General features: G+C 33.6%; 3 protein-coding genes and 1 long non-coding RNA gene across 4 annotated transcripts in view; 1 reads left to right on the top strand and 3 right to left on the bottom strand.

Annotated features, from left to right (window-relative positions):
• Positions 1-610, bottom strand: part of LOC121231819 (uncharacterized) — a 1,094-nt gene extending 484 nt beyond the window's left edge. The window contains exons 1-2 of the long non-coding RNA XR_005929878.1: positions 235-610; positions 1-135 (exon numbers count right to left, since the gene is read on the bottom strand). The exon at positions 1-135 is cut by the window's left edge and continues 484 nt beyond it. This is a non-coding gene — a long non-coding RNA (uncharacterized lncRNA). The remainder of the gene's footprint in view (positions 136-234) is intronic.
• Positions 611-2,370: 1,760 nt separating this feature from the next.
• On the bottom strand, positions 2,371-4,418 carry LOC107956855 (uncharacterized). The gene has a single exon (XM_016892351.2). The coding sequence runs from the start codon at positions 4,198-4,200 to the stop codon at positions 2,488-2,490; it is 1,713 nt and encodes a 570-aa protein (XP_016747840.2). The 5' UTR covers positions 4,201-4,418; the 3' UTR covers positions 2,371-2,487.
• A 36,915-nt stretch (positions 4,419-41,333) lies between these two features.
• On the bottom strand, positions 41,334-45,244 carry LOC107955333 (uncharacterized). Its single transcript, XM_016891085.2, has 6 exons — positions 44,615-45,244; positions 43,746-43,891; positions 43,114-43,282; positions 42,058-42,156; positions 41,857-41,939; positions 41,334-41,742 (listed from the first exon to the last, which is right to left on the bottom strand). The coding sequence occupies exons 1-6, from the start codon at positions 44,990-44,992 to the stop codon at positions 41,616-41,618; spliced, it is 1,002 nt and encodes a 333-aa protein (XP_016746574.1). The 5' UTR covers positions 44,993-45,244; the 3' UTR covers positions 41,334-41,615.
• A 7,768-nt stretch (positions 45,245-53,012) lies between these two features.
• Positions 53,013-54,670, top strand: LOC107956854 (transmembrane emp24 domain-containing protein p24beta2). Its single transcript, XM_016892349.2, has 5 exons — positions 53,013-53,145; positions 53,269-53,489; positions 53,676-53,862; positions 53,945-54,052; positions 54,270-54,670. The coding sequence occupies exons 2-5, from the start codon at positions 53,271-53,273 to the stop codon at positions 54,401-54,403; spliced, it is 648 nt and encodes a 215-aa protein (XP_016747838.1). The 5' UTR covers positions 53,013-53,145; positions 53,269-53,270; the 3' UTR covers positions 54,404-54,670.
• Positions 54,671-72,089: the final 17,419 nt, after the last annotated feature.

Here is a 72,089-nt window from a genome sequence, read left to right as displayed (position 1 = left end):
AAAAAAAAAGAAAAGGATAAACTGGGTAAGACACAGGGAAGAAACCAAGATGAAAATTAGGGTTAAACTTAAGAGAACAAAGAAAAAAGAAAAGAACAAAACAAGAAGACGGAAATATTTTTGACCCCTAACAACCTGCGTAACATAAAAAAAGAAAAACATTTAATGATAATAAAAGCAATGAAAAAAAAATCATGCAAAAGAAAAAAAAATGTAAAAGGAAACAAGATCCACCGTTCAAGATGCATGCTAAGTACGTCAGAACCATGCAAAAACGTAAAACCATGCGAAAGAAACAAATATCACCACTCAAGAAGCCACCACTCCACGAATCAAAAAACTTAGCGCAAACATGATCAATCCATCACTATTCCACGTAGAGACACAATTACCTCCTCGGGAATCCCTCCATAGTGCCATCAAAACCCCCACACCGGGGACCACAATCAAACACCTACCATCCAATTGTTCTTCAACGAACAAAGACGGACCACGGGAAAACAAACAAAACAAGAAAGAAAATCGTCGAAATCTTGGAGAATTTTTCGCTTGCATACGTAAATAAAATTATTACTATTTAAGTTTAGGAATTTTTTTTGGATGATTTTGATTTTTAATTTATGAGTAAAGGGTGAGAAGTAAAAGTTTAGGAAGAAAATAAAAATTTTTGGGAGTAAAATTTTAATAGGAAAATATTCAAAAAATAAATTTGGGGCAAATTAGGTTTGGGGTAGATCGAGGTGGGATGGGAGTAAAAGTTTTGGGGGAAAGTGGGAGAAAGTTAAAGTTTTTAGAGAAAATAAAAAATTTTTAAAATAAAAAATTTTGGGGTAAATATGTAAAATATTATATTTTGGTATTCAGTTTATTTGAGTTATTCGAATTTGAAAAAAAATTCGAGTTGACTCGAATAATTCAATTCGTTTAACTCGAAATTTAATTTTTTTTTATTTTTTTTTGAGTTGAATCGAGTTTGCTCACCCCTAACCATGTTTGCAAACATGTACCTTTAAGCCTAAGTTGGTGGTTTGAGCTATGGCACGCCTAGGTACCTTCATTATTATTCACATGTCTAATACTAACACCTTTCTCGAGTCTTGTAGGCACCTATCTCCACCAACCGAGGTGCCCTCCTCCATGAACTATACTCTACTCTCCACAAAGGTTGGGGACAAAACTCCAACATAGTAATACCTTCAATTATTAGGGGTCTGGATTGTTTGATTACTAGTGTAACAACATAAGAGAAAAACTTATTTATTATGTTTGTATTACAATAGTTAGACCTAAAATAAAGAATAATTAGTACAAATTTAAACTTAAACTTAAAAAGAAATAACTCATCATGTGAAAAATATTCTCTCGTTAAGATAAACAAAAAAAATTTCTTCTCTTTCCTAAAAATAATTCAAAAGGTTGGCTAAATATTGTCAATTGAATTAGTTTATTGCTAACTCACATATTAAAACATGTGTAAAAAATAATAATCCTACCAAATATAACATATTTTTTTCTTTATTTTTTCATACATTTTAATTTTATTATGCACAATTTATTACCATGATAAACAATTGAGTTGATGTCACAAATTAACTAGACAATAATTTAAGATTGATAATAATACAATGATAAACAATTGTATTCATTTGGTATTTTTAATATGATGTATTTATGTGTTTAAATTTTGTTTTATTTACAATTTAATATAACTTTTATTAATATAGTACATATTTCATGTGTTATAATTAATTAGTTTGAAACTATACATTTCGTTATTTATTTTATATTATTTTTAAACACACATATGTGTTTTAAATATATGTTTTTTACACGCATACGTGTGTGATAAAATTTACAGTATTGATAATGTTGTTGATTAAGTTGTTATTACAAGTTAACTCGATACCAACTAAAGATAATTAATAACAACATAACAAATAATTATATATTTTTTAAATTTCTTAATTATTTCATAATTTAATCTATTTTTTAAAATTTTAATGTCGTATATTTTTATATGTCATGTGATATTAAAATAAATTAAAATTACAAAATAAAATATCATTAGGCGGTATCTAAGATTTTTTTTAAAATTTTTAACAATTTAAAAAATAATTATTTTATAATTTAATTTATTTTTTAAATATAATTAATTATTTAGAAATATATATTTTCACTCACACAAACAGTTACTGGGATATCTACTTGTTGTAGATGTAGAGGGCAAATTCCACCCCACACGACTACAACATGACGCAGTTGATACAAAAAGCAGCTGACAAAACAATGTTAAAGTTGGTTATCATGCCATGTCATGTAATATTGATTGTCAATAATCTGCAAGTACAAGATTCAAGAAATGCCACTGAATGACAAAACTACCAGGTAAGTGATGCAGTTTATTAAAAGGTAACGAAGAAACTAGTTACAACTACAACAAGAACATACCCAAATGTTGCAATGCAGTTTAAGACATCGATATAAGGATTAAATGGCTGCAGTATTGCAGGTGTTCACACCATCTTTACAATCGTTAGTCAGATCGTTGAATGTTTCGATTTGTTTCTTCCCTCTCAAGAAAAGTTCTGCATCAACAGAGGCCCTCATGTAATCGTCGAATTCGACAGGAGCTCCATTGTTAAGCTTTGCTGTGTCTGAATACCACTCACTGCTTTGATCCCAAAGTTCCTTATAGTCGTTAAGAAAATGAGTGGTATATTTGTGTTTCAAAGGTTCAAAGAAGGATGTTTCAGGTTCATTTGTTGCTATATAAACATCCCTTCCGTCTTTAATTTTATTCTGTAAGGTCGAGAGAAGGGCATCAGGCGAGGTGTCTTGGGCGAGATTAGGCCAAAGGTGCCGGTTCCTCGCCTTCTCGCCTCTCACGATGTGAACAGAGTCATAATCCCAGTTCAACTTTGATCCAATTGCTGCAACTAAATCCATCAACCTTCTTGATTTCCTTATCAGATTCCATGGCCTTTGAACAACAGATCCTGTCTCTCCTTCGCAAACTCTGTACCAGTAATTATCCGGCTCTACGAATCCCAACTTTCTCATAATCAAAGAATGCTTCACCTCAGTAAGCTTCTTCGGCGACACCCTGAAATCTTCAGCAACGTAAAGACTCAATTTATCTTTCCTTTGCCATTTATCCCAAAGTTGCCAAAATTGATCTTGATCCAACACTGACGCTGCCTGTTTCAGATGCTCAAAATCAAAGTAGAATCTGAAGTCTTTCCCTTCCTCGTCCAGGTTCGATGAAGTGTATACCGAAGACAAACAAAGGGTCATATCCATAACCAGAGTTCGCTTCAAATACTGTGCTTCCCCCAATGCGCACAAGAAACTCCATAAATAATGCTTCATGCTCTTGCACCTATCTGCACCACCCACATAAATTAAGTACTTCCTACGAATAAATTCCCTTTCGGACTCGACAACCGGAAGTGAATCGTTCAACATTTCCCCAGCAGCAGGCAAAGAGAAACTACCTTGGTCCTGCAAACCTGACGCTGGCTCATATCCAGGTATTTTATTCTTATTCTTCTTCTTCTTCTTCCTTGCATTCACACCCGAATGATATTCCCCAATGCTCACCACACTAAGCGTACAATTATCTCTATTGATCACAAACCGCCTATAGTCCTTATTAAAACCAGTTGCCTTCCCTTGCTTAGGCCTAAACCTCCAGGCCATATCACAAGTATTCCCCTCGGGTCCAGGAGTTGGCTTCCCGAACCGGTTAAAGTGTATATCCTTGAAACGCTCAATTGCCTTTTGCATCATCAATTGAAACACTTCTGGATCCTTACAATCAAGTGGCTCTTTGGGATCAACCTCACATTCTGATGAACTAGTTTCATACGAATTCGTCTCCTTGGTTTCTGCTGCATCAGTACCACTGCCAAAAGTGGCTAGTGCAGTCTGGTTGGCAGCCATTAAATCCTCCCCGGTTCTAATGACAGTATTATTCGATTGAAACGTAGAATTTGATATGGAAGTGAGGAAAGTTGTGATCTTGGTAGGAGACTGGAATAATGGGTCATCTGGTTCATAAGTAGCGGCTATAATAGTGACCACTAGAGCTCCTATTACGAATATAGTTAAACAAATATTGGCAATCATATGTAAAGAATTTTTTCCCAGGCTCTCTGGCCTAGAGCTTCGAGTTCTATAGGACACAGGACGACCCAACATTTTTCTTTAATGAACTAAAAACCTTTACAACGAACTATATCCACTAAAATCCATGAATCCCGTCTAAAAAAATTAAGACTTTACAGATCTGGGTTCATTGATCTTGAAATTGAAAAGAATGTTGGCAAGTAATTTAAGAATTCGACTTACCTCTTTCAAGATGAAGCTCAGGCTTTCTAGATGGATGGATTTGTTAAGATGAAAAAAAGAGAAATTGGGAAATTTGTTAATGATTAAAATTTATAATCACAATTTTTTTTCTTTTTGGCCAGAATCATGAAAAACACATTAATCCTACTTTTGGTTTAATCAAGTTTACCAAGCAAAGCAGTGTGATAATGTGTAAGGTGATGCGCAATACATGCATTGTTTCTTATGGCTACTTGCAGGGATGAATATAGGGCTTTGCATGGGCCCTGCTCCTTTAAATTAATGAAAATCCAATTAAAAATAATTTGCTTAATTAATAAAGTAAAACTTTAGTTTGACCCTAATAAAAAGTATTACTTGCAGTTCTCTCTGCCTCTCCTATGATTTTGATGAGTGGAAATATTAAATATACATGTATGGTAACAGAGAGGGTGTTTTATATATAAACAAGGAAGGGTCAAGATGTACAACAAAGCCTAATGAAACCTAATTCATCTCATTTTACTGTATTGATTTCACTCTCTTGGATGGTTATATATAGAATGGACACATTTTTTAACTGCTTCACTTGGTTCATGTATATTGAACTTCGGCAGGTGCACGAGATGCAGCCCTATGTTGGATGCGGTTCATGCAAAGTTCAATGCTTTTTTGAACCATTTCTTCCAGGAACCTCTTGGCAGTTTCAACAGCTTTATCGGCTCTGCCTACGCAAACGACAATATCATATAGAATTAAGGATGTGTTCCCTGTACTTTTCTCGGTAGCTTTGGCGCAAAGGAAGTCAAGCTCCAACGGCGTGCTTTGTGCTGACATGAGAGCCACTTCAACAGTCTAGAAAGCAAAGCTGAGTGTTAATCTCGCTGCCATGGCTAATTCCCGCCATTACAAAACAAAAATGACTAGATAAATCGACAACATATCAGAATCATGCATTAACACCTCAGTTAACAGATGAAAGAAGAGGATGGTGGCGAGAACAAAAAGTTAAGAACTACCTTGCTAACAACATAAAAAGAAACTGATTCAAGCGAAATACTCTAAAAATCAGTATCCTAATGAATGATATTCCTAGACTGGACAGAACCATTAACATAGAGAAAGAAAAGAAATGGCATTGCTGAAACTAAAACGTTTATCCTGCATGTCTTCCTATTGGAGTTAAGACACAAAGCTAAACAGTTACAGCAAAGTTTTAAGCATCAAGCAATATTGACTTGCTGAGCAAACAAGAAAATCAGGCTTGAAGAACAAAAAAGATAGCTGAGTTTGAAGAAGAAACAAAAAAAAAAAAAGAAGATGAAATTGATTCATTAGATTTCTGAAAAGCAAAACATTACTTATATCAAGTGATTAACTTGTGGAAATCAGTGAAAAAGAAAAAGTCACCTAAACACACCTAACTCCACTAACAATCTCTTGAAACTTATGAAACATTGCTTCCACACTTGGTTATGCTGATTTATCAAATCTATCAGCACTAACTTACAACAAATTAATTACAAACTTAGTTCAATTGTAAATAAATCAACACATCATCAAAACATCAAAACGGTAGCTGCATGTGCTTCATCTGCTAACTGCATGGCTCGATCCCAAGGGCTGTATACAAGCCAACATCTAACACTCCTCCTTGGCTTCCATGCTGCAAACACCCAATCTAGCTCTCAAATTCTTGAACCTTAACACACAAAGAGGCTTTGTCAAGATATCTACTAACTGATCTTCAGAACTGCAATGAACTAGTCTAATTTCTTGAGATTGTTCAGTTCCCCTAACAAAATGAAACTTGATCTTAAAATGTTTTGTTTTCCCATGAAACACTGGATTCTTTGCAATTGCAACAGTAGATTGGTTGTCACATCTGATCTCTGTTGCTTCCCTTTGGTGTAAATTCAAGTCAGCCATGATCTTCCTTAGCCAAATTGCTTGATTAATACCTCCTGCAACTGCTACATATTCTGCTTTAGCTATTGATTGAGCTACAATAGATTGTTTCTTTGAGCTCCAATAGAAAACAGTCGAACTAAGGGTAAACAGATACCCTGAGGTGCTTTTCATGTCATCTATCGATCCTGCCCAGTCACTGTCAAAAAAACCAAGGAGCTTCATGCTGTCAACCTTGGTAAACATCATCCCAAAGCTTTGAGTGCCTTTCATGTACTTGAGGACTCTCTTTGCAGCTTGAAAATGGTTCACATTACAGCAATGCATGAACCTAGATAAGAGACTAACTGAATACATTATATTTGGCCTTGTGGCTGCTAAGTAGAGCAAACATCCCACCAAGCTTCTATAGGTTGATTCACTTACTTTCTCGAAATCACCTTGGCTTGAAAATTTTTCTCCAACAGCAATTGGACTGTTAGTTGCCTTGCAATTTTGTATGGAGAATTTGTTCAGAATTTTCAAAGCAAATGTCTTTTGACTCAAGAAAATTCCTTGCTGAATATGAAACACTTCCATGCCAAGGAAGTAGGACATTTCACCCAAATCTGACATTTCAAACTTGCTTTCTATCTTGCCTTTAAAATATGTCACCATAACATTGTTTCCTCATGTTACTAGTAAGTCATCCACATACAAGGAGACTATGAGCAGTATTTCATCACCTTCCTTTTCACATACAATGTTGGCTCACTAATGCTTCTTTTGAACCCCAAGCTTACCAGGTAGGAGTCAATTCTGTCATACCAGGCCCTTGGTGCCTGTTTTAAGCCATACAAGGCTTTTCTCAACTTGTAAACATTGTCTTCTTTACCCGTAACTTTAAAACCTTCTGGCTGTTCGACATATATCTCCTCATCAAGAAAGTCATTGAGGAAGGCAGATTTTACATTAAGTTTATGTATTTTCCACTACCTTTGAGCAGCCAATGCAACCAGTAGTCTGATTGTATCAAGCCTAGCCCCTAGTGCAAATGTATCAAAGTAATCAATTCCATATTTCTGACTGAATCCCTTCACTACTAACCTTGCCTTCAGCTTGTTCAAGATTCCATCAGCGTTGTGCTTGGCTCGAAACACCCACTTTACTCCTATGATCTTCCTGTGAACTGGTCTTGCAACTAACTCCCAAGTTTTGTTTTTGTAAATCATGCTCATTTCATTAAGCATGGCTTTTCTCTAGCCTTCTTGAGCTTGAGCTTCTTCAAAACATGTTAGTTCAACAGTAGCGAAATCAACCCTCTCATATATTTCACTTAATGGTCTGGTTCCCCTAACTGGCTCATGATCAATGTCTATTTCAAGATCATTTTAATCAATTTCATCTAATCTGTCACCAAGTCTTCAATAGTACATTCTAGTTCACTTTTATCCCAATTCCAGCTTGACTTCTCATCAAATACAACATCTCTGCTTACAAAGACTTTGTTGGTTGCAAGATCAAGAATCTTATAGCCCTTTTTAACACTGCTATAGCCCACTAGAATATCAAGCTGAACCTTCTTGGCCAACTTGTCCCTTTTTACTGCAGGAATATGTGCATAACATATGCATCCAAAGACCTTCAGGTGAGCAAGTGATGGCTTGAACCCAAATCAAGCTTCAAATGATTTTTTAAAATAGAGTTTTAGTTGTAGCCTGTTTTGAAGGTATATTGCAGTATTAACTACCTCAGCCTAAAAATTATTAGACAAATTCTTTTCAAACATCAAACATTTGGCCATATCCATCAAAGTTCTATTCTTTCTCTCACTGACACCATTCTGCTGAGGTGTATAAGTGTTGGTGAGCTGGTGTTTTATACCTGATTCCTCACAAAAGGTTTGAAACACTGCTGAGGTGTATTTTGTCCCATTATCTGACCTTAGTGTCTTAAACTTGCAACCTGACTAACTTTCTGCTACAGCCTTGAACTTTTAAAACACTGATGCCACTTTTGATTTATACTTGAGAAAGTAGCCCCAACAAAATCTTTAGTAATCATTAAAGAAAAGGAGGAAGTACCTGCTGGCATTCAAAGATTCAGTTTTCATAGGACTACACACATCAGTGTGGACCAATTACAATTTTTCAGAGGCCCTCCAGGCTTTGTTAGCAGAAAATGGTAGTTTAGCTTGCTTTCCTAGCTGACATACTTCACAAACATCTTTCTTTTCAACTAATTTTGTGAAATTTTCAACCAAGTCTTTTTTGGTCAACTGAAATAGAGACTTATAGTTGACATGGCCTAACCCTATGTGGCACAGCTTGGATTCATCTAAAGCAGTTGTGACGGCACAAACTGAGTTCTTGTTCCAATCAATAATAAAGCTTCTGTCAGTTATTGTTACTAATATGAGCTTGGATCCACTTGGATAACTAATCAGGCACTTTTTGCCTTTAAAAACTATAGAGTATCCCTTTTCAAGCAATTGAGCAATACTAAGTAGATTTCTATCAATTTCAGGTACTAACATAAACATTAGAAACAAGTTTGGTACCTCTAGGGGTGTCAATCAGCACATCTCCCTTGCTTTCTGCTTTAATATAATGTCTATTGCCCACTTTTACTCTTGTGTTGAAGCATATGTCAATGCTTTTAAAAATAGTAGCATTAGGTGTCATGTGGTTTGTGCAACCACTGTTAACCAGTCACCCTTTTATGGTTTTTGCTTTAGTAGCTGAGCAGAAGACAAGAAATATTTGTTCTTCTTGACCACAGCTCTCTACTGCCACTTAAGCTTCAAATTTGGACTACTGAGATTGATGTTGCTTCTGTTGACTTTTGTTCTTGCACATCTTATCAACATTACCCATCTGTTTGTAAATTTTGTACTGCACATTAGGTCTGAACTAGCAATTTACTTCTAGATGACTGACCTTTTTACAATATAAGCAAGATGGATATCTTCTTCTTGCTCCATCTCTTCTAGGCTTGTCTTACCAAGTTTTCTTCCCTTTATAGCCAAAAGAGCTCAAAGTTGGTCTGCTCTTGGCTTGGAAAACACTTTCTTGATGCTCCTCTTGTTTGCTAGCTCTTCTTTGTTCCTGAGCATAGAGAGCATTGATTAGCTCAGTCAAAGAGATGCTTGACAAATCCCTTAAATCTTTCAAGGAATAAATTTTGGCTTCATATCTCTCAGGTAAGGTTGCAATAACTTTTTCCACTATTCTAGCTTCACTAAACTGGTCCCCAAACAGTCTGATATTGTTCACAACAGCCATGATCCTGTCTGAATATTGCTTAACTGTCTCTGACTCCTTCATCTTCAGCTTTTCAAAGTCCCTTCTTAAGTTTAAAAGTTGTTGCTGTCTTGTTTTTTCAGTGCCTTGAAACTCTTCTTTAAGCTTGTCCCAAGCCTATTTTGGAGTCTCACAGACTATGATCCTTGTGAAAATCAAGTCTGACACACTGTTTTGGACACATGACATTGCCTTGTATCTCTTGGCTTTGTCATCACAGTGCTGCCTGATCTGAGCTACCGTAGGGCTAGCTCCCACGGGTGGTGGTTCAACATCAGCATGACAACTTCCCACAAGTCAAATACCTGTAGGTAGGTTTTCATTTTCACTACCCAAATGTGGTAGGCTTCACCATTGAATACTGGTCGTGGTGCTAGAGAGGAACCTGATGAAGACATTATTTTGAGAGTAGAAAAGAAAAAGGTCATCTAAGAAATCATCTCTTGATACTAATTGTTGGAGTTAAGTGTAATAACCCAAGTTTTTAGGTCATCGAAAAAGTGAGTTTTTGGGTCTTCGATTTTGAAAATTAGATTTGTAAATATTTATTAGAAATATTTACAAAGTTAAGTGAGAGGTTAATTAGATTTTAATTAAGTAAATTTAGATTAATCAAGGCTAATTTAGTGAAAAGGACTAGATTAAATATAGTGTAAAAGTTTAATTATAAACTATAGAAAATTCAAGGGACAAAATTAGCAAATAAGCCTTAGGAGACAAGTGTGTGGTATGTATGAATACATTTGTATTATTTTAATTGGTACAAATGTATGTATAAATAAGTATTTACTTATTAAATAAGAAATAATAAAAATGATTAAAGTATATTATAATAATATAATATAATAAAGTAATTAAATAAAACAAATAAAATAAAAGAAAGAAATAAAAGAAGGAATGAAAACGAAACAGAACAGGGAAAGAAAGAAAGAAAAAGGGAAAGAAAAAGAAAAGGAAAATTTAGGGTTTTGGAGTTCCAAGCTTGATTGGTAAGTCAATTTGATCCCTTTTCTTATAATTTTGATGTCTATGGAATCCTAGGAAAGAATACTACTTGAGTTATGTTGAAATTTAGAAAGTTATTGAATTTTTAGATGTTGATTAAGTTGAATAAATGGAATAACTAAGTGTTAATTTGATGGAAATTCAAGTTAAAAGCGGGAGAAGGATTAAATTGTGAAAGAAAATATAGGCCTTGTAATAATAGGGATTGAATTGAGAAGTTGTTATAATTAGTGTTTTATGCTGTAAATTTAAGAGTTGGAATAGTTTAAAATGATAATTGAATGAAAATATAGGATTTATTTTGAAGAAAAAGAATGGTTATGGTGGAAGGACTAAATTGGAATTTAAGTAAAAGATACATAGAAATACAAGAGTGTGTTATTAAATAATATATATTGATAATTTTAAATGTTAAATTTTATGTAGCTAACGTAGCAACGAAAACGTCATCGAATAAGGGAAGGGAGAAAGTGAACGAGGATATCGAGTAAAGTCGAGAAATTCGGTTTGTATTTCTATAAACTATGTTTAATGATTTAATACAATGTAATTGCTATTCTTAGTAGTTAGAATGTATAATGAATGATATGATGGAAAATGTTACTGTTTCTGTATTATAATGATATGATTTGAATACCCTATTAACAGTGTCGGGCTAGTCGGATATAATTGGCATGCCATAGGATTGGAAGTGTTCAGGGATATTCCGACTGTGTGTCGATCAGACACTATATGTGTCGACTACTGTGACTGTTTTGGATTCGTTCCGAAGAGGTACTCTATACCTGACTATGACTGTTACTGCTACTGTTACTGTTACCCTACGGTGTATTCTGGTTTCGGCCGATGAAACACTGTACATTATCCCCGGTGTGTGGGTTAGAACCGTATATCCGTCTAGGTCCTAGTTATGTTAATAGGGGTAATTGAAAATACTAAAGACAAAGACTGACTGCTATTGATTATGTGACTGTTATATAAGTATTGAATGATATTGAATGAAGTAAAAAATATAAAAAGAATTATTTAAATACATTTAAGAGCTATAAGTTAAAGGTAAGTGATGAAGCTAATAAGATTATGAAATAAAAAGTTATGTTACAATGTATATACATAGCTTATTATTGTTTTAAGTATTAGTTTATAGAAATACCACTGAGTGTATACTCAGCGTACGGTATGTAACACCCCAAACCCGAGACCGTCACCGGAGTCGAATACGAGGTGTTGACAGACTTTAAAAAAATTTTTCCAGACACTGCCCAGTCTGAGTACTAGTCGCTTCAAAAATCATATCTTGAGTTTCACAACTCGAAAATCAGTTTTGTGATTTTTCCCTGAAACTAGACTCATGTCCCCACCTATACATTTTTTTCTAGAATTTTTGGTCGGGCCAATTAGTACAGTTTATTAGTCAAAGTCTCTCATGTTACAGGGGTCGACTACACTGACCTTTTCCCATTACGACTGGGATATCTCTCTGCACAGGGCTTCAATACTAATGCCGTTTATTTCTATGGAAACTAGACTCAGAGAGGAATCCATACATATATGGTATGACCCCTAATTATCTCTGGTCAATTTATAGTGAATTTCCAAAGGCGGAACAGTGAATCCAGAAACTGTTCTGGCCCTGTTCCACAAGAACCCGAATATCTCTTCCTGTACTGTTCCTATAATTGTTTCGTTACTTCCATATGAAAGTAGATTCATCAAGGTTCGATTACATAATTTATTCACTATTTAATTCCACTCCTACGAATTTATGTGATTTTTCAATTCTACACCACTGTTGCTGTCAAAATCTGTTTTCAAGATAAACTTTACCTATTTTGTGGTTACCATGGACCAACTAGGGTTTTGCCATACATAGGTCCACATGTGATCATATTTAGCCATTCCAATGGCTGATCATTAGCCCAACACTTCCATTTCAATCCATAGTCACATCGTGAAACCATATATATACATACATAAACACAAATGGTCTAATGCCATACTCCACATCTACAAGCCATTTTCGCATGGCTTTACACACATAATCACAAAAGAACTTAAACAACAGGGGGTAGTCCTATACATGCCATATCCAGAGTTCAACTAAAAGAGTACCAAAAGAGCTTGATAGTGTAGATGACTTCGACTTCGCTGATCCCGAATCCGATAGCTAACGAACAAAATCTATAAAACAGAGAGCCAAAGCAACCGGGTAAGCATTTTAAGCTTAGTAAGTCTCAAGTAATGAAATCGGCTTTAACTACAGTATTACATTCACATAGCTAACTAAGTCACTTTAATAACACACATTTTCATAATCATACTTCATCAACATATATACACAAGGTATCAACCTTTCTAAAAGCCGAAAAATTCGTTAGCCGATCACACGAATACTATTTAAAATGAATCGACTTTTCCAATGCACATGCAAACATACCGTATCGTTCGGGTTGGTCGAGCATATTTATTAAATTAGTTACAGCACAAAACGCTCACATTCAAACCCAAGTTTCTTCGGTATTTAACCGAATACAGCCGCAAACATATTTGCCTTCGGGTCTTAACCCGGACATATGAACTCGCATAATTGCCTTCGGGTCTTAGCCCGGATATATCATCCCGCATAATTGCCTTCGGGTCATAGCCCGGATATATCAACTCGCATAATTGCCTTCGGGTCTTAGCCCGGATATGTCAACTCGCATAATTGCCTTCGGGTCATAACCCGGATATATCAACTCGCATAATTGCCTTCGGGTCTTAGCCCGGATATATCAACTCGCATAATTGCCTTCGGGTCTTAGCCCGGATATGTCAACTCGCATAATTGCCTTCGGGTCATAACCCGGATATATTCCAATGTTCATGCACACATATGTCAATAATCATAACACATCCATATCATTTCTTCGTTACTAAGGCTCAAACACAAAACATTTATTAAACCTTTCAAATTTCGGCTCAGTAGCCGCACACAAAGAGCATAATTTCAATTGGCTTTATAACATAGTCTCTAAGCACATTCGACTATCCGTCATAGTATGACTATTCATTTCAATATAATTCAAGTAGGGTCATTACTCGAAGACTTACCTCAAATGTCGTCGAACGACTTCAACGGCTATTCAATTACTTTTTCCTTCCCTTTATCGGATCTAGTTCCCCTTTGCTCTTGAGCTTAAGTTCAACAAAATTTAAAATAGTCATTAATCGACTATTCAAGTATTACTTTCAGAATAATATTATATATATTGATCCGACTTTCACACACATAGATTATAGCAAGCTTTATATTAATCAATAAATAATTCATCGGCAAACTTTCATTAATGTTTACAACAAAATCACATATTCACTACGAGCTGTTTTCCTGAGCAGTAGTTACTAAATTACTTATAACTGGAGCTACTAAACTCCAAATCACTTGCCGTTAATTTTCCCTGAATATAGACTCGTATATCTTCCATCCATAAAATTTTCAGAATTTTAGGCTTGGCCAATCAATACCAGATTTTTCTTAAAGTTTCCCCTGTTCACTGTTTGACTATTCTGACCACTCTTCACTACGAATCCAATTTCTCACTTTACAGAATTCAAAATGTGTTGTATTTGATCTCATTAGAAACTAGACTCATTAAGGAGTCTAAGCATATAAATTTTATCTTATAATCATTTTTGTACAATTTATAATGATTTTCTAAAAACAGAACAGGGAATCCAGCAGTCATTATGACTCAGCCCCACAATGCTTCAAATATCTCAAGATCGGTAACTCTTTTGTTTTTATAGTTTCTTTTGTAAGAAAATAGACTCTTCAAGCTTTAATGACATAATTCACTCAGCTTCTAATTCAACTCCTATAATTTATGGCGATTTTCCAAAATCACCTTACTGCTGCTGTCCCCAAACAGATTATCACCAAATCAAATACTAACATTAGCATTTCACCTTAATAGCTAGCTTACCAAGTCTTGATTTAACATATAATTCACACATATCACATTCAGCTATATATATATATATATACATTTATCATATTTATTATTAACAAAGTATGCTCATGACAAATTTACTCCCAATCGCATCTCAAAATTCATCAAGCTTAGAACACATTTACTAATTAAATTCGGTAGTTTAATCACTTTACTAACCACTTATACATATAATTCCATTCAACATTATAACCCATTATCACTCATTTAGCCGATTATAGAGAATTAAACATAATATCTCTAGGATATACTCTACATGGCCGAATACACTACATTAATTTCCAACATTACCTAGGTAATTACCTATAGGTTCTTATACCTTAAATTCACACATTTAGCCTTTTAATGCCTATTGATCGATCCTTTGGTCCTAACAAGAACCAATTAACATGCAAGGAACCTAATCATAGAGGAAGAAATTTACATTCTAAATAGGCTCAATCTTTGACCGAATGTACTAGGCTCCTCTAAGCCACTCATCCAAAAATCTTTACCCCATTCTAGTCACTCTCCCATTGTTCCATCCTTGCAAAGCCTATAGTTCACTCGGCCACTCAACCCACAACCTATCGAAACTTCAATTCAAACTCATTAGCCGAATATACATATACTTATAATAAGCACATATAACATCTTCTTCAAGACACATTCGGCTATGGCATAATTTCCTTATAAAACCCAATTAATCAATCCACCTTAACCGAAACTTAACTCATACAAAACCTATCTTCAAACCATAAAATAGGTAGAAGTTAAACTAATCATCCAAATGGTGCATAAGTTTTCCAAGAATGACATTGAACTTACCTTACTTTAGGTATCCACCTTAGCCGAATTTTCTTCCCCAAAGGCTTTTCTTCCTCTTCTTTCTCTAGTTACGACAATGGAGGAGAAAACATAGGCTAACTTTGGTTTCTCCTCCCACTAACTTGTATTTTATTAACCTTATTCATTATTTCATTTTGTAACATAAACTATTAGCATAAAATAGTTATAATATTATTTAATCCATAACATGGCCGGCCACCCTATTTAACTTGGGTAAATTGACATGCAAAACCACTCCTTTCAATGCATGTACTATTAGACCATTGTAAATTAGCCTCTCACTTTCCAACAAAGTTTCATATAAGTCCAATAAAAAAAAAAATTCACATAAAGATGATCAAATTAATGCATGAGACTTTCACACATGCATTTACTCACATCATAAACACAGAATATAACTTTTAATCATTTATAAGACTCGGTTTAGCAGTCCCGAAACCACTTCCCGACTAGGGTCAGTTTTGGGCTGTCACAACTCTCCCCCACTTAAGAAATTTTCGTCCCCGAAAATCTTACCGGTGAATAGGTTTGGGTATCGTTCTTTCATCGAGCTCTCAGTTTCCCAAGTAGCTTCCTCGATCCCGTGTTTGAGCCATAACACCTTAACTAACGGAACCCTTCTGTTTCGCAACTCTTTCACTTCACGAGCTAGGATACGAATCGGTTCTTCTTCATAACTCAAGTCAGATTGAATTTCAACTTCCGAGGGATTAATCACATGTGACGGATCGGATCTATAACGTCGTAGCATCGAAACATGAAAAACATTGTGAATCCTTTCAAGTTCAGGGGGTAAAATCAATCTATATGCCACTGAACCAATTCTTTCGGATATTTCATACGGCCCAATGAATCTTGGGCTCAACTTGCCCTTACGGCCGAACCTGAGTATCTTTTTCCAAGGTGAAACCTTAAGGAACACTCTGTCTCCCACCTGATACTCGATGTCTTTTCGTTTCAAATCTGCGTACGACTTCTGACGATCCGTGGCTACTTTCAGACTTTCACGGATTACCTTTACTTTCTGTTCAGCATCTTTAATCAAATCAACTCCGAAAATTTTACTTTCACCGAGCTCGGTCCAAAACAATGGTGTACGGCATTTACGACCGTACAAAGCCTCGTAGGGTGCCATCTTAATACTTGATTGAAAACTATTGTTGTAAGCGAATTCAATCAAAGGTAAGTACCGTTCCCATGAACTACTGAACTCGAGGATGCAACATCTCAACATATCCTCAAGTATCTGAATTATCCGCTCGGATTGACCATCGGTTTGTGGATGAAAAGCGGTGCTAAAATGCAGCTTGGTACCCAAAGCTTCTTGCAACTTCTTCCAAAATCGCGAGGTGAATCTCGGATCTCTATCCGACACAATAGAAATCGGTACCCCGTGTAATCTCACAATCTGAGAAACATACAATTCAGCTAGTTTATCCAATGAAAAATCCGTATGCACGGGGATGAAATGAGCCGACTTAGTCAGTCTATCAACAATAACCCATATCGCATCCTTCTTACTTGCTGACAAAGGCAGTCCGGACACAAAGTCCATTGTGACTCGATCCCATTTCCACTCGGGTATCATGATCGGCTGGAGTAATCCCGAAGGCACTTGATGTTCCGCTTTCACTTGTTGACATATTAAACATCTCGAAACAAAGTCAGAGATGTCCCGTTTCATACCATGCCACCAAAATTGACGTTTCAAATCGTTGTACATTTTCGTACTCCCCGGGTGAACTGACATTCGGCTACAATGGGCTTCGTTCAGAATCATCGAAATGAGTTCCGAATTCCTTGGAACACACAAACGATTTCTGTACCTCAAACAATCATCATCATCAATTTGAAACTCCGATTCCTCGTTCGGAAAACACTCAGCCCGTTTTGCAACCAATTCATCATCAACTTTCTAAGCTTCACGAATTTGGTGAGTCAATAATGGTTTAGCTTTTAATTCAGCTACTAACACACTGTCTGGTAGAATAGACAAATGCACGTTCATCGCTCGTAAAGCAAACAATGACTTCCGGCTTAAGGCGTCCGCAACCACGTTAGCCTTTCCCGGGTGGTAATCAATGACAAGCTCGTAATCTTTCAACAACTCAAGCCAACGTCTTTGTCGCAGATTCAAGTCTCGTTGAGTCATCAAATATTTGAGACTTTTGTGATCCGAAAATACATGGCACTTCTCACCAAACAGATAATGTCGCCATATTTTTAAAGCAAACACGATGGCAGCTAGTTCGAGATCATGGGTCGGATAATTCCTCTCGTGTGGCTTCAATTGTCTCGACGCATAGGCCACGACTCGACCTTCTTGCATCAATACGCAACCCAACCCAAGTAGGGATGCGTCACTATAGATGACAAACTCTTTACCCGATTCGGGTTGCACCAAAATTGGAGCTTCAGTCAAATGAGTTTTCAGTTGGTCGAAACTTTTCTGACATTTCTCCGTCCACTCGAACTTAACATCCTTTTGAAGTAGCTTCGTCATTGGTGTGGCTATCATCGAGAAACCTTTCACAAATCGTCGGTAATAACCGGCGAGCCCCAAAAAGCTCCGAACTTCAGTAACATTTCTCGGAGGTTTCCAGTCAAGTATGGCTGAAATTTTGTTCGGGTCAACTCGAATACCCGACGCGGATACCACATGACCCAAGAAGCTAACCTCTCTTAACCAGAACTCACACTTACTGAACTTAGCATATAACTGCTTATCCCGTAAAATTTGCAACACTAGTCTCAGGTGCTCAGCATGTTCGGTCTCATCTCTTGAATAGACCAAGATGTCATCAATGAACACAACTACGAACCGATCCAAATATGGTCTGAAGATCCGATTCATCAAATCCATAAATACTGCCGGGGCATTAGTGAGCCCAAACGGCATCACTAAGAATTCGTAGTGACCGTACCTCGTTCTGAAAGCAGTTTTGGGTACGTCTGAATCTCGAATCCGCAACTGATAATAACCCGATCTCAAATCTATTTTTGAGAACACTGAGGCCCCCTTTAGTTGATCAAACAAATCATCGATACGCGGTAGTGGGTATTTATTCTTTATCGTCACTTTATTCAGTTGACGATAGTCAATGCACAACCTCATGGTTCCGTCCTTCTTTTTCACGAACAATACTAGTGCACCCCAAGGTGAGAAACTTGGCCGAGCGAAACCTCTATCCGTCAATTCTTGCAGCTGAGCTTTCAACTCTTTTAACTCAGTTGGTGCCATACGATACGGAGCTATCGAAATCGGCGTAGTCCCAGGTACAAGCTCAATACCAAACTCTACCTCCCGAACAGGTGGTAAACCCGGTAATTCTTCCGGAAAAACATCCGGGTATTCACAAACCACCGGCACAGATTCAGGTTTCTTTTCTAATTCTTTGTCATCAAGCACATATGCAAGGTATGCTTCGCACCCTTTTCTCACATATTTCTGTGCCAACATTGCTGATATTACAGCTGGTATCCCCTCCAAGTCCGCGGACTCAATTCGGACTACTTCGTTATTTGCGCACCTCAAATCAATAGTCTTGCTCTTGCAATTCACAATCGCATCATGCACGGTCAACCAATCCAACCCAAGGATAACATCAAATTCATCAAATGGCAAAAGCATCAAGTCCGCTGGAAAACAGGAACCTCGAATTGCTAGGGGACATTTCTTACACACTTTGTCGACAAGTACATAATGACCCAAGGGATTTGACACCCGAATTACAAACTCAGTAGACTCAATAGGTAAAGTCTTACTGGATGCTAAGGTTTCACATATGTAAGAATGAGTAGAACCGGGGTCAATCAAAGCAATTACATTAGTATCAAAGAGAGTAAAAGTACCGGTAATAACATCAGGCGAAGAAGCATCCTCGCGGGCACGTATAGCATATGCTCTAGCAGGTGCACGAGCCTCGGATCTGGTCGTAGCATCTCTAGATCCTCTCTGACCACCACTAGCATTGCCCATATTTCTAGATGGTCTACCTCGAGCAGTGGTAGCACCCGGTCTCCCACTCTGATTTACATTCTGTTCAGACAGCCTCGGGCAATCTTTAATGAAGTGGTCCACTGATCCGCACTTGTAACAGGAGCGGTCATGGAATCTACAGCTCCCCAAATGCCATTTACCGCAATGTCGACATTCCGTTCGGCCTCGACGTTCATTCCCAACACTGGCGACTGAAGTGCCTCGTGTACCCACAGGGGGTCGATCACGATCTCGTCTAAAAAGGCCCGAAGTGCTTTTAGACCGGCCCACATCATCTCGAAATTTCTTCGATGCCTGTTGATGAGACTTTCCCGAGAATCTTTTACGAAACTCCCCGGTTCCCACATCAACTTTTTGTTTTTCCTTTCTAAGCTCTTCGGCTTTACAAGCTCGCTCGACAAGTACTACGAACTCTCGTATCTCAAGAATGCCAACGAACATTTTTATATCTTCATTCAGCCCATCTTCGAAGCGTTTACACATAACAGCCTCGGACGAAACACATTCCCGAGCGTATCTACTAAGTCTAACAAATTTTCGCTCGTAATCAGTAACTGACATAGAACCTTGCTTAAGCTCAAGAAATTCCTTCCGTTTTTGATCAACAAATCTCTGACTGATATACTTTTTCCGAAACTCAGTTTGGAAAAACTCCCAAGTTACTTGCTCCCGGGGCACGACAGAAGTCAGAGTACTCCACCAATAGTAGGCAGAATCACGTAGCAAGGAGATAGCACACTTTAGACATTCATCGGGTGTACAAGATAGCTCATCGAGTACCCGGATAGTGTTGTCCAACCAAAATTCAGCTTGCTCGGCATCGTCGCTATCCGTAGCTTTAAATTCAGTAGTCCCATGTTTTCGGATTCGGTCAACTGGGGGCTTATTTGACCTTATTTGGTCAGTTACCGGAGGTATTGTAGGTGCGGGGGTGGTGTTTGTCGGGAATGGAGGTTGTGGAACAGCCGTATTAGTTCGAATGTATTGGTTGAACCAATCATTCATCACGCTATAGAAAGCTTGTCTAGCTTCATCGTTCGGGTTACTCGCATTAGGTTGAGAGTCCACCGGCGCTGTCCCTTGTGCGGGAGCAGGCGCTACACTCTCAAGATCATCAGCTACCGCTCGGTTGGGATCGGGATCCATTACTATAAATAAACACATTTGCAAATGTCAGAAATCACCACACTATCAATTAATCACATAAAATGGCATGTATAGCTAGACCCCAACACATTACGGTAGTCCTAGAATCGACTAAACCGTAGCTCTGATACCACTAAATTGTAACACCCCAAACCCGAGACCGTCACCGGAGTCGAATACGAGGTGTTGACAGACTTTAAAAAAATTTTTCCAGACACTGCCCAGTCTGAGTACTAGTCGCTTCAAAAATCATATCTTGAGTTTCACAACTCGAAAATCAGTTTTGTGATTTTTCCCTGAAACTAGACTCATGTCCCCACCTATATATTTTTTTCTAGAATTTTTGGTCGGGCCAATTAGTACAGTTTATTAGTCAAAGTCTCTCATGTTACAGGGGTCGACTACACTGACCTTTTCCCATTACGACTGGGATATCTCTCTGCACAGGGCTTCAATACTAATGCCGTTTGTTTCTATGGAAACTAGACTCAGAGAGGAATCCATACATATATGGTATGACCCCTAATTATCTCTGGTCAATTTATAGTGAATTTCCAAAGGCGGAACAGTGAATCCAGAAACTGTTCTGGCCCTGTTCCACAAGAACCCGAATATCTCTTCCTGTACTGTTCCTATAATTGTTTCGTTACTTCCATATGAAAGTAGATTCATCAAGGTTCGATTACATAATTTATTCACTATTTAATTCCACTCCTACGAATTTATGTGATTTTTCAATTCTACACCACTGTTGCTGTCAAAATCTGTTTTCAAGATAAACTTTACCTATTTTGTGGTTACCATGGACCAACTAGGGTTTTGCCATACATAGGTCCACATGTGATCATATTTAGCCATTCCAATGGCTGATCATTAGCCCAACACTTCCATTTCAATCCATAGTCACATCGTGAAACCATATATATACATACATAAACACAAATGGTCTAATGCCATACTCCACATCTACAAGCCATTTTCGCATGGCTTTACACACATACATCACAAAAGAACTTAAACAACAGGGGGTAGTCCTATACATGCCATATCCAGAGTTCAACTAAAAGAGTACCAAAAGAGCTTGATAGTGTAGATGACTTCGACTTTGCTGATCCCGAATCCGATAGCTAACGAACAAAATCTATAAAACAGAGAGCCAAAGCAACCGGGTAAGCATTTTAAGCTTAGTAAGTCTCAAGTAATGAAATCGGCTTTAACTACAGTATTACATTCACATAGCTAACTAAGTCACTTTAATAACACACATTTTCATAATCATACTTCATCAACATATATACACAAGGTATCAACCTTTCTAAAAGCCGAAAAATTCGTTAGCCGATCACACGAATACTATTTAAAATGAATCGACTTTTCCAATGCACATGCAAACATACCGTATCGTTCGGGTTGGTCGAGCATATTTATTAAATTAGTTACAGCACAAAACGCTCACATTCAAACCCAAGTTTCTTCGGTATTTAACCGAATACAGCCGCAAACATATTTGCCTTCGGGTCTTAACCCGGACATATGAACTCGCATAATTGCCTTCGGGTCTTAGCCCGGATATATCATCCCGCATAATTGCCTTCGGGTCATAGCCCGGATATATCAACTCGCATAATTGCCTTCGGGTCTTAGCCCGGATATGTCAACTCGCATAATTGCCTTCGGGTCATAACCCGGATATATCAACTCGCATAATTGCCTTCGGGTCTTAGCCCGGATATATCAACTCGCATAATTGCCTTCGGGTCTTAGCCCGGATATGTCAACTCGCATAATTGCCTTCGGGTCATAACCCGGATATATTCCAATGTTCATGCACACATATGTCAATAATCATAACACATCCATATCATTTCTTCGTTACTAAGGCTCAAACACAAAACATTTATTAAACCTTTCAAATTTCGGCTCAGTAGCCGCACACAAAGAGCATAATTTCAATTGGCTTTATAACATAGTCTCTAAGCACATTCGACTATCCGTCATAGTATGACTATTCATTTCAATATAATTCAAGTAGGGTCATTACTCGAAGACTTACCTCAAATGTCGTCGAACGACTTCAACGGCTATTCAATTACTTTTTCCTTCCCTTTATCGGATCTAGTTCCCCTTTGCTCTTGAGCTTAAGTTCAACAAAATTTAAAATAGTCATTAATCGACTATTCAAGTATTACTTTCAGAATAATATTATATATATTGATCCGACTTTCACACACATAGATTATAGCAAGCTTTATATTAATCAATAAATAATTCATCGGCAAACTTTCATTAATGTTTACAACAAAATCACATATTCACTACGAGCTATTTTCCTGAGCAGTAGTTACTAAATTACTTATAACTGGAGCTACTAAACTCCAAATCACTTGCCGTTAATTTTCCCTGAATATAGACTCGTATATCTTCCATCCATAAAATTTTCAGAATTTTAGGCTTGGCCAATCAATACCAGATTTTTCTTAAAGTTTCCCCTGTTCACTGTTTGACTATTCTGACCACTCTTCACTACGAATCCAATTTCTCACTTTACAGAATTCAAAATGTGTTGTATTTGATCTCATTAGAAACTAGACTCATTAAGGAGTCTAAGCATATAAATTTTATCTTATAATCATTTTTGTACAATTTATAATGATTTTCTAAAAACAGAACAGGGAATCCAGCAGTCATTATGACTCAGCCCCACAATGCTTCAAATATCTCAAGATCGGTAACTCTTTTGTTTTTATAGTTTCTTTTGTAAGAAAATAGACTCTTCAAGCTTTAATGACATAATTCACTCAGCTTCTAATTCAACTCCTATAATTTATGGCGATTTTCCAAAATCACCTTACTGCTGCTGTCCCCAAACAGATTATCACCAAATCAAATACTAACATTAGCATTTCACCTTAATAGCTAGCTTACCAAGTCTTGATTTAACATATAATTCACACATATCACATTCAGCTATATATATATATATATACATTTATCATATTTATTATTAACAAAGTATGCTCATGACAAATTTACTCCCAATCGCATCTCAAAATTCATCAAGCTTAGAACACATTTACTAATTAAATTCGGTAGTTTAATCACTTTACTAACCACTTATACATATAATTCCATTCAACATTATAACCCATTATCACTCATTTAGCCGATTATAGAGAATTAAACATAATATCTCTAGGATATACTCTACATGGCCGAATACACTACATTAATTTCCAACATTACCTAGGTAATTACCTATAGGTTCTTATACCTTAAATTCACACATTTAGCCTTTTAATGCCTATTGATCGATCCTTTGGTCCTAACAAGAACCAATTAACATGCAAGGAACCTAATCATAGAGGAAGAAATTTACATTCTAAATAGGCTCAATCTTTGACCGAATGTACTAGGCTCCTCTAAGCCACTCATCCAAAAATCTTTACCCCATTCTAGTCACTCTCCCATTGTTCCATCCTTGCAAAGCCTATAGTTCACTCGGCCACTCAACCCACAACCTATCGAAACTTCAATTCAAACTCATTAGCCGAATATACATATACTTATAATAAGCACATATAACATCTTCTTCAAGACACATTCGGCTATGGCATAATTTCCTTATAAAACCCAATTAATCAATCCACCTTAACCGAAACTTAACTCATACAAAACCTATCTTCAAACCATAAAATAGGTAGAAGTTAAACTAATCATCCAAATGGTGCATAAGTTTTCCAAGAATGACATTGAACTTACCTTACTTTAGGTATCCACCTTAGCCGAATTTTCTTCCCCAAAGGCTTTTCTTCCTCTTCTTTCTCTAGTTACGGCAATGGAGGAGAAAACATAGGCTAACTTTGGTTTCTCCTCCCACTAACTTGTATTTTATTAACCTTATTCATTATTTCATTTTGTAACATAAACTATTAGCATAAAATAGTTATAATATTATTTAATCCATAACATGGCCGGCCACCCTATTTAACTTGGGTAAATTGACATGCAAAACCACTCCTTTCAATGCATGTACTATTAGACCATTGTAAATTAGCCTCTCACTTTCCAACAAAGTTTCATATAAGTCCAATAAAAAAAAAATTCACATAAAGATGATCAAATTAATGCATGAGACTTTCACACATGCATTTACTCACATCATAAACACAGAATATAACTTTTAATCATTTATAAGACTCGGTTTAGCAGTCCCGAAACCACTTCCCGACTAGGGTCAGTTTTGGGCTGTCACACGGTATGTTTCCGTGCGTAGGTCTAGGTACGAAAGAAAGTTAAGGACTCAGCATCCAAGTCAATCCCGAACTTAAAGTGGTGAATACTTTTGTTTTGGTAAAATGGCATGTAACTAGGTTGTTAAGGTGTTATTTTGTATATGATAGTGTATAAACATGAAAGCTGTTGAAGCATGGTATGAAATATGCATATTTTGGAAGTTAAACTTACATGAGTTTGACTAGTATGATAATGTTGTATAATTTTGATATGAATTGTAGTACATAATTCTTAAGAGGTTTTGAAGTGAATGAATGAATATTTGCTAAGTTTGAATTGCATAATGAATGATATTTGATTTAAGAACTATTAGTAAATGTTTGGGCATGAAATAGATGTGTTTAGCATGTGAAAATAGCTTAAAAATGGTCAAAAATCATGTGTTCACATAGCCAAGTCACATGGGCGTGTGCCCAGGCTATGTGAATAAGTCAGAATCTGGCCATGGCCTGGGCCCGCGGCCATGTCCCAAACCACACCGACGTGTGCCCCTATCTCTAAGGAAAAATTTCTAAAGTTGCTAGTTTAGTCCTGAATCACTTCTAAAACATATATTGGACTCCTTCGGCCCATATTAGGGACTTTATGATGAAATTTGATGAATATTGATCTGGAATGTAAAGTGTATGACTAGGTTTTGTATAAATGTTAGTATTTAAGTCTGGTAATACCTCATAGCCCTATTCCGGTGTTCAGGTTTAGTCGATTCTAGGACTGAATCGAGCACGAAATAGAGTCTAGAGGTACATGCCATTATTATGTTAACTTTGAGTCGGGATTGGATGCTGATTTTTATACTGATAAATTAACTTTGTTTTATAGTGAATAAAAGATGTCTGACGAAAGTATCGAGGGTACAGATCAAGAAATGTACAGTAGAGATGAATCATATGATTTAAATGAATCTGAATTTGCAACCCCAAGTGTAAATCTGGTAGGTAACCAACCACTGAATACTGGAAGGGATAATACAGAAATATTTAGAATGATTGCCGAAGCTCTTCAAAGAGCGGTAGGAAGTATGCCTGCTACTACTTCTACCCCTGCTACCCGAAGAGCCCCTATTCAGGAACTGCGAAAGTATGGAGCTACAGAATTTTTTGGATCAAAGGGAACTGGTTCAACAACAGCTGAAAATTGGTTAGAGACTACCACGAGAATTTTGAAGCAATTAGAATGCACGCCCCAGGAAAGTTTGGTATGTGTTGTTTCTCTATTACAAGATGAGGCTTATATATGGTGGGAAACAGTGATTTAGAATATACCAGAAGAACAGGTAAACTGGGAATTCTTTCAACGAGAATTTTAGAAGAAGTATTTGGGAGAGACATATATGGAAGACCGGAAACAGGGTTTTTTGATGCTAAAATAGAGAGATATGTCCGTAGTGGATTATGAACGGCAATTTCTGAGATTGAGCAGATATGCAACTGAATTTGTACCGACTGAAACTGATAGATGCAAGCGATTTCTAAGAGGACTGCGAGATGAATTTCAACTGTAATTGATGCCTCTACAGATTACAGAATTTGCAGATTTAGTTGAAAGAGGTAAAATGATTGAACAAGTACTGGGTAAGAGTAAAAAGTCTGAAACTGTTCGTTCAGCTGGAAAGCGTCCTGGAACTGCTAGTTCAAGTTTGCAATTCAAACGATCAAGGGAATCTCATGGTAGTGGAAGATTCAGTTCAAGATCAGAAAGAGGAGACAGAAGTCGAAAAAGACAAACTACTGTATATACTGGTAGTATCAGAAGCCTAGCTCAGAACATTGAAATTTCAGAATGTGAGTATTGTGGAAACAGACATAGAGAAGAATGTAAAAAGTTAACTGGGGGTTGTTTCCGATGTGGACCCACTGATCATTTTGTTAAGGATTGTCCGAAGATTGGTAAGTCAGCATCAATGGTATCACAAAGATTTGAATCTACTTCTAGAGGTCGAGGATCAGGCTGAAGTGGTCCAGCTGCTAGAGGAGGTACTAGAAGAACTAGTAAAAATGCTACCTAATAATCTAAAGTAAGAGCTCCGGCCCGAGCATATGTTGTAAGGACTCAAGACGAGGGGGATGCTCATGATGTAGTGACAGGTATATTCTTATTACATTGATGCTGCTTTAATAGATCCAAGATCGTCACATTCCTATGTTAATACAAAACTAGTTGAGACGGGAAATTTAAAATCTGAATTGTCTAGAATAACAATAAAAGTGTCCAGTCCATTGGGGCAAACTGTGTTAGTAAATCAAATATGTCGAAAATGTCGGTTGATGATTCAGGATACAATCTTTTCTGTTGATCTGTTGATTATGCCATTCGGCGATTTTGACATTATACTGGGTATGGACTGGTTGTCAGAACATGGAGTAATTTTGGACTGTTATAAAAAGAAATTTACTGTCCAAAATGAAATGGTAAACGGATTGAAGTAAATGGTATAAGGACTAGTGGTTCAGCTCGAATCATTTCTGCAGTTAAAGCTAGTAAGCTTCTTTACCAAGGATGTGCTGCTTTCTTAGCATATGTTATTAACTCTAATTCTGTAACGACCCGAATTTTAAGGTTATCAGGAAATGTATTTTCGGGTCTCCGTTTCTGAAAAAATGGATTAGTAAATAATTATTAGAAATATTTATGAAGTTAGTCGAGTGGTTAATTAGAGTTTAATCAAGTAAATTTAGCTTAATTAAGGATAAATGGATAAAATGATTAAATTGAATGAAGTGTGAAAGTTTAATTATAGAATAAAGAAAATTGAGGGGATTAAATAAGCAAATAAGCCAAAGTGAGTGCCAAGTGTGTGATAAAAATAAAATACATGTGTGATAAATAATGTACATACATTTGTAATACATGTATGTATTTACTTATTATTTAAGTAAGTATTAATGTATTTATTATTATTAAATTGATATTATATGATAAATAAATAAAAGAAAGACAAGTGTATGAAAATGATTTGATATAAGTGTATAAATAAAAATATACACATTTGTAATACAAGTATTTGATAATAAATAGATATTTATTTAAATATTAAATTATTGCTATAATTATTAATTAATATTAATATTATATTATATTATGAAATAAATTAAAATAGTGACAAATGTGTGGTAATTATAAAATACATGTGTAATAAATTGAATACATACATTTGTAATATGTATATTTAATTATTAGTAGATATTTATTATTTATAAAAGATATTTATTAATTAAATATTTATATTATAAGATTTTTATGTAATAAATATATTAAATTATGACAAGTGTGTGGATAATAAATGGATACAAATGTAAAATAAATATTTGATATTAATTAGATATGTTAACATATTATATATATATAGTAAAACAAAAGAAAAAGAAATGAAAAAAAAAGATAGAAAAGAAACAGAATGAAACGAAACAGAGAGCAAGGAAGGAAAGAAAAGAAAGAAAGGGAGAAAAGGGAAATTTGAGATTTCAAGGTTTGAAAGTTTAATTGTCAATGTGGTACCAGAAATCTCGGCTAAGAAAGGACAAGACAAAGTCAACGGGAGTTAGCTCGAAAATTACGGTTTGTATTTCTATAACCCGAACTTAATATTTAATTATTGAATTTATTATTTATTATGTATGGTAGGTGCATTGATTGAATTATTTGAAATAAAATGAATATTGATTGAAATTGAAGGGTGAATTTAATTAATAATTGTTGTATTTTAATTGAATGTTATGGTAAATAATTAAAGCATGAATTATTGGTATTGTGTTTTTATTGAAATGATTTGATTTGAAAATGTGGTGAAATAATTATGAACATGTGTTTATTATGAAATTGAATATTTATTAGTGAAAAGTGAATGGAATTATATTGAATTGAAAAAAATATATAATTAATTAATTAAAATATGAATTAATTGAAAACTGAAAAGTGAATTAAATACCCTATTAACTAGTCGGGCTAGTCGGATATAGTTGGCATGCCATAGGATATGAAAGAGTACGAGTTTTTGCCGGCTTACTATCAGGCACTTATATGCCGACTACTGTTACTGTTACCGTTACTGTTACTGATTCGGAACTTTGTGTGTCGGATATTGTTACTGTTACCGTTACTGTTACTGTTTCGGATTTGTTCCGATGAAGTACTCTGTGTACCGTACTGTTACTGTTCCGGATTTGTTCTGATGAAGTACTCTGTGTACCGTACTGTTATTGTTCCGGATTTGTTCCGATGAGGTACTCTGTGTACCGTATTGCTATTGTTACTGTTACTGTTTCAGCTTCGGCCGATGAGGCACTATGTGCCGTACTGGTGTGTTGGTTGGATCCGTGTATCCGTCTGAGTCCGAGTCATGTTAATAGGGGTAAATAAAGGAACTGGAAAGATCGACTGTTACTGAATAATTTAATTGTTACTGAATAACTGATTATTATTGAATAATTGATTGTTACCGAATAACTGATTGTTACTGAATAAATAATCGTTCTGATTGACTGGTTGTTAATGAATATTACTGATTGATTAATTGCTATTGAAAAAATAATAAATGATTTTGAATTTAAAGTAGACCAAAACATTGGTTGGAAAGTGAATGTTTGAATACTCATTGAGTTTGAATAGTTCAATATATAAAAATTAATATGTTTTATAATTGTTTAAGTGTTCGAATTATAGAAATACCACTGAGTGTATACTCAGCGTACGGTTTGTTTCCGTGCGCAGGTTAAGGTTAGATCGTTGAATCAGCATCCCAGGCCGATCCCGAATTCAATGAGGTAAAGTATGTTGAGTATTGGTATTGGCATGTACCTAGGATGTCTTATGAGAGTCATTTAGGTTGTGAAAGTATTGATAAAATAAGTAAATTATGGTTGGCAATGGTATATAGTATAAATTTGAAATTTGAAAGAAAAATTCGTAGTAATTCAAAATTAGTTCCGAATTGATTTTACTGTTCATATTAGACCGCGAGGGCCCATTAAAGGGACAACGTCTTAAAATTATGATGAGTCTGAACGTTTATATTTAATTAATGTCTGTTTTGTACTGTACTGACTGGTAATGTCTAGTAACCCTATTCCGACGACGGTATGGGGTTAGGGGACATTACAGATTCAGCTGAGAGTCAGTCAGTAAAATTCAGACTGTATGTGAATTTCCTGATGTGTTTCCTGAAGAATTGCCTGGATTACCTCCTGATCGGGAAGTTGAATTTGTGATTGAAGTATACCCGGGTACAGATCCAGTGTCAATACTTCCATATCGAATGTCACCTACTGAGTTGAAGGAGCTGAAGGTACAATTGCAAGATTTATTGGACCGAGGGTTTATACGACCTAGTACGTCACCGTGAGGAACTCCAGTGTTATTCGTTAAAAAGAAAGATGGTTCGATACGGTTGTGTATTGATTATCGACAGTTGAACAAGGTGACTATTAAGAATAAATACCCGTTACCTCGCATTGATGATTTATTTGATCAAATAAAGGGAGTTTCTGTATTTTTAAAAATTGACTTGAGATCGAGATATTATCAGCTGAAGGTAAAGGAGAGTGAAGTACTGAAGATAGCATTCCGTACACGGTATGAACATTATGAATTTTTGGTGATGCCATTTGGGTTAACAAATGCTCTGGTTGCTTTTATGGATCTTATGAATCTGATTTTTCAACCGTATTTGGATCGTTTTGTAGTGGTTTTTATTGATGACATCTTGGTATATTCGAAGTTTGAAACTGAGGATGAACAACATCTTCGAATGGTTTTGCAAATATTGCGAGAGAAGCAATTATATGGGAAATTGAGTAAGTGTGAGTTTTGGTTAATGGAGGTTGTATTCCTTAGTCATGTAGTATCAGCAGATGGGATAAGAGTAGATCCAAAGAAGATTGAAGCCATACTTCAGTGGAAAGTTCCTAGAAATGTGTCAGAGGTACGCAGTTTCCTTGGTTTGGCCGGATATTATCGAAGGTTTGTGAATGGATTTTCAAAAATAGCTTTACCGATTACAAAGTTACCGCAAAAGAATGTTCTGTTTGTTTGGAGTGAACAGTGTCAGAAAAGTTTTGAAACATTGAAGCAAATGTTGACAGAGGCACCAGTATTGACTTTGCCAGAGTCGGGAAAAGATTTCATTGTGTACAGTGATGCTTCTTTAAATGGTCTCGGGTGTGTACTGATACAAAATGGAAAGGTAATTGCTTATGCTTCACGACAATTGAAACTGTATGAACGCAATTATTCGACACATGATCTAGAATTAGCAGCAGTGATATTTGCCTTTAAGATTTGGAGACATTATTTATACGGCGAAAAGTGTTATATTTACACTGATCATAAAAGTCTTAAGTATCTTCTGTCATAGAAAGAGTTGAATTTGAGACAGCGTTGGCGGATAGAACTTTTAAAAGATTATGATTGTGTTATTGACAATCATCCGGGTAAAGCTAACGTGGTAGTTGACGCGTTAAGTAGGAAGGCTGCAATTGAGTTAAGAGCAATGTTTGCACAGCTCAGTATTGTTGATGATGGAAGTATTCTGGCTGAATTGAGACTAAAATCAGTAATGTTTAATCAAATTAGAACAGCACAGTTAGAAGATGAAAAGTTAATGAAGAAGAGGAAGACGGTACAAAATGGTACAACAGGGAACTTTAGTATTGATGAAAATGATTGTCTGAGATTTCAGAATCGACTTTGTATCGTAACTACTTCTGAAATTAAGGAATTGATTCTTCAAGAATCTCATAATAGTCAGTTTGCATTACATCCCGGAGGAACGAAGATGTATCATGATTTACGGGAACTATATTGGTGGCCAGGTATGAAAAGAGATATAGTGGAATATGTGGCTAAATGTTTAACATGTCAGCGAGTCAAAGCTGAACATCAGGTTCCAATTGGTTTACTTCAGCCTATTAATATTCTTGAATGGAAATGGAACCGAATAACAATGGATTTTGTAACTGGGTTGCCACTGTCTACAAGTAAAAAGAATTCTATCTGGGTAATCATTGATCGACTTTCGAAATCAGCTCATTTTATAGCCGTCAGAACTGACTGGTCACTACAGAAACTTGTGGAGGTGTATATTCGAGAAATTGTAAGGTTACATGGTATTCCTGTATCAATAATTTCTGACCAGGATCCACAGTTTACATCAAGGTTCTGAAAATAGTTGCATGAGCCTCTCGGTACTCGACTTCATTTTAGTACAGCTTTTCATCCACAGACTGATGGACAGTCAGAACGAGTTATTCAGATTTTAGAAGACATGCTCCGAGCTTGTATTATTGATTTTGAATCAGGTTGGGAACGTTATCTACCATTGGCTGAGTTTGTGTATAACAATAGTTTCCAATCAAGTATTCAGATGGCACCGTATGAAGCTTTGTATGGTCGAATATGTCGATTACTAGTGTGTTGGACAGAATTGAATGAAAGAAAAGTAGTTGGTCCAGAGTTAATTCAAGAAACGGAAAACACTGTTAGAAAGATTCGAGAACGATTGAAAGTAGCTTTCGATAGACAGATTTCGTATGCAGATCTGAAACGACGGGACATTGAGTACTCAGTTGGAAACAAAGTATTTCTTAAAGTCTCTCATTGGAAGAAAATTTTGAGATTCGGTCAGAAAGGTAAATTAAGTCCACGATACATTAGACCGTATGAGATTACAGAAAGAATTGGACAAGTGGCATATCGTTTAGCTCTACCTCTTGAATTACAGAAGATTCATGATGTTTTCCATGTTTCTATGTTAAGAAGATACCGGTCAGACCCATCTCATGTGATTTTAACTGAAGATATAAAGATTCGACTAGATTTGTCATATGAAGAAGAACCGATTAAAATACTGGTACATGAGGTAAAGGAATTACGTAATAAACGAGTTCCTTTAGTAAAAGTGTTGTGGAGAAGTCACAATATTGAAGAAGCAACATGGGAACCGGAAGATACAATGAGATCATAGTATCCTCATCTTTTTTCAGGTAAATTTCGAGGATGAAATTTATTAAAGGGGGAGAAATCTAATGACCCAAATTTTTAGGTCATCAGAAAAGTGAGTTTTTGGGTCTTCAATTTTGAAAATTAGATTAGTAAATATTTATTAGAAATATTTACGAAGTTAAGTGAGAGGTTAATTAGATTTTAATTAAGTAAATTTAGCTTAATCAAGGCTAATTTAGTGAAAGGACTAGACTGAATATAGTGTAAAAATTTAATTATAAACTATAGAAAATTCAAGGGACTAAATTACAAAATAAGCCTTAGGAGACAATTGTGTGGTATGTATGAATACATTTGTATTATTTTAATTGGTACAAATGTATGTATAAATAAGTATTTACTTATTAAATAAGAAAAAATAAAAATGATTAAAGCATATTATAATAATATAATATAATAAAGTAATTAAATAAAACAAATAAAATAAAAGAAAGAAATAAAAGAAAGAATGAAAACGAAACAGAGCAGGGAAAGAAAGAAAGAAAAAGGGAAAGAAAAAGAAAAGGAAAATTTAGGGTTTTGGAGTTCCAAGCTTGATTGATAAGTCAATTTGATCCCCTTTCTTATAATTTTGATGTCTATGGAATCCTAGGAAAGAATACTACTTGAGTTATGTTGAAATTTAGAAAGTTATTGAATTTTTAGATGTTGATTAAGTTGAATAAATGGAAGAATAAAGTGTTAATTTGATGGAAATTCAAGTTAGAAGTGGGAGAAGGATTAAATTGTAAAAGAAAATATAGGCCTTGCAATAATAGGGATTGAATTGAGAAGATGTTATAATTAGTGTTTTATGCTGTAAATTTAAGAGTTGGAATAGTTTAAAATGATAATTGAATGAAACTATAGGATTTATTTTGAAGAAAAAGAATGGTTATGGTGGAAGGACTAAATTGGAATTTAAGTAAAAGATACATGGAAATACAAGAGTGTGTTATTAAATAATATATATTGATAATTTTAAATGTTAAATTTTATGTAGCTGATGTAGCACCGGAAACGTCATCGAAAAAGGGAAAGGAGAAAGTGAACGAGGATATCGAGTAAACTCGAGAAATTCGGTTCGTATTTCTATAAACTATGCTTAATGATTTAATACAATGTAATTGCTATTCTTAGTAGTTAGAATGTATAATGAATGATATGATGGAAAATGTTACTGTTTCTGTATTATAATGATATGATTTGAATACCCTATTAACAGTGTCGGGCTAGTCGGATATAATTGGCATGCCATAGGATTGGAAGTGTTCAGGGATATTCCGACTGTGTGTCAATGAGACACTATATGTGTCGACTACTGTGACTGCTTCGGATTCGTTCCGAAGAGGTACTCTGTACCTGACTATGACTGTTACTGCTACTGTTACTGTTAACCTATGGTGTATTCTGGTTTTGGCCGATGAAACACTGTACATTATCCCCGGTGTGTGGGTTGGATCCGTGTATTCGTCCAGGTCCGAGTTATGTTAATAGGGGTAATTGAAAATACTAAAGACAAAGAGTGACTGCTATTGATTATGTGACTGTTATACAATATTGAAAGATATAAAAAATATAAAAAGAATTGTTTAAATACATTTAAGAGCTATATGTTAAAGGTAAGTGATGAAGCTAATAAAATTATGAAATAAAAAGTTATGTTACAATGTATATACATAGCTTATTATTATTTTACGTATTAGTTTATAGAAATACCACTGAGTGTATACTCAGCGTACAGTATGTTTCCGTGCGCAGGTCTAGGTACGAAAGAAAGTTAAGGACTCATCATCCAAGTCAATCCCGGTCTCAAAGTGGTGAATACTTTTCTTTTGGTAAAATGACATGTACCTAGGTTGTTAAGGTGTTATTTTGTATATGATAGTGTATAAACATGAAAGTTGTGGAAGCTGTAATACCCCTACCCGTATTCATTGCCGAAATAGGGTACGAGGCATTATCGGAGTTTACGAATTAAATTTTTTTTATTCAATATATCCCTTTTATAAATATCTAACCTTCCTTGCAATATTAAATCGAGACCAATCCACATCAACCAAATCAATTCAACATATTTTCATGATAGATTCATGCATTTATATAAGATAACGTCATCACATATCTATAACCAGGTTTGTTAACCATACTAATGGCTAACTTTACATTCATTTCACGTTAACATTTACTTTGTTAGCTTATACATGCCATTGATTCCCAAAATAAAGTTTCTTTATATACCGAAATCCTGAGGTTGACAGTGTGATGTGTCTCCGACCAAATCCGACCTCCGAGCTCTGAACACTACAAAACAGGGAAAAAGGAAACGGGGTAAGCACTTTGTGCTTAGTAAGCTCATGTAACAAGAATTATACTTACCTAATATTTTCAATACAATACAATAAACATCCATATATCCATTCAATGCATTATTACCCTAATATGCACAAACTCAACATTCAAGTTAGTAAAATAATTTCCATGTATTAATAATATATACTATGATTGATGAGCTTGTCAATACCATGATTTCCATTTCCTTGTTATTTTTCCATATTTATCCCGTTGAATTTATCGGAATTTTGATGGATTTTTCAGATGTACACTTTTAGTGTACGATTCCAGGTCCGTCAATTCATATTCATGTGCGCACATTTCCATTTCAGAGAGCACACTCCCGCGAACCTCAACCTTGCAGCGGGATTACCAGTCCAGGCTAAATCCCCTGCAATATAAACTCATAGAGTATTGTCGGGATTACCAGTCCAGGCTAAATCCCCTGCAACGACAATTACTCTAATGAGCTTGGATCTGAATTACCAGTCCAGGCTAAATTCAGGCCCTAATTCGGATTACCCGTCCGGGCTAAATCCATTTTACACATATTCTTCGGGAAGGCTATATCAGGATAGGATCACTCGTCCGGGCTAGATCCTTTTTACCGTCAATTCCTTTTCAAAGATCCATCGAATTTTCCTTTCATTCAACCGGGATTTCTTCCCATTTTATCAAATATATCAATGTTTCATTAATTTTCATACAATGAACATTTAAATCATATTCACATAAATAACATACAATCTCAAGCATTTAAGAATATAATTCAAGTTACACGAACTTACCTTGATACTTGTTTGTAAACAGTAAAAAATCTACTAATCCCGAACTTTTTCCTTTCCTCGATCTAGCTTCGTATGTGAACCTTCCGGATCTAAATAAATAAATTTAATTATCAATTTAATACATTTCATGTTCATATGCAACATTCTCTATAATTCAACTATTATTTATAGTTCATTTAAAGCTGTCTACTTGAGTCATAGTCACTAAATTATTCATAACTTAAGCTACGAAACTCCAAATTAAGATCCGTTAATTTTCCCTGAAACTAGACTCATATATATTTTTACCATAAAATTTAATAATTTTTGGTTTAGTCAATCAGTACAGTTTATTCTTCAAAGTCACCCCTGTTCTGTTGTCTAACAGTTCTGACCCTTCTTTGCTAAAAATAAATTATCTCTTTATACAAAATTCAAATGATGTTCTCATTTGTTTATATTAAAAATAGACTCATTCAGAATTCTATACATATAAATTTAAGTTCCTAATTATTTTTATTCAATTTTTTATAATTTTTCAAAGTCAAAACAGGGGAACCCGAATTCATTCTGACCTTGTCTCACAAAATTCATTATATCTCAAAATTTACAAATCCATTGCTTAAATATTTATTTTATGAGAAATTAGACTCAATAAGCTTTAATTCCATATTTTTTTCATCTTCTAATTCGATTTCTACAATTTTTGGTGATTTTTCAAAGTTAGTCTACTGCTGCTGTCCAAACTGTTTTAGTGCAAGCTGTTTATTACCATTTTTCCCCTAAGCTTTTAATAAATGATAATTTCATCCCTACTTAATTAGCCTCTCAATTGAGATGATTTTTCTCAATTAAAATTTTATTCTATCACCTTAAACTAGTTTACAACCTTTAGGAATCATAATTTCAGCAATAGACTTTAATTCCAAACATTTTCACAATTAGGTCCTAAAAATCAATTTCCATTGAAATTGCCTAATAAAATCATCTCATAAACAAATTAAAGCTTTAATTTCATTCTATTTCATCATAAACTTACAGAACTCAACCATGGTGACTTTCAATTTCATCCATGAAATCAAAAACTAATGAATTTAATAGTAGGACCTAGTTGTAAAAGTCTTAGAAACACAAAAATTACAAGAAAACGGCAAGGATTAACTCACTTGGTGCAAAAATTATGAAATACCAGCTTAGAGAACCCTCCTATGGCGTTTTTAGCTGCTGGAATTGAAGAGAAATGAAGAGAAATCTAGATATTTCCTATTTAGTCCTAGTTTTATTTAGTTAATTTTGCAATATTCCAATTTTACCCTTAATTTATCAATTTTTCTGCTGATTTCATACCCTTGCCGTCCAGCCCAATAACTTTTGGGTCTAATTTCCTTTTAAATCCTTTCTCATTAGACTCTTAAGCTATTTAATCACTCTAGCAACTTTTACACCTATTACAATTTAGTCCTTTTCATTTAATTGACTACCCAAACATTAAAATTTCCTAACGAAATTTTAATACCACATTAATAACATTTCATAAATATTTATAAAATTATTTTCGACTCGGTTTTACGAGATAGAGGTCCCGATACCTTATTTTACCCAATTTCTTCAATAATTTCTTTTTCTAACTAATCACTAAATCGATAAAATTTTCCTATCAATATTTTCATACGATTTTCCTATCATATCAATTTTCAAGCAAAAATATTGAAATAAATTTCTCTTTAAATCGGATCTATGGTTACGAAACCATTGTTCCGATAACCTTGAATTTAGGCCATTACAGAAGCATGGTATGAAATATGCATATTTTGAAAGTTAAACTTACATGAGTTTGACTAGTATGATAATGTTGTATAATTTTGATATGAATTGTGGTACATAATTCTTAAGAGGTTTTGAAGTGAATGAATGAATATTTGCTAAGTTTGAATGGCATAATGAATGATATTTGATTTAAAAACTATTAGCAAATGTTTGGGCATGAAATAGATGTGTTTAGCATGTGAAAATAGCTTAAAAATGGTCAAAAATCATGTTTTCACACGGCCAAGTCACATAGGCGTGTGCCTAGGCCGTGTGAATAAGTCAGAATCTGCCCATGGCCTCGCCCTACGGCCATGTCCCAGGCCACACGGGCGTGTGCCCCTATCTCCAAGGAAAAATTTCTAAAGTTGTCAGTTTAGTCCCGAATCACTTCTAAAACATATATTGGGCCTCGTAGGCCCATATTAGGGACTTTATGATGAAATTTGATGAATATTGATCTGGAATGTAAAGTGTATGACTATGTTTTGTATAAATGTTAGTGTTTAAGTCCGGTAATACCTCGTAGCCTATTCCGGTGACGGCGTTGGGTTAGGGGGTGTTACTTTAAGAGACAAAGCTAAGCATTTACAGCAAAGTTTTAAGTGTCAAGCAATATTGACTTGCTGAGCAAACAAGAAAATCGGGCTTGAAGAACAAAAAAAATAGCTGAGTTTGAAGCAGAAACAAAAAAAAAATTTAATGAAATTGCTTCATTAAATTTCTAAAAGGAAAAACATTACATATATCAAGTGATTAACGTGTGGAAATCAGTGAAAAAGTCACCTAAAACACACTTAACTCCACTAACAATGTCTTGAAACTTATGAAACATTGCTTACACACTTGGTTATGCTGATTTATCAAATCTATCAGCACTAACTTACAACAAATTAATTACAAACTTAGTTTAATTGTAACTAAATCAAGACATCATCAAAACATCAAAATGGCAGCTGCATGTGCTTCATCTGCTAACTGCATGGCTCGATCCCAAAGGCTACATGCAAGCCAACTTCTACCAATTCCAGTTTTACTAGGAATATACTGACATATTGGTTTTCTTTTGTAAGGAAGAAAGGAAAAACTTATCAAAATTTATCAATATTACTTGCTATATTTTTAATTTTAGCAATATTACTTACAGAGTATGATCTTAAATAACAAAATTTTACCAACTACAATTTGATAAGTTGGCAAGTCTAGGTAAATGATATTTATTCATTGACTGATTTTTGTCTAATCAGCACCGCTCAAATTATCCTATCAAAATAAAGATAAATAAAATAATCTTATAACTTTTCTTAACAAGTTGACAACTTGTTAGCTTGTATCAAAGTTTCGGAATAGTCCGCAGCATCGCAACTCACATGTCAATCCGCAAGACAATTTATGTTTTGTATATCCGTGAGTCTTATTCACATTTTAACAGTCCACCAGATAGTCTACCAATGGCTTTCTGCTCAATAGTTCGCCAACTGATAGTCTGCCGTTTAGTTTGTTTGCCAGATAACTCGCACCAATGTTATCCGCCAAGTGTGCAAGCTGTTGCACAACACAACAGCTAGAGCATGAATTTAAGCATCTGTATGGAGATCTTGAATGCATCGAGAAACATTCTTTTCCCACAGATTCTCACCCAAAATATTCATTTGGAAAACATAATGAAAATCAATCCAGCAGCGCAGCTGCAAACTTTGTACGTGTCTTACCGTACTATTTTCTCACAACTTTTCTTTTATCTCTAGTAGCTTTAATTTGGCCTCAAGGTCTCCAGCTATCAGCTTCTCAGAAAGCTCTCCTATAAGGTTTTGTTGGTTCCAATCCAAGTCTCTTCTTCTTGGTCTTTGATGGCACTCCTGACGACAGTCATTGGAGTTGCTGGTGCCTCCTCTTGGACATGCCCATTTCTATTTTCAGGGTTCTTTCTCAAGGCTGTGAAGCTGCTGTTCTGTATAGACAGGTATTGCTGTCTTGCTTTTCTGCCGTTTTTTAATCTTTGCTCTAAAATCCGCCAAAAACAAAAGAAAAACTCCAAATATATGATGTTAAAATGTTAAATATAATACTACTAAACTTATAATGTTTCCAATACAAGAATTAAAATTAGTATAAGCTGCCAATGGCATGGGAACAAGAGGTTCCATTTTAAAACAGCAAATTTGATTACTCCCAAAACAAGATTTAATGTCTCCAATACAAAGGAATTTTCATTAAAAAACCCTCGTGAGATATCATTATTATTTTTATTAAGGTTGTTAGTTCATCATAATAATCTTGAAAATTTGAATTGGATTAAAGATAAAGATATGATAATCATATCATTCACCAGGGCCTTGACGTTCACTAATGGCCGGAAGCCGTGGCTGCCATAAAACGACATTTCTCGACTTCCCTTTCCCTCCCTGCTGCTGGAACTCAACATTAGATTTCTTCTTGGAGTTTTCGGTAATGGCAATGCCTTCATCCTTGCTGGTTTTAATGACGTCAACGCCTGTAAATCTTACATGTTTCTTTGTTCCATTTTTGTTCCTGCTTTTACAAGTAAATGAGCCACTTATCCCACTTGAATCACTAACTTCAAATTGTTTGCTTGATGAACCATACTTGGAGACATCAATGGAGGATTGTGATACTGAAACTTCTCCACTGGGTTTTCTGATCCTTCGACGAAGCTTTCTTACAGTATGACGAGGGACGACATAGAATTTTTGACCAGGAGTGAGGATCTCATGTGACCGGACCAATGAATCCCATGGTCTCCTAAAAACTTCTGGTCTAGCTAGTACGGAAGATGGGTAGTTCTTCATTATATTAACTGCAGGGATTGCCATGTAATAGCACTCGACAACCCCACCAGGATGAACAATCTTTAGAGCTGAGGTCCCCTGATTCTCCCTTGGCTCTTGCTGAAGTTGAGCCACTGGTTTAGGCCGACCATGGCTATAGAAAGGGGCAAGTTTTCGAACATTCAGGAACTTGTTAAGCATTCCAGCAGCCTGTTTTACAAATAATGCGAAGTTATGACAAATATGGCTTTGTATAGAATCACTTACAAACTGGTTTTTAATCTTTGAAACAGCGATGATTACAAGAAAAATATGACTTTTCCAGATTTTTTACACGTCCATCTTAATTTTGTCGAGTTGCAAGTCAAATGGGGGATTTTCAACAGCGGAAGAAGATAACAACTATGTCACTATGGAGAGTCCGAGGCCGGCCATTTGGCTTGTTTAGCTTGGGTTTAGACATTTAAATATGCTAGAGATTAATGTTCTGCCAGCTTTATTCTCAAAATATCAAATCTACAATGTAATAGCACCATCCAATACCAGAAGAAAACTGTAATATGTGGATATTCAGTTATGGTTTCATGCATCTACAGGGATTCAATTTTTTCTAAATCTATAATAACAATGAATGATATCCCATGTCTATCTTATTGCTCTTAGTAAAGATCGAGTTCAGATTTCTCTCCATTGTTTATCCTCTTGTAAATATTCATTAACATTGTTCATATACATATAATATTAAGATATCACGAGGCAAGAATGTGAGAAATGTCAAATATTAGTTAGAAGTGCGTACAGGTTTGGAATTGAAAATAGCCTTTCACTCAAAGCAAATGAAACAAGTTCCTACATACCGCAAGGAGCAAAGCAAGAAATAAACATGCAACCTTTCTTATCAATAGTCAATACAAAAGTACATAAATCAGCAAAATATCGCTGTAAGGAAATATATATACGCATGTATGCATATATGGGTGGGAAACTTTGTGTGATGATTTTCTGATTGTAACTCTTCATCATGTGACACCAGCTGCATTTTGCAGTGGGATGCCGCTAATTGTTATCTAATTCTATCATTTTGTTCGGACTATGAGCTTTTCCCTTTCCATGGTTGGTATATGTTCATCAGAAGAAATAGAGGAGCTTAAATTCTAATTTTACTCGGATGTAGTTTTGCTAACTGTAACAGGTAAATCTGATAGCGATGGCCGTAAGACAAGATATAGAGCAGGACCTAAGATTGGCACCAATGATAGGGGCAGAAGCCAAAAACCTTTGTCATACCTGAAAATAGGAAAACCATTCTCATAACTTATGTCATGCCATATAAACTCTTCTTATAGAGGTTTTGAACCTTAAATTCAAAGCAAGAGCTTAATAGTCTCGATATTGGCTTACCATTTACGAGCAGTCATATCATTATAAACCCAAAAAGGGGCAAAGGCAGATAGTAGAGTAAAATCAAGGCTCATGATGTGAATCTGCAAGATGGAGATTCGGTTCCCAGCATGAATATATTAAGTTCCATGAGATTTATATATACAAACTGACAAGACAATCATGACGAATCACGGTCTAGCAAAAGATTGACAATCTTACAAATTTGCTTTCCCTGAAGTATTGGTAAAACTCTCTCCAAATATCAGCATTTGCTAGACCTGCATAAATTATTAATCCTATTCCTGCAGCAAGCACCATCTGATGTGCAACGAAGTTAGTTTGCATTTTTTGCACATAACAAAAAGTTCAAGCACACAACAAGTTTTCCACTTCTATCAATGAAAAGGAAGTTGTTAAGTTGTGTTATCCCACATCTTTAGTATTGGATTTTTTGTGGTCTTATATTCAGGTTAGACCTCCCACCTCCCACCTATTACCAATTGATTTTAGGTGGAATGCTTAACATGGTTATGTTCTTCCTGTCTAACCCCATGCAAGGTTGACGACCTCCTCTGAGGTTGTCCACATGTAGGCAGTTTTTGAGGTACACATGATGGAATTTATGTTAAGCATCTAACCTATAATCAATTTGCAATACTTGAAGGACTCAACTTGAATATAAGATCAGAGAAAACTTAAAAACTAAAGTACTTGAGACAAACTAGAATGAGTTTGGATAGTGGATTACTTTTCTCATTTACAAATAAAGCAAGTTTAGAGAGAAAAGAAACACGAAGTCCGGGCCAGTGGGTATGAAATAATGCTTCTTCTTTTTTATTATTTTAATCTCAAATGATTTTTTACACTTCCTCAAAGCAGTCTTCAATTGACAACCAACTAAGCAACTTGATATGAGATGAAAAAAATCAGTAGAAATCAAGCTATAAGCTGAATCTTTCTCTACTTGGGCCTTTAATGAAATCCCATGCATACTGACTGACATGCGACAGTGCTTTCATCCAAAGAAATAATAAGATGCTAGGATATATAAATTACAAAGATTTTCATGAAATAGTACCAACAAACTGCTATATGGTTGATGCAGTACATGAAGTTTTAAGGTTGGAACTAAACACTGATTAGAGGAACAGAAGTTCTCATGTGCCGAAAATGTAAGGTTTTGGCCAAAGATTTTATGGAAATGAACAACTTGGTTATAGTTTCAACTATCCAATACAAGGAAATTATATATGGGGGTGAAACAGAAGTACTTACCCCAGCGGTTAATTTTGATTCCAGAAAATTCAAAGGCCATTTTTCAAGCTCATTTTCATCAACAGGTGGTGGTGGTGGACTCCAAAGAACAAAATATGGCAAAAGAGCATATACCCCACCGAAGAAAGAAAGTACTAGAAACGGCCAGGCAGGAATGTTGTTTTTCGAGCTGCAAATATATAATATATTAACTAAAATTAGACCATTTAAACTAATTATGCTAACTAAAGAAAGTGTGGATCTTTGCACAACAATAAGATATCATAGATTCAAGTCTCAGTAATAGCCTCTTTCAAAGAACCAAAAAAAAAGGGGGAGGGGTGCCCTCTTGCATTAGGCTCCAACTAGTAATAAAAGTTTAGACCTACAAGATGGTGTGCTACTTTGACCAGTACCACACAATCCTATTACGTTTGCTTCAGAAATAGAAACAAAACTAAATCATAATCCATTCTAATTATCCTACAAAGTCCCTCAGTCCATTTGCATGCTCTGTTTCTAAGAAAATATAATCAGTTATCATCCATTTCAATAATCTATACCTTCTCAAGCAGAAAGAAAGCAGAAATTAAAATAACATGATGAAGATAAGAGGTTCAGACAAGGTACGCAGTAAGAGAAGTTGGTGGTACCTTCTGCCTGTTGGAAGCAGCAGCATGCTGTACACCAATGGCCACAGTCCCATTATGTACCATTGGGACACAAGTACTTCATTCATCCTAAAACCATCATCCCCCTTCAAATTTAGAAGCTTTTTCAAAAAATACATATCCCTTGACTGCAAAGAGTCACAATCCATGTTAGGGATTTAATGCAGATGTTAGACTGATACTTCAAGAATTTCTTAATATGTAAACTCTCGGCCAGTCAGCCTTCAGCATAATCAGGAGAATGTGATATCATATCATCATGATTATATGCTACATTACCTTCTTAAACTTAAAATTTATAATTTACCTTCATGAAATACATGAATGGAGGTTGTTTAAGAGCTATCAAAAAGCTTATCTCAAAAAGGACTAAGTATTTTTTTGAAAAACTTGTTATTGAAGACTATTATTATGCTAGGTAGGCCTATCACATGAGGGCAGCACCGGTTCAGTCCTATTAACATTTCATATAAACGCACTTAAAAGTAGCACCAAAAAGACAAACAAAAAGGCCACAAATGAATGCAAATACAAATACAGCAAAGGGAAATGGAATATTTAAACTGCCAAAAAGCCTTTGAAGAAACTCCATGGAGAACAATGAGTAACCAATGACCACAAAATTTAAAACCCAAGCTTTTTGCATTACTATTTCAGTTCAGAAAATGATCAACAATAATCACAGCAAGGAAAGGAAAAGCGGCATATAAATCAGAATACTAAAACATCCAAGAAACTCAAGTTATTTTGGGCAATGAAAGTCGCTTTAGGAATTTCCATCCCAATTTCAAATCAAGGAACCCAACAAAGGCGTTTACCATTAAAAAAAAAAAGTTGGGTTCGGAAAATACCGGCGTTTGGTTCGGTGAGAGATTGAAAACATAGTACATGAGGGCACCCCACAACACAAAAAGCAAAATCGAGGTTGTCCAATCCCTTCCTTCTTTACCATTATCAACCGAGAGCCCTTTATCCTGACCCGCTTCTTCTTCAGAATTCTGGGTGTTTAAGGAACTTTGACATATTTGAAGAACACCCTTTTGCTGAAATGGGGAAACTAAGGCAATACGGTTGTTGAGTTTAAGGAAGACTGAGGAATTTGAGGATCTTTTGGAAAGTAAAGGACTTTGTTGGCTAAGGTTTCTAGCTCGGATTAAAGTTTTGAACTTGGAAGAGTTTTGAGGTACGTAAGAGAAGTTGCAACAGATTAGGTTGATGCTTGCTGACATTGTGAGAAACAGATTTTTTTCCCCCTTTTTTATAAAGGATTGATTCACATAAAACTGAAAAACGATGACTTTCTTACAAACCTTAAAATGTGAGCTTAGATATTTGAAAACCCATGATATAGAATAGGGAGATGGGGAACTAACTTCGGCTAGCTGCTAGATGCGGCTTGCAAAAAGACAAAGTGTATCCAAAACGTTGCGCATGAGAGCAAGACTACGTGTTTGTTTGGATAGAGGGAATGTGAAGGAAATGGAATATAAGACCGCATAGCCCTATAAAACTAGACTACGGATAGAAAATAGGGTAAAATTCCTAGTTGGTCACCCTACTTTTAGGGTGCTTTCATTTTGGTCATTCAAAATTAAATCCTTGCAATTTGGTAACTTTTGGAGTTTTTTCATTTTAGTTGCTCAAGGATTAAATATCTAACAACATTTAATTGTATATGCCACATCATGTTTGTACTTTCATTTTTGTCACCTAAATTTTAGATCACTTTCATTTTGGTCACACAAAAAAATCTTTTTTTAAGTATTAATCAGGATAAAAAAATTAAATATTTAAGTAAAAAGCGGTAAACTAAAATAATACACAAAATTTATTAAATTATACTTATTTATCCTATTACTAAAAATTCTAAATTTGAGTTTTGAAATATAAATTTTTAAATATTAAAATTCAACTTTTTTTTTTCAACACTTCTTTATCCAAGCGAAAGACAAACTATTAATTTAATTAATTATAAATATTTTTTTATTTTACTTTTAACTTAACATGGAATATTTAGGATTATGTAATAAAAAAATTAAGTTTTATAAACAATTATTAAATATAAGGTACTTTAATTGATTTTATTAAGAATAATATAGAAATATAAAAAACAATTAAAATTAAAAATATTAATATAATGTAGTATGCATAATTAACTGTTGTTAAAATTTTAACACTGAATAATTAAAATAAAAATACTCTAAAAATTAAATAACAAAATTATAAGAATTTTATTTAGAAAATAAATGGAATGCGAAAGAAATAGAAAATATTTGGACACGCAGGCTCAAGGGACATATAGTAACCTCAGCCAGTGACGGAAGAGACGCAAATTTGCGGTCAAACTAAAAGTTACGTGTTTCCTCCAAAATATCTATTTAAGAAATTAACAAAGGTAAATTATACCATTAGTCGTTACATTATAAGTGAATTTTTATTTTAGTTAATTAATTAAAAAATGTTATAATTTGGTCATTGAACTATTTAAAAATTTTCATTTAAGTTACTATATTGTTAAAATTGATGTTATATAACTTTCTTTGTTTTCACTACATGCACCAATTAAAAACTCTTTTCCCCTCTTCTCTTTTACAATTCGATTTTTCTTCATAAAATAATTTTAAACGTCACGAATCTACGAACTAAAAATAAAATAATTTTTTTCTTTGATCTCCAGTAGTAACCGTTAGATTGACTAGAATCTAAGATATATTCTTCTACTCGTCGATGGGTACTAATCCACTATATCGATCATCGAACTGACGTTTATAGCTCGTTAGTGGAACTTTAAATAAATAAATAAATTTAACAACCTAGTGACTTAAATAAAATTTTTTGAATAATTTAATTACTTAAATTGTTAAGAATTATGTGACAGTCCTAAATTGACCCTAGTCGGGAAGTGGTTTCGGGACCACAAAACCTAGTCAAAAATTTTGTAAAATATTAATTTAAGTGTTTTTGTTATGTGAATTACCTATTGTGAAAGTTGGGTGGTCTAATTTAGTTAATTGGATGCTAAATTATTTAGTTGGGATTTGATTGTATAAAGGAAAATTTTAGAAGTCTTTTTCTTAAAGTGGCCAATTGTTAACATGGCTAAAATGTGGGGCTTGCATGTCAATTAGACCCCTTTTATTTTAGTGGACGGCAATGATGAAGGGAAATTTGTATCTTTGTGCTTTTTATATTAGTAAAATAATGATAATTAGTTTTATAATATGAAATGAATAAAACATAAAAACTGGTCTCATCTTCCACTTTCTTTATTTTTCTTCACCGTTTGGAAAGAAAGGGGGAATGGAGTTTTAGTTTTCTTCCATATTTGTTCTGCTGGAAAACCGATTGGAAGAAGGCTTGGTGTCGCATGCATGCAGGAAAAACTATGATTTTAGCTAGTTAGGTAGCTGAAATTTCAAGTAACTCGGTAATCCATCGAAGAAGAAGAAGAGGACTGCAACAAAAAGAAAATGGAGACGGTAGAAGGTAGGAGAAGCGGGAAAATCTTGGTAAGCTTGTTGGTTCTTTAAATTTTTCTTTACGACTGTGAAAATTTTCAAGTTTGATTTGTTGTGGTTTTATTTAAGACTACTAATGTCCAAATTAGGACACTTGATATTGATTGGATTGATGATGATTAAATTCGTTCTTTGATGTCTGAATGTTAAATAATGCTTGCTGTCCAGATTGAAATTATGCTAGAAGGTTGAACAATTGTTGTTCAAATGGAATTTTGGAGTGTTTAATGGACTCTAGGTTGCTGAAATTTACATGAATAGAAATTTCTAAGCTTAAATTGTAAGGATTTGAGTTGTGTGGTTTAAATTGTCAAAGATGCACTTGGCAATTGATTATAATTTGTTAAAGGGTGTAAAGTATTGATAGTTCTAAATGGTACATAGTTAAATGAAGATGGAAGCTTGATAAGATTTTATTTAGAATAGAAGTAGGAGAAATGTGTATTCGGCCATGTTGTGATGAGTTGAATTTGAATGATTGATGCTTTAGTTTATAAATGGTCATTAGATGAGTTTTAAACTTGTTAAAGTTTGATAATTTGGGGGTGTTAAATTGGGGAAAACGTGTAATAAAAAAAATGGGTTGATAATGTTTGTTTGTTAATTGATGTTTGCACCATTGTCGAATGTGCTTAACATTAAGGCATGATTTAGTTAAATGCAAACTAATGGAAGAATGGAATTTAGCTTTGCCGTACCTGTGTTAAAATGATGGAATTAGTAGGAAATGGGTATGAGCTTGTCAAATTTTTGAAATTAGGACCTTGTGAACTAAATGATATTCGGCAATGGTACTTTTTACATGAGGAATTCGGTGTTAATTGTATTAAATAAGGTTGAGGTAGTTGCCGAATGTGTTTATAATTAAGTAAGGTTAATAATAGAGCAATGAGTGGCTAGTAGAATCTAGTTAGTCTTCTTGTTGTATTCGGCCATGAGTTTGTATAATTGGTTTGTAATAGATTAAATTTGTTTATTCAAGCTCAAGAGCTTAGGGAGTCTAATTCGGATAAGAGAAAAAGCTACCTAACCGAATAGTTGATCTGTAATCGTTCGACAACTTCCGAGGTAAGTTCTTAAGTATTTGAGTTTGATTCCTTTGTAAGTTTTAAGTTTTTAAATGGGATGAATATGAATTAAGTATATACGTTAAGGTCAATAACTTTTCTAAATGATGGCATATATGATATTATGTTTTAAATATGTGAATGAGAACTTTACAGAGTAAATTTGTATAAATCTGCTCGGGACAGCAGCAGTAGCGTGTTTTGGAAAATTACCATAAATTGTGGGAATTGAGTTAAAGGCTGAATAGATTATGTAATTAAAGCTTGATGCGTCTAGTTTCGTATAACAGAAATCGTGTAAGTAAAGGGGTTGCCGATAATGAGATTTCTTTTAAAGTTGTGTGAGACAGAGTCAGAATGACTCCGAAATCCCCTGTTCAGTATTTGGAAAATCATTATAAATCGTACAAAATGATTATAAGATAAGATTTATATGCTTAGACTCCTTAATGAGTCTAGTTTCAAACAAAATAAACGAAAACATATTTTGAATTCTGTACAATGAGAAATTCAGTTCTTAGTGAAGAGTAGTTAGAATAGTCAAGCAGTAAAATAGGGGAAACTTTAAGAAAAATCTGGTATTGATTAGCCAAACCAAAAATTCTGAAAATTTTGTGGATAGAAGATATACGAGTCTATTTTCATGGAAAATTAACGGCACATCATTTGGAGTTTCCTAGCTCCAGTTACAAATAATTTAACGACTGTTGCTCAGGAAAACAGCTTGTAGAGAATTTGTGATTATGTTGTAAACATTGATAAAACTTGTTTTAGTTGCTCATAAGCTATTGATTAAACCCATACGTGAATTCTAATTTGTGACATTATAAAATGATATATGAGTGTTAGATGGATCTTTGATATTAAAAATTGTGAAATTGTAAGTTTATAAGTATTCGAATATGAAATGATAGTATGGCTTGAAATTGAATTATTCATTGGAAAATGATAGATGTAGATTCAGCCAAGACAAAGTGTATACATGAAAGTATATGTGGGATATGAAGTATATTTGGATAATTGTGATGTGAATATATGAAAATTTATATTTTGATTCAGGATTTTATGTGATGAATGTGAATGTGTATATATGAGATAAGGCCGAATGGCCAATGTGATGAACGTGAAAGTGTATATATATATTGTGGCCAAATGAAAAACTATGGAAGGTGTGTTTTATTAGATATTTGATGAGGCAAATGAATTACAAATATGATAGTCGATGTGAATGCTGTAACATGTGAATAAATATGCATGAAACTCTGTGATGTAAATCCGGGATTTAAGACCCGATGACTATATGTGGTGACTATGTCCGGGTTAAGACCCGCTGACTTCGTGTGGAGATTTCATCTGAGCTAAAGGTCTCGCCGACAATCCGAGTAGAGTTTAAAGCTATAAGACTTCGCAATAAAAATTGCTTATAAATATATTCAATGCGAAAGGTTAAACAGGTATGTACTCCGAGTCTATATGTGAGCTTGATTTGATCTAAATCATAAGGTAGTTATGTGACGCATACGTGAGCAATCTATGAGACTATTCCTATGATTATGTGGCATCGGATCAGTGTGAAAGGTTATGTGAAATTTTACAATATATCTATGTTACATGAGCTCACTTTTAGGTGAAAGTTTATCTGCCTATTGTATATGATGAGATGTGCATATTCGGTAAAGGGATGATATACCCAAAGGAAGAGTGAAATAAAAAATATGAACAACCATATTATAATTTGATTGTTATCTGTTGACACTGCTTAAAACTTACTAAGCATTGTAATGCTTACTCCGTTTACTTTGTTTCCTCTGTTTTATAGATCTCATTTGGAAGCTACAGACTCGGGAATCGTCAGCAACTTGTTACACTATCACTATCCACTGCTTGGTACTGTTATGTTTTGGGTTATTTTATGGCATGTGTAGAATAGACTAGTGGCAGAAGAATATTTTGGTTAATGTATATAAGCCATGCGAAAATGGCATCTTTTGAATGTGTACTTATAGAAGTTTAAATTGTATCCCTGGCTGTCTTTAGTATTTATCTAAAGGAATGTTCTTTATTTCTTAAAAAAAAAATTCAAAATTTTTACTGTTCTGATATGAGTTTCAAGCCCGGTAATGCCCCTTTACCTATTCCGGCGACGGATACGGGATAGGGGTGTTACAAATTATATAAGATGAATTACAAAATGAAAATAGTTTAATAACCTAAAGTCGAAAATGTTTGCAGCATCCCCTGTTTTAACTTTGAAAATTTGTTAAGAATTGTATAAAATGAATTACAATACAAGCATTATATTTATAAAAGTCTTATTAAGTCTATTTTTTAATAAAATAAACAGTGAATTCATTCAAATTGTATATTTGGATTAATATATTTTTTAATAAAGAGAAGTCAAGAGTTGTTTGGCAACAGCTCTATATCCTAACTTTAAAATTTGTTGGCAATTGTGCACAAGAGAATAAATGTTGGAAAATTTGTATGGTTAAAAGTTTCAAGAATCTAGTTTTTAAAAAATTAAATGGATCTTGATTTCAAAATTTTTGGATTGAGAAATAAATAATTTAGTGATTGCTACTCAAGTAAATAATTTTATTTTGAAAGATAAAGAATAATAAAAATATGACTATATACAAATTGGAATTATTAAATGGAACGAACATGTGTATAAGGCCTAAAGAAATGTGGAAATGTGTTTGTAAATGCAAAGCACCTATGGTGTCTACATGTGAAAAATGATCATACTCGTAAAGCTTTTATTAATATGGATTTGATCATAACTATGTGAAAGCATTTAAAGTGTCCTTATATGATATGTGCATGCGTATGTGTAAATGGCCTAGATGGATACATGTTAATTATAATTGTAATGTGCCCTATTAGACTTAGTGAAATGTTAGGATACAATTGGAATGTCGATTAGGGGCTATAGCATGATGGAGTATTGTTGGAGGTTTTTCATTTATGTGTGTTTTATATTGCCTTTGAGCCTTGCAATTATGGGCATCTTGGTATGGTGTAGTTTATGCTCTTATGAGATCTTTTGGTGTGGTAGAGGGATATTTTATGCTATTTTACAATTTACAGTTCGGTGCTCATTAGTGTGGTGGAGATGTCTCGTGTATCTGAGTCAATTTTACTAGAGTTTACTATGGGCAAAGATGTATTAAATGTGAATAATCAACTTTAAATGTGACTAGAGGTGGTTAAAAGCAAGATTAAGGTCATGAACTAAATGTTCTATAATTAAAATGGATGAAAATAAGGTAAATGAACATATAAGCAATGATAATTTAAATTGATAAGGTACTCTAAAGTATTTGTCCTAATTAAGGAAATGAAAACAAAACGGATGACTCCAATAGAAAATAACCGTCATAAATGAAAATAAATGTATATGCATGTTTTGAAAAGCTATGAAACAAATGTTTAATGAATTACGAGGGAGAGTAATCCTTATATGAACTTTTTATAAGTTATTGCCTAATGAATCATTAAAATGTAAGTTGAGTCTCATAATTCAATTAATTTAAATGAATTGATTAGTGATACTAAAATGCGGCTTAAGTGAATCTTACATGACATGTTTATAAGGGATTCAACATTAATAAGGAATAGGATAAGTAGGTTTATCCTTGGCTACTTACTAAGTTTTTAAATGTCACACGTTAGCTGTTTTAAACCCATAGGTAAATGACCTTGTTCGAGAAGCTTGAAGCTTTGTTTGAGAGCATCGCATCATCCATCAAGTTTATAAAGTTGTCCTTTAATTATTAAATGTTATTTGTATAAGCTATTGGCATGTAAATAGAGACTTAGACTATTATAAGTGTTTATAAGTATTTGGATTTGTAAAAGCAAGTGTTGTTTGTAACCTCCTTGAAAGGTTAAGACAAGTTTTTGAATTCTAAATTGGTTTGAAATTAAGTTTAAATACGATTTAGAAATGCTTTTAATGCTTTGGTACCATGAGATATGATTTTGTGGTATTAATGTACCAAAAATCACATTCTATTTGAATCTTATCATGAAAATGTACCAAATACCGTCTAAATTTTAAACCTTAAATCTTAATCTTAAATACTGAATTAAATTTTAAGCCTAACATTTCTGACATTAATAGTTAATTTCATTTAATTAACTAACACGAAAATTAACATAATTAACATAAAATATTTTTATAAAGAAAAATGATCTAGTATTCGAATGTAGATGACATTAAGTTACTAATTTTTTTTAAATATGACTTTAGATGCCTAAAAATAAAATTTTAAGATATTTTAATGTAATTTAAACTACCAGACAAAATAAATACACATTACTTTCTTTTTCTTAACTTTTTTTTCTATTAATCTAAACTTATGTATTATTATTATAAGGTGTTTAATTAAATTAGTGTAATTCATTAATCGAATTTTAATTTAGTTGTAAATTTAATAAAAATTTATTTATTTTACAAAACAACAAATAATATTATTATAAAAATTTTATATATTTTAATAAATCTAAAAAAAATACATACAGTCATAAATTTGAACCTAAAAAATAATAATTGTTACTATCATTTCAACTAATGTAATTTTATAAATTTATTACATAAAACCCTTTTGACCTACTTGTGTGTTACATAATTTACTTTATTTTTCTTTATAATTGTCATAGCGTAACAATGGTTATGAGTTTCTGGTCTCCCCCTTCCTGAAACAGGGAATTCTTCAATTTAATCAATTTTCCTTTTTGGTTGAGAATAGTAAAAAAGTAAATCACATTTTTTATCGAAAACGAATCTCTTAGGTAACATTGAAGTATTATTAAAATTTTCTTTAACACATTATCCCTTGATCTGATATTGTTAAAGAACAACCAACGATCTAAACTATAGGATTCTGTTTTTTTTTTTTTTTTTGGGTTTCGTAGAGATGCCGGGAAGAAAATGGAAGAGAAGCGAAATAGCATGGGCAGCAATGGGTTTGTTTCTATGGAGCTTAAAAGTAGCAGAAGGGGTTAGATTCGTGATAGACAAAGAAGAATGTTTATCCCATGATGTCAAGTACGAAGGAGACACTGTTTATGTCTCTTTCGTTGTAATTAAGGCCGAGGCACCTTGGCATTTTAGCGACGAAGGCGTCGATCTTGTGGTAACCCCCTCCCCCTTTCTTTTATTGATTGAATTGTTGGTTTTGATTTTATTGAAAATATCCAATTAAAATGGAGATCTAAATATGATGTATAAGATTTGTGTGAATCCCATCATAATGATTGTTGTTAAGCTTGTTTAGTCCAAAATATTAACTTTCGTGTGAATTTTATGGTGAGATGATCAGATAAAGGGACCATCAGGGGACCAGATTCATGATTTTCGTAACAAAATAAGTGAAAAATTCGATTTTGTTGTCCACAAGAAAGGGGTATACCGCTTCTGCTTTGTTAACCGATCTCCATATCATGAAACCATTGATTTTGATTTACAAGTTGGGCATTTTACGTACAGACATCAGCATGCAAAAGAAGGTGAGTTTAAATGTTGCTTCTTTTATTTGTTTGCCTTTAAAAAGGGAGAAAAATGATGATTATTTCTCAATGATGTGTGCAGAGCATTTTAGTCCTTTGATGGAGCAGATAACAAAGTTGGAGGAAGCCCTTTACAACATCCAATTCGAACAGCATTGGATTGAGGCTCAGACTGATCGACAGGCAATAGGTAGTAGCTTTCATCACCTCATATTTCTTGCACTGCTACGTTTTCTTTACATGTTTTTTCAAAATATATTTAAAATGAAATACGATATTCCAAATACATGAAAAAGATTGAGTATACATTAAAAAAATTGACGCCCCTTTGCTTCTTTTTTTGTTTTTCCTTTTCATTTGCATGACAAAGCAAAAAGTACATAACATGTGGTGTAATTTGTGGACAGTGAATGATAGCTTGGGGCGACGAGCACTTCACAAGGCAATGTTCGAATCAGTTGCACTTATAGCGGCAAGCATCCTTCAAGTTTTCCTTCTGAAACGCATGTTTGAACGAAAACTTGGAACATCCAGAGTCTAATTAGACCCTCTATTACCCCAACTCTTTGCTTTCCGATGGTACTTTGTTCATTCTTTTGCACTGCAAGCACCAGTTGTATCGTATCTGTCCTTTAACCACCACTTGTTTTGTACTTAAATTTAATTACGACAGGCTTTAGACTCAAATTTCCCTTTTTTTTTTCTTTCTTTTTCCCTTTTTGGGGTGCTAAATGATTGTATTCATTCTTAGTGCAAACGTTAGGGATTATAACAAAATGATATTAAAAGTTCTAAAATAAAGATAAATAAGAATTTAATTTTTTTATAATAAATATTTTTGACATAATGATAAATTTAGCCCTCAATGTTCAAATTGCTTTTCTTTAATGAAAAGGTTAGCTAAAATATTTTTTCTTTTTTAAGATGTTGGCATGACAACTCACGTAGTAGTCCACGTGTATTTCATGTTGACATGGCACTATTTACCTTATATATGTCAATAAATAATTTTAAAAATATAAAAATTTTCAAGAAATAAAAAAATTCAAAATTATAAAAAGTTTATAAAATATATATATCATAAAGTTCACATGTACTGTCATGCAAACTACCATATTTTAATTAGTATTTCCATTAAAAAACATTAATTCGACTCTTTTTGAAAGTTGACAATCACATTCAACTCTTTTAAAAAAGTCAAGAATCAAATTTAGCTTAAAAAAAGAATAAGGTCAAAATTGATAAAAAATTAAAAATGTTAAGAGCTAAATATACCATTGTGCCAATATTTTTTTTCAATATTTTCTAAATAAGTTTAAGACAAAAAAATATTTTATATCTTAAAATTTGTTTTGCTTGCTTTCCTTAGCTTTTCCCTTAAATTGAAGTAAATAAAAAAATTTAACTTTCAGAAAAAAAAAGTAAGGGATACTCAACATCCCTTACTATCCTTAGCTTTTCCCTTGGTACCTTCAATCCCAACATAAGCTAAGGCTCTCTTCTTACACTCAAAATTTTTGATATAATAATTGGCACTACTTTTTAGAATAAATGCAGCGAAATTCTAACAAAAGTGAAAATGTGTTCATTAAGTAGATCTTCTCATGGAGTTAATCAGATATTTAGAAGAAATTAGTGAGAACGAGCGTGAATTTGAAAAATTGGCCAATGGACTAAATTGAAAATTCAAAAAAAAAAAACGTCTGAGAACTAAAGTGTAAATTGACCAAATAGAGATTAAGGTGAGTTAAGATTAATGATTGTTTGGTATGAAGATGACATGAATAATGTAGTAGGAGGAAAGCCACATTCGAATTAAATTGAATAAAAGTGAATTATATAGAGATTAAATCGTTTTTTTTTTTGCATAAAAGCCATAAATACAGTTTTACCATGAGTGAATAATATTATAGAGTATAATTATAATTGATGGAACTTAGGCATGCTAAGTGTTATGTGTGATGATAAGAAGCAAAATGAGTAAAGTGCAATTTTCCGTAAATGGATATTTGAGACATTTCACATGAGATTACATTTTGAATTTTTTAGAAGATATGTTGAATGTTGGGAATTGTTATGGGACACTAGTTGCATTAAAACATGGAGTTAATGTGCACCACATAATTTAAGGGTAAATTATTAAAATAGTTACTTTTATTTGTCTCATGTTATATTTTAATTATTTATATTTGAAATGTTATGTTTTAGTCACTTACGTTATTATGTTGTAACATTTACGTAAAGGTAAGCTGACGTAGTATGTTAAATCATCATTTCAAACAAAAATTTTCTGTTAAATTATACAATTACAAAAATTTTCTGTTAAATTATACAATTAGTCCTTATATTTTTTCCATTTTGAAAAAATTAATTTTTTCTTTTATGTTCTTTGAACTTTTTTTTTATTTTCCATTCTTTTATCTTTCTTCCGCTGTTTTGCTTCCTTCTCCATTTCTTTTAATGTGGTTTTATTTTTTTTTCATTTGTTAAAATTGGGCCCTATACTTTTTTTGAACAATTTAATTTTTTCTTTTTATTTCTTTATTTTCATTTTCTTCTTCACCTTTATTTTTCTCTTTTCTCATATTCTTCACTACAGAAACATAATCTTTGCCCACAAAAAAAAAACTAAGTCCTTGTTTCTTTCACATGATTCCTAAATCGAATTTCACTCAAAACTGAATGTCAATAATTCTTAATCAGATATCGATTTGAATATAACCTAATTTTGAAACTAAAATTGGATCTAACGAATCAATATAAAAAATCATATCCTTAATTAAATCTAAACATAAATTGAATTCTTTATATTCAAAACAATTTTTTTCCTTTTCCAAACTTTTACAAAATTGTGTAGATTATTACTTTCCTTTTATTTTATTTTCTGACGAATAAAATTAAGCAAATAATAAAATTGATCTAAACCTTCTTGGATATTCCCAAGCAAGCTTGATTGGAAGCTGAGCATGGATGAACCGAAGAGAGAAAGGGAGTATGGAACCAAATTGGTTTGGGCAAAGTTGAGGGTAAGTTTCGTATGGTGGTCGTTTTAGTCATTAAGAGTATAGAGCTCATTTGAAGAAGCCGTGAAACAACGTAATTTTGAAAAGGCAAGAATGTTTTAGGTAAGATAGATAAGGTGGCCGTTAAGAGATCCTAATTGGTTCGTTAAAGTGATGATGGATGAGGAGGGTTTGTAATTGTGGTGAGAATATGCAAAACAAGTTTTATTTTGGTTTCAGCTTTTACCTGTTCTTTTTTGATAAACATAAAAAAGTTTTAACAAATGAAAAATATAGAAAAATTGCTTTAAAAGAGATGGATAATGGAGAAAAATAGAGGGAGAAGTAGAAGAGAATGAAAAATAAAGAAAAAAAAGAACAATAAAAGAACATAAAAGAAAAAATATTAAATTGCTCAAAACGAAAAAAATGGGGACCAAATGTATAATTTAACTTAAAATTTTTGTTTGAAGTGATTATTTAACCTGCCACGTCAGCTTACTGTTACATTGTTAAAGATAATTAATGGCTCAGTGACTAAAATGTTACAACACGTTAACATAAGTGACTGAAACATAACATTTCGAACATAAGTGACTAAAATATAACCTGAGGTAAACAAAAGTGACTATTTTGGTAGTTTACCCCACAATTTAAATTTGACTTTGACTTTTGACTGATTTCTTTATAAATGAAATAAAAAAAAGAAAATAGGATTTTTTTTGTCATCTTCTTCTCCTTTCTCCTTAGTGTGCTGCCTGCTCTAATGGAAGAAGAGAAAATTTATCTTCTTGTTTTTTCATCTCTCTCTCAATCCAAGCTAAAGTTCACCGCCTTACTTTTCTCACTAAAATAAAGTAGAAAACCCATTTCTAAGTTTATTTTTGCCATCAATTTCACCTTTCAACTTAGGATTTCAAATAAGTAAAATGAAAAGTTGGAGCTAGAAAGAAAAAAATGAAGAATTAAGGTAAGAGACTTGAATCTCATCACCTTCAAGATATTTATTTGTGATTTTAGTCATGAGCACTTTGTAATAATGTTTTATTTATATTTTAGCAATTAGTAAGATAAAATGGTAGAGAAAAAGTCTCTAAGTGATAAAGCAAAAGTAGAAAATTATGGGTTAGAGGAGTGAAGAAAACTTTGGTCATTTTGTCCATCTAAATGACGTAAAAGTACTTAAAGATCTCCTACTTTCTTAACAACAAGTAAACATTAGAAATTGTTAATAAATATTTGAACTTGAATATGAGTATAAAGTAGAGAAGTTCATGTATTAAAGTGATGAGGAAAAAGGTAATGTGGAACAATAATTATAATGTGGAAGTGTGACTTTAAAGGAATGAGTCAATTCTAATGAGAATATTAATGGGTGAAAGAATAAGCATTATGTGAGATAATGGAAATTAAAAGGTAAGTTAGCTTGAATTGGATGCTCTACCTATGAGAAAAGGTTAATGAGTTTTACTTATAAGTGAAGTGAGATGGAACAAATGAATGATTGTAATAAATTAAGTTCATAAGTCATGATTCTTCTAAGGTATTTAATAAGTGGAAAGAAGTTAAATCCTTATTTGTATGTTGATCTTGTGATTTCGTGATAGGTTTTAAATATTTATAATTAATCGTTCTTGAAACTAACTATTATCGCGATGTAGGCAAGTGTATCTATCGAACAGTAGTATAGTTTTAGCAAGACCGGATTGTCGAACCTAAAGGAACTAAAAGTACTAGTAATGATTGTCTTTTTATTATCTAGCCTAAGAATAATGACGTTTTGTTTTAATTAACTAATTATCTAAACTAAGAATGCACAGAGAAAAGAATTGGGGAATTGCTTTTAGGGAAAATCGATTGACTTAAGATAATACCTAAAGAAAAATTAAGGAAAAATCCACCTAGACTTTACTTGTTATTCTGGCTCTGAACCGGACGATTTATTCATTCAACTTGTTTCATAGAGATCCCTAAGTTATGTTATTATCCCTATTCAAGACTAATAACATCTAATCCCTAGATTGAATAACCGAGACTTTTCTCTAATTAACACTCTAGGGTTGCATTAACTCGATCTATGGATCCCCTTATTAGGTTTCACCCTAATCTGGCAAAATGTTGTCACCCTATTTCTAGGCGCGCAATCAACTCCGCTTAATTATGACAAAAGTACTCTTAGACAGTGTCTATTCCTCCTCTGAATAAGAGCATGTCTTGAATCAGTATCCTGGGATATCAAAACAAGAATTAAGAACACATAATTAAGAACAAGTTAAATATTTATCATACGATTCAGAAAATAATAACAACATTTATCTTAGATTTCATTCCCCTTAGGTATTTAGGGGTTTTAGTTCATAACTAAATAAGAAAACATTTCAGAAGAATAAAGAATACAAAACATAAAGAAAACCCAAAACTCCTGAAGGGAAATTGATTAGAAATTTTCAGTCTTGATGATGAATCCGGCTTCTGAGATGGATCAATCGGCTTCCTTGGAGTAAGTCCTTACTCCCCCTTCTCCTTCTCCCTCTCCCTTTTCTTCCTCTTCTAGGGTTTATTTATAGGCTTTGGAATGCCTATGAGCCCTCAAAAGTGGCCTTTTTCGAATTGGACTCAACTTGGGCTCGACAGGGACACGTCCGTGTGACACGCTCGTGTGCGATTACTTCAGGCCGTGTTCAAGCCTGTTAGAATGGAATGGCCGTGTGGTCTGCGCGTGTGAATCGTGCTTCGATTCTTCCAGATTGACATGGCCGTGTGGTCTGCCCGTGTGAGGAGGTCCAGACCGTGTTGATTTCATACTTCGGCCCATTTTCTCCGTTTTTGGCCCGTTTCTCGTTCCTTTCGCTCTCCTATGCTCTCCTAAGTATAAAACATGAAATTAAAGCATTAGGAGCATCGAATTCACCAATTCTAATGAGAAATCATCCATAAAATGCATTTAAACATGGGGTAAAAATATGTATAATTTACGGTTTATCATATGTACATGGCATAAATAAGAATTATATCCCTTAATTCATAAATGGTATACCTCTCAATTAATATATTTGTAAGGTAGTGATTTCCTTGTGTTATACTTAACGTCGATAATAGTAATAAAAACGATTGCAAAGCAATAAGAAAGAAAAATAAGAACACACATATTTTATGTAGAAAACCCTTATCAGGAAAAACCACGGGTAGAGGAGGAGAAATTCACAAATGTTGAAAGGGATCAACTCGATTAAGCAAATAATAAGTAAAAATAGCGAATGAAATTGAGAAATTGAAGGGATCAACTCGATTAAGCAACTAATAAGTAAAAATAGCGAATGAAATTGAGAAATTGAACACAAAAATTTAACGAGGAAAAACCCCTCCAAAGAGGAAAAAAACTACGGGAAAAGATAATTTTACTGTAATGGCAAAAGAACGAAGAGTACAAAGATGGAGATAAAAACTAAACCCCAAAACCCTAAAAAAAGAACTCTCAAAACATAAACACAAAATTCTCCAAAAGTGTTATGAGCTCTAATCTCTAATGGGTGTGTTTCATAAGGTTGTAAAAGAGCCTATTTAGAGGCTAAATTCGTAGGTCAAATAAATTATGGTAATAAATTCTAAATATATTATACTAATAAATACTAAATCTTCTAGAAAGAAAATATATTTTGTTTAATTGACTTGCAAGCAATCTCTTAGAATTTAGGTTACATAACTCTAATAATATCCACTTTGACACGAATTCTCAAGACACCATCTTTGCCAAAGCCCGCCACGGGCCTATCTTGAACTATGTAGGGAATTAACTGAGTCGAATCTGTGCTGAGAAGCTGAAAGACTTCTAGCTTTCGACTTGTGCACTGCCAAATCAAAACTAATCTAGGTCTAATTTTCATGAACACAGTGCCGTAACTTTTCAAAACCAGTATCCAAAAGAGAACCTCTCTTAAACGAAATGGTCATACTTTTTCCCTTCTATGACCGAGTTACCTTTGCTCCAAATGAGTTGACTTCGAATCTGTAATGGATGAAGGACGTTTATTTCATTGGCTATTGTAGAGCCTTCTAGAATATAGACTATCGGTTTTTTTACCTTTTAACAAAATGAGATCTTTACGAGACACCTTAATACCATTCGACTTATGTTGATTCTGTAACCTTTCGAGTCTAAAATACTCAAGGAGATGAATTTCTTTCGTAAATTAGTACATACCTGATAGCTGAGAGTGTCCTAATCATCCCATCATGCATCCTAATTTTAACAGTACCAATACCGATTACCTTACTGGATGAATCGTTTCTTATGCGTATAACTCCACTTTTAACTGAACTGTAAGTGGAGAACCATTCTCTGTTGGGTCACATGTGGAAAGAACATTCTGAATCTAGGATCTACTCGAACATAAGCTCGGAGCTATCACTTATTGACGGTAAAAAGAAATCATCACTACTTTCGTCAACCAAATTAGCACAAGCTATATCTTCCTCGTTACTCTCAACAACCCTTTTATTTGACAATTTATAACAATCTACTTTGACGCGACCTAACTTCTTACAACAGCGACACCTTTTGTCTCACTTCTTTGATGGTACCAAAACGGAAGCTTGCCTATCTGCCTTGTTATCCGATCCAAATTCATTGTTGAGTTTTTCTTTACTCAACAAATGAACCTTAACACCCTCGAACGAGAGTTTGTCTCTGCCATAAATCAAGGTCTCCTCGGAAACTTGTATAAAGGGGGTAAAGAACACAATAATAGCATAGCCTGATCTTTATCGCCAATCTGAACCTCAACATTATTTAAATCATTTAAAAGGGTAATAAATTGACTGATGTGATCTCTAAGAAGCTCACCTTCATTCATGCGAAATGTAAATAGACATTGTTTCAACACTAAACGATTAGCTAGAGACTTAGTCGCATAAAGAGTTTCTAACCTTTTCCACAAGACGAATGAAGCCTTCTCCATCAATACCTTCTACAATACCCCATTAGTGAGGCACAACTGGATTGCAGATAGGGCATTTTTATCAAGCTCTTCCCATTCTGACTAATTTAGATTCTCAGGCTTTTTCCCGTAATGACCTTTTTTAGGCCGGTCTGAACTAGAATTGCCATCATCCGAACATGATACAAATTGAAATTTGTGACACCATCAAATTTCTCAATGTCAAACCTTGTTGTTGCCATCTCTAAAGGGCTAATCTACGAAAATTGAGCTAGATCTGATACCACTTGTTAGGGATCGACCCAATTAAATAACGAATAAGTAAAAATAGTTTAAAAATTTGAGAAATTGAACACACAAATTTAACGTGGAAAAGCCCCTCCAAAGAGGATAAAAAACCATAGGCAAAGATAATTTTACTATAATGACAAAGGAACGAAGAGTACAAAGATGGAGATAAAAACTAAACTCCAAAACCTACAAACCAAAGAACCCCAAAACGTAAACACAAAATTCTCCCAAAGTGTTATGAGTTCTAATCTCTAATGGGTGTTTTTTTATAAGGTTGTAAAAGAGCCTATTTATAGGCTAAATTTTGTAGGTCAAATAAATTATGCTAATAAATTCTAAATATATTATACTAATTAATACTTAATCGTTTAGAAAGAAAATATATTTTGTTTAACTTGACTTGCAAGCAATCTCTTAGAATTTGAGTCACACAACTCTAAAAAAACCAATAATACAAGAGGAGTTTGACTACTCCTATTTTAAGGGTTAAACAAACCTGTTATAATTAATGTCTAATAGAAGAAGTATAGTCCTATAAAGATTCAATTTGTACAGCCCTCGGTCCATCGCCCCTAAGATCCCCCTATTTTGCCTCTCTTTTTTATTTCGTTAAAAAGTGACGGGATTTAGGTCACACAACTCTAACGCCTTGTGTACTTACTAAGCTCATTTAGCTTAACGCGTTAGTTGCTTAAACAAATAGGTTGAGTTCCATGAAGAAGAAAGTGCTCGCTTTTGCTACATCAATGATCACATCACACCTAAAGGGAGTAACAAGTGTAATTTCATTTGTTTTATATTGGAAGGACTTAGTATGACATGTTCATAGGTTAAGTTTAGTTTGGTACTAAGCTTGTAAGCAAGGTAGTGCTTGAATGATGTTTAGTGGTTTTAATTTAAGTTTTGGTGTTGAATTGATTTGTGTAAGTTCATAAGATGAAATTGAGGTTATATAAGTCTTGTTATTGGTTTAAATGGATGGGGATTTCTTTAGTATGACATGATGATGATGATGATGATGATGATGTTTGGAGTTGATTTGAAATGTTTTTAAGCAAAATTTCAAGTCCCCTATACCTAGTTATCGATACTTGAGGGTTTGGTACCAATACTTGGCAATTCAATAGTTGAATTGCTACAATATCAATACATGGGGACCATGTACTAATATATGTTTCCATACACCATGAAATTTAGTTTTCATGCTCCGTAATGATTCTAGATGATGTCTACACATTATTATTTCGAAATGAAACTTCTAGAATGGTCTAAAATGATTTTCCAAACCTCTAAAAAGATTTTATAAGTATTAAATGTGTAAGTGACATTGATTTTAAGTAATACCTTTATTCTGCTATTCTTTTTAAAAGTGTGCAGTTAAGTCATATGGGACACCGAGAATCAATTTTATGTATTGTCTTGCCTAAACATCCAGAAAAGATTCAAATGATTTTAAAATGTGTTTAATGCTTTGAAAAGGTAGCAAACGACTTTCAAGAGATTTTATCAGGTTAGGATATGTCTTTGGTCCTTGTATTTTTCACAAATTTGGAATTTATTCTTTATACTATTTTACAAGAATTTAGTTCCTTTTACTTTAGAGATTTCAAAATTAGGTCCAATTGTTAATAATGTTAAATTTGTTGGTGCGATATTTTGAATTTTTAAAAAAATAACTTAGTAGTAATGTAACTAAATAAACGATGTTGTAATAAACTCAAATTTAACAAAATAATTTTAACAATGTGTAACAATCTGATTTTCAACAGTGTCAAAACATCGATTTTGAACCAAATTTAATTAAACGAATTATTAAATAATTTATAATAGAATAATTATATGTAAAGTAAAGAATTGAGGGGTCAAATTAGTGAGTGAGATTGAATTAAATCGATTATTTAAATAATACTGGGATTAAATTGCTAAAGTGTGAAAAATGAAAAGATTTTGATTTAAACTTTACGAATGTCCTTGCTCAATAATTAAACACACCCTTGGAATTAATTATTCCATAACAATAGTATGATAATAGGACTTAATGGTTTTCCTTCATCATTATCTATAACTATCATCAACAAAGAAATGTATACATATGAATAATGATCGATTATGGCTTAAAGAATCTAATTAAGCTACTAATGACATATATATTGCTGTGAATGGGAGAGAGAAAAAGAAAATTCTTTTTTTTTCATCTTTCTTCTTTATAACCGAAACAAAGAAAAAAGAGCAGTGTTTGGGTATCTCCTACAATCGATAATAAATTCCCAAGCCAAAGCGACGTTTGAACGTCAAAGGTGAAAGGAAAGGAAAAAACGGATGTTGTATAGCTTTTGTGGTTTGTGCTTCTATCATTCAATTTCAATAATACGTTCTGAGTTTAGTAAGTCATTATAAACGAGTACGGAATAAATGACAAGGTAACCATACCTTTCCACAAAACTTTGAGATGATGAATGCTTGAATTGTGATGTGTATATATGTGTGTGTGTGTACAAATATGTGATATATCGTAATTTGATAGGTCAAATTAGATTTCCTTGTTTCACTTAAAGAGCTTTTTTTCAGGCAAATTAGCATCTTTTCTGTATTTTAGTGTAGATTTTAGATTTCCAATTTAATAAGTGTAAATGCTTCTTTTTACTTATTTTTGAGACCCAAATTGGCTAACTGTGTCATTGGGGGCCCTAACGTTTAATTGAGTGTTGTATGTACTCGATAGTGGCATGAAATTATGCAGAAACATCGTCGAAGAAGTGGGTATCACGACAAAGAAGCATGGGAATCACAATACCTCCAATAGGACTGGGATGAAGGCCACCTACATTGGCATTGTGATATCCACTTTGGGTATCCCGATATCCACCTTCCAAGGGGCACCCTATTTGAATACTAATTATAGTATCGCAATATACTAGCCTAGATATTGCGATATGCACATCTTGAAGGGGACAAAAAATGACGCCAAAGGTAGTCTTTGTCCAACCGAAGCACCAATCAAATAAAGGTTGTTCAAGGGCATTTTGGTTACAAAATGGGGTTAGATTTTTCTGCTAAAAATAACCAATTTTGGCTGAGGAGAGAGGATACACACTTGTAAGTTTAGTTTAACTTAGTTTCTTTTTAGTTTCTCTTAGGTTTTCTTCTTTATTTCTAGGGTTTCTTATTTTTCATCTTCCTTAGCTGTAGAGTTCATTTTTCTGCAAAGTTCCTTCTTATTCTTGTTGATCTTTAAGTTAGTTAAGTTAGTTATCACTGTAGCTAGGGTTTATTTGAACTTTTAGTCCATTTCCTTTGTTTGTAATGACATTTCAACATTTAGTAAATGAATAGAGTTTTGAACTAGAATTGTGTTGAACAATATTGTATTTGTCTAGAAAAACTCTAAACTCTGACAACATGAATAAAAAAGGGTTGGAAACTTTTTGTGTACGTATCTTGAGCGTATCTACATGTATGGTTGAAGGTGTAGGAAAAATATGGTTAAAAAAACTATTTTACAATTAAAACAGAAGTTTAAAAATTTTCAAAATCGAGCCGGTTTGTGATATTTATAGTAATAAACTTTAACAGAATAGTGCTTGTGCTTTGTATGAGACGAAATCAAGTCGGTCTTGGCTTTCAATCGACTAGCCTTTTCTAATATCCTTGTTCCACGAATTGCATTAAGTGTGGGCTTGAGCAACACGAACTAAACACAGAAAAGAAATAAATTTATTTATTTTAGTAGGAAAATAATTTCTCTCAATAGAAACCAATAAAGATCATAATTCTAAGAAAATAGAATTTATTCTTAGATAATAAACTCCCCCTACTTTTTAGCAAAATAATGATAACTCAAACTTATGAATCTTGTGTATTTTAGGTCAACCAGTGTAATCTATTTATAGGGAGAAATAGAAGAATCCTGGTTGAATAAGCACTAGATAAATAATATTTATTCAATATAAAACACACTCATACTCTAACTAAGAGTAGTAGTGGGTGGCACACCCTAGTTAATAATACAAGGGTTGTCGCCTCTCTCTTGTTAATGAGGGGATTTCGGGCCTTTCATTTATTGAGTCAAATTATATATGCTTATTGAAATTTTAACCCAACACTTTATAATTTAATCCAACCCAGTACTTGTTTTCTATTTCCCAAAATAAATATTACTTGCTCAATCAATTTAATTAATTTAAATTAACTAATTTAATTTCTCAATTAAAAATTTCTTAACTCAATTCTAATTCCATTAAAGTCATAAAAACTTTACCGTAAATAAATTTATGAGGAAATATATTTAATTTCCTTATCCAATGAATTCACAATGACTAATTAATTTAATTTAATTTTTGAAATTCAATTATTCAAATATAATTAATTAAATAATAATTTGAAAAACATTAAATTAATTCTCAAGAAAATTTCATTCATTTCTTTCCATTTGGTTTTATATATAATTCATTTCTAATTTCAAGGAACTAGCTGAGGGACCACTTGGACATTTATAATTAGGACTCAAATAATTCATAATTAATTTTTAACTTTTTTTCCTATCAATTATAAACTTATTTAGTCATAAATTCATTCAACTATAGTATCATGATTGAGCTCTCCCTAATTACACACAATTATGAAAGCTACTTAATAAGTCCTTGTCCAATGACCTTGTCATAAGTGTGTTACCTTCATAGGTTATCCTTAATCTCATGATAACCATTACATCTTTTTTCATGAAAAGTCAATTACTATCAAATAGTAATAAAGTAATTTATCACAAAGGCAAATGACCTGTGGCCGCGTTTACTTTTCATCTATCATGTAATGTTGATGAGAGAATACCATTTACCTTTTAGTTGGGTTATAAATTCCACTATTGTGAATGATGCAACATATTGTAGAAGTCGTATGCCAAACATACCAATTTTCAATTCCTTATCTATTTGAACTTGGGCTTTTACTTACATCAAAGTATACGAGTCAGACATACGTAGTCCATCATCCACTCGAGATCTATTTTGCTTCGGTCCTGTCTGATGTAATGTCAGTCCAATCAGTCACATCTATGTATCTATCTTCTGAGAGTCATCCACTCCAATGCTCAAGACAAAGCATCTACATAATTAGACTTGGTAGATGACGTATTAGACTTTTATTTAGTTTGCTCATTGTCGATTAGACTAAGGACTTGTTTAGATTATCTACTAATATAAGCAGTCTTTTCATATTACGATGCGACCACGTAATATTGCCTAGTATTAGTTAAACATTAGACAATTAGTAAGCTAATATTTGCTTCCATTTTTCTTTACGGGCAAAAACCATTGAGGACAATTTAAAAAGGATATTAATGGAAACAAATGATGTTTTATTAAACCAATTTGTTCAAAAATACAAGTATACAAAATGAATATACTACATTTAGGGCACTAGATCCATTAGGAGGCAAACTCTAAACCACGACAGTTACCTCAAGTTTCTATTGGTGTGGTTAAGTCAATATGGATAATAGAGAAGGATTGAGAGGTTTTACTCTAGTCCAAAATTGAAAGGGATTCGATTATTTTTTAAACCACTTTTGAACTTAGATATCTTTAATTTGTTGTTGATTTCTTCAAGAAAAAGACCAGGATAGAAAAGAGACAAAGGTTAACCTTGTTATGATTTAATGATGGTTAGAAATTGAATAGAAAGTTTTGAAGAGTAGTAGTGGCCTCGAAAAATGGAAGAAATGTTGAATGCGTAAATTCCTTATGAAGGAAAAAGGCATATTGGTAGTAGGAAAATTGAATAATGTGACATAGTTAGTATAGTAATTGAGATTGCCTCTTAATGAAATCTCTAAAATAAGTATGTTTACCTTTATCTTTCAAGACATGTTCAACATGCTCAACCTTAATCTAGGAAGTATAGAATGTCAGTCGTACCATTTCTAACCTCATCATTGATATATCCAATAAAATTATCAACTGAATGATTCTTTCCGACCATGGAGGATGTAACAACCCATTTTTCATTGAAATCAGAATAGTGGTTTCGGGACCACAAATCCGATGTCAATTTTATTATTATTTTAAGGTTTGCAGCATGATAGTAGCATCGTATAAGAATTTCATAAAGAATTTTAGCGTTTGTATGCTTAATTTGATAAAAAAGGACTAAATTGCATAAAGTGCAAGACTTGTGTTCTATTAGAAAAGGTGTTAAATTAATATGAAATTTAATTATGAGTGGCCTTAAATGGAAATTAGACCATTAACATATTAGTGGACAATTATGGACTTTAGTTATAAAATTATAAAGGTTAAAAGCAAGGTTAAAATTGTAATTAAGCTAATTAGTATAACAAAACAAAAAGAAAATTAAAATGTCATCTTCCTTAATTAGAAAGACCACTGAAATTGAAGAATAGGAAGCCATAGCTAGGGCTTGAAGCATTCGGCCAACATTTCTAGTGCATGTAAGTGCATTTTTGCTCGATTTTTAATGATCTCTATGTTTTTAGAGTCGTTCTAGCTTAATCTAGCTACCCTAAGGACTAATTTTCAAAACTATTAAAAGTCTAGGGTTTTACCATAAATGAATGTCAGTTTTTTTTTGTTGATGTTTTGTGGATGAAAATGAATGTTTGATAATAGTTGAACAACTTTTGTAAAGGAAATTTTGATGAATTTGTCAATTAGGGATTAGATTGAAAAATAGAAAATTATTCTTGGTGAAATTATGAAATAATTGAAATGTAGGGATTGTTAAGGGCTAAGTGATGTTCGGCTATGGTGGGTTGGTATTAAATTGCATGAATTTTTATTTTTATGAGCTAGGGACTAATTTGAAATGAATTCAAAATTATAGGGGCAAAAGTATAATTTTTCCAAAACATTATTTTTGGCTTAAATTGAATAGAATGAAGTTTGAATTAGTTAAATTTGATTATATAGATTAAGAAAAGCAACGTACGGATTTAGATCGGGGAAAAAAAGTATTGGATTAATCGATCGTATTTCTCTGTTTATGTTTGAGGTAAGTTCGTATATTTAAATAGCATTGAATCATGTTTGATTTAAATGCTTTTGTGTTATATTCTTGGTATTACGACTCTACGGAAATATTCAACGAAGTTTTAGCGACTTTCGGATCCCGTTTGAACCTTAGGAATATATAGGATACAAATGCATGTTATTAGGGATTATCGTGTTTCGAATGTTGGTCTTGTACGTCCTACCGATGGCTGAGTTTTCAGCATGTGCTACTGTTACTTGACAGCTTGTGTAAGCAACACCGTTTAGCTACGTCCTGACTGACATCTTGTGTGAGTAGACCCACTTATGGCTCGAAAGAGAGCAATTATATGAGATATGAGATAGTAGTGGTTTTGACCACGTGTTAGCACATAGTGTGCGAGATTCTTGAATATCCAATATTATTCTAGTGGTTTAACGGGTATACAAAAAGGGAAGGATCGGTATAAGCTTCTACTTATAATGTCAAAAGAATGAGAAAGGCATGAAATGATACTGATTAAAGATTTTTAGTAAGAATGTTTACATGGAAAGCTTAAGAAAGCTCTTTGTTGTGTAATTAATTTGATTAAGTTATATGCTAATCACTATTGTGAATTGTTGTTGGTGCTTAGGCTTGTGCCAAACAATGTTGGATATGTTCACTATTTTTTACTTTAAGCTTTTATAATGAAATGGTAAGTATTGTTTATGATTTACGAACTTACTAAGCATTATATGCTTGCTTGTGTGATTTTCTCCTATGTTACTAGATAACTAGAGGTTCGTATGGGTTGGAAGCTTGTCGAAGATCCATCACACTATTCATCAGCTAAATCGATAGATTTTGATGATTTTGAGTCATGGTTATAATAGCATGTATAGGCATTTTGTTTAATGATTTTAGTCATTATGTGTGGCTTGTATATGTGTTATTGTGGTTAGTGGACAAGTTGGTATGGTATTAAGATTATATGGTATTTTGTTTGGTTGTTAATTTGATGTTTGTGTTGGTTAAGTTGATGGTAAGAAAATGTTGATGGTAATGGTATGGTAGCTTTGAATGTAGTTGGTTTTGGTCTAATTGGTAAGATGCGTGATAGGTATGCAAATAGTTATAATGGTACTTATTGTGTATGTATTTTGGTGTATGAACAATATGGAAAATGTGGCTTTATGGTTTTCCAATTGGCATGATTTGAACATGAATAAATTGGATAGTTGTTTAGGTAAATTTGATTGTGGAAGTTGAGGTGGCATTTTGGCATATTGGTTGTATGGTTAGTTTTAGGTTGTTTAAGTTTGAATTTTACATTTGTAAAGTATGCTTTGAAAGCTTGATTTTGGGTGCAAATGGCTTGTGTAGTAAGTGTGAGTTTGGCTGAGAAAAATGGCTTGGAAATAGCCTATTTTTCATCCACATAGTCGTGTGTCTTAGTCGTGTGTCACACACGGCTAGGCGACATGGCCGTGTGTCCTCTATAGCTTTCAAAGGGTTGCAAGTTAGGCTTTTACACGGCCTGGCACATGGGTTTGTGGCTTGGCCGTGTGGCCCAAGTCACTGAGTTACATGGGTACGGACACGGGCTGGGACACGACCGTGTGTCCTTAATTCGAATACCCACACGGCTGTGTAACGCCTGTAGTTTGAAAAATTTTAAATTTTCTCGAAAAATTTCATATGTTTCTAATTTGGTCCTGATTCATTTCTAATGTCTTTTTAGGGCCTCGAGGGCTCGTATAAGGGACTGTATGAATGTTATTGATTGATGTTGCCATGATTTAACTTGTGTTTTGTTTATGATAATAAATGGTTCATTATATGACGTTAATGCTTCAGTAATCCTCCGTAGCCCTAATTTGATGACAGATAAGGGGTGGGGGTATTACAGAGGAAGGTTAGGGTTGTTCAAAATTCTTGTTTACATCATTATGTAGGTCCATATCCACAACTTCATGAGTTTCTACAGTAGTCTTATCAACAACATTCATAGTACTAGGAATAATGGCCACTGAGTCGTGCATGTCTGTGGCACTTTGTAACGTGTAGGTTTGTGCAAGTGTACACAGTCGTTATCAAGTAATAAGTAAATATCGAGTTATTGTCTCCACAGGGATTGTATTTATGCTAAGTCACCTAATTTGTTAAATTATATTAACAATTTGGTAAATAAAAATACAATATAGTTGAGAAGTGATGATTAAAATATATTAAACTAAATGCAATGATCCCTAATTCAAATTATCCTAAGTATGCAAACTATATGAATGAGATAGATTTTTAGCAAAATTAAGCACAATTTGCAACAATTATAACATAAATAAACTAGGACAATTACTTTAATTAAACTCAACTTATTATCGGCATGCTTAATAACATTTGAAAAAACATTCTATGGCAACTTGATCTTTCATGAGTTTGGAAACCACATTAGGTCCTTTCGGAATCCTTTACCTAGTAAATACACATTTTATTGATCCTTATTTACTAAGGGTTTCTGAGCATTCGTGTGAGGTAACAGGGACGTGTCAGGTTAAACTTTGTTAGTTCGATATAGATTACTGTTGCGAGATGACAGTTCATGCAAAGTTGACGAACACTTCAACTTTGGTGAACTAAAAAATATAAATAGGATTTAAAGAGATTGCTTGCAAGACAAGTGAAATAAAATATATTGCTTGCAAGTCAAGTTAAACAAAACATATTTTCTCTCTAGAAGATTTAGTATTTATCAATATAATATATTTAACATTTATTAGCATAATATATTTGACATTTATTAGCATAAAAGTATTTGTTATTTCTTTCCATATTTAGGAGTTTTTCTTGTTATAAATACCCTTGTTACATTATTCAAAATAGATGAGTGAAAAATAATAAAAACCTTAACAGAAAATTTTGTTGCTAAATTTTTCTTGTTTCTTCTCTACAATTCCTTCTTCCTTAGTATCGAAATTCCAAAAATTAGTATCAGAGTTATCTTCTTAAGGGTCGTAATTGTTTGTTCTGAGTT

The sequence above is a fragment of the Gossypium hirsutum genome, chromosome A07, assembly GCF_007990345.1.
Source record: "Gossypium hirsutum isolate 1008001.06 chromosome A07, Gossypium_hirsutum_v2.1, whole genome shotgun sequence".
Taxonomy (NCBI): Eukaryota; Viridiplantae; Streptophyta; class Magnoliopsida; order Malvales; family Malvaceae; genus Gossypium; species Gossypium hirsutum.
The sequence above is the reverse complement of the archived record's forward strand: the minus strand, read 5'-3'. Positions and strand labels throughout refer to the sequence as shown.

Coding starts and splice junctions, on each gene's coding strand:
- LOC107955333 (XM_016891085.2), bottom strand. CDS start 44,992: ATGTCAGCAAGCATCAACCTAATCTGTTGCAACTTCTCTTACGTACCT. Junction 43,892..44,614: donor TCTCACCGAACCAAACGCCG/GTATTTTCCGAA, acceptor GACTCTTTGCAG/TCAAGGGATATGTATTTTTT. Junction 43,283..43,745: donor CTGCTTCCAACAGGCAGAAG/GTACCACCAACT, acceptor ATATATTTGCAG/CTCGAAAAACAACATTCCTG.
- LOC107956855 (XM_016892351.2), bottom strand. CDS start 4,200: ATGTTGGGTCGTCCTGTGTCCTATAGAACTCGAAGCTCTAGGCCAGAG.
- LOC107956854 (XM_016892349.2), top strand. CDS start 53,271: ATGCCGGGAAGAAAATGGAAGAGAAGCGAAATAGCATGGGCAGCAATG. Junction 53,490..53,675: donor ACGAAGGCGTCGATCTTGTG/GTAACCCCCTCC, acceptor TGAGATGATCAG/ATAAAGGGACCATCAGGGGA. Junction 54,053..54,269: donor GACTGATCGACAGGCAATAG/GTAGTAGCTTTC, acceptor ATTTGTGGACAG/TGAATGATAGCTTGGGGCGA.